General features: G+C 39.6%; 3 protein-coding genes across 6 annotated transcripts in view; 1 reads left to right on the top strand and 2 right to left on the bottom strand.

Moving 5' to 3' along the window:
- Positions 1 to 5,025, bottom strand: part of C1H8orf88 (chromosome 1 C8orf88 homolog) — a 10,068-nt gene extending 5,043 nt beyond the window's left edge. The window contains exons 1-3 of the mRNA XM_077786024.1: positions 4,938 to 5,025; positions 4,053 to 4,129; positions 2,609 to 2,693 (exon numbers count right to left, since the gene is read on the bottom strand). Coding sequence (XP_077642150.1) covers positions 2,609 to 2,693; positions 4,053 to 4,129; positions 4,938 to 5,025 — 250 coding nt within the window. The remainder of the gene's footprint in view (positions 1 to 2,608; positions 2,694 to 4,052; positions 4,130 to 4,937) is intronic.
- A 16,525-nt stretch (positions 5,026 to 21,550) lies between these two features.
- On the bottom strand, positions 21,551 to 45,563 carry PIP4P2 (phosphatidylinositol-4,5-bisphosphate 4-phosphatase 2). Of its 4 annotated transcripts, XM_077782949.1 has the most exons (8): positions 45,406 to 45,561; positions 42,426 to 42,576; positions 39,178 to 39,326; positions 37,674 to 37,780; positions 35,829 to 35,952; positions 30,277 to 30,329; positions 24,301 to 24,391; positions 21,551 to 23,148 (listed from the first exon to the last, which is right to left on the bottom strand). In XM_077782949.1, exons 1-8 carry the CDS (start codon positions 45,451 to 45,453, stop codon positions 23,005 to 23,007), a joined length of 867 nt encoding a protein of 288 aa, XP_077639075.1. In that variant the 5' UTR covers positions 45,454 to 45,561; the 3' UTR covers positions 21,551 to 23,004. The 4 variants fall into 4 exon arrangements, with proteins under 4 accessions (XP_077639075.1, XP_021398865.1, XP_021398866.1 ...); XM_021543190.3 differs by lacking the exon at positions 42,426 to 42,576 and having other exon boundaries at positions 45,406 to 45,563; XM_021543191.3 differs by lacking the exon at positions 42,426 to 42,576 and having other exon boundaries at positions 39,178 to 39,323; positions 45,406 to 45,563.
- Positions 45,564 to 64,443: 18,880 nt separating this feature from the next.
- Positions 64,444 to 65,449, top strand: part of OTUD6B (OTU deubiquitinase 6B) — a 10,357-nt gene continuing 9,351 nt past the window's right edge. Inside the window, exon 1 of the mRNA XM_021543193.3 lies at positions 64,444 to 64,612. Within this exon, the coding sequence (XP_021398868.1) occupies positions 64,522 to 64,612 (91 nt within the window). The 5' untranslated portion in view covers positions 64,444 to 64,521. The remainder of the gene's footprint in view (positions 64,613 to 65,449) is intronic.

The following is a 65,449-nucleotide window of genomic DNA, read 5'->3' as shown; positions in this document are numbered from 1 at the left end:
AGAGAAGCTGATAACAACTATGACATGAATTTTTTCCTGCCTCTGAACACAAACAATGCAGTAAGTGGTGAACCTAAGGGAGGGCATATGGCTAACTTTGAAAAAAAAACAGTTTAAAGAATATGAGCATACTTGAAAACTTTTATCTTGTTTTTACCTCCCCTTGATTAAAAACCTATGAAGATTATGACTTCTGTAAGGCCTTTGACACAATCCCCCACAACATCCATCTCTCTAAATGGGAGAGATATGGATTAGATCGGGGGACTGTTCACTGGATGAGGAACTGGTTGGACAATTGCATCTGATCTCATGTTGGAACAAGTGCAGAGGAGAGTCCCTAAGTTGATCACAGGGTTGGAACACCTCTCCTATGAACACAGGCTTAGATAGTTGGGGATGTTCAGCCTGGAGAAGAGAAGGCTCTTGGGAGACTTTGGGGCAGCCTTCCAGTACTGAATGGGGGCCTACAGGAGGGTTAGACAGAGACTTTCCAAGGCATGTAGTCATAGGAAAAGGGGCAATGACCTTAAGCTCAGGGACAGTGGGTTTAGGTTAGATAGAACGAAATTCTTTATGGTGAGGATGGTGAGGCACTGGAAAAGGCTGCACATAGAAGTTATGGATGCCCCATCCCTGGGAGTGTTCAACATCATGCTGGGTGGGGCTTTCAATAACATGGTCTAGTGGCAGGTGTCCCCACCCATGGCAGGGGGTTAGAACTTGATGATTTTTCAGTCCCCTACAACCCAAAGCATCCTATGATCCAAAGATTAGTGGCCATGTCTGGATGTAGATCAGTGAGTGACGAGTGGCATCCCTCAGGGTTTCATGTTTGGCCCAGCAATACTGTTGAGTATCTTCATCTATGACACTGGGATCAACTGCACCCTCAGCAAATTGCAGGTAACACCAAGCAGAGTGGTTCAGCTGACACACCTGAGGGACAGGCTAGCATCCAGAGGGATCTGGAAAAGCTTAAGAAGTGGGTCCATGGAAACCCCATGCTGCAGTTAAGAACTGCTGAGACATAATTGAAAGCACAGCTCTGCTGAAGAGATATCAAATGGAAATTATTATCTTGAGCCCAAAGTACAGCTGAACATAAACATAGCTCTAGAAGGAATTGTACTGTGCAAGGAAAAAAAAAGAAAACAAAAGACTTATTTGTAAGCAGTAGCTGAATAGTAAGACTTCTAGAGTTGTGTAACACTAAAGGAAAAGATTACAACTATCTAGCAAACAAACAAAGGCCCTTTGAAAAGAAGTGTGAGAAAAAGTTTGACAGTGTGGAGCAATTAACCACTGAAGATGATCCAAAGTATTGGATTATGCAAGAGACCAGGATCTGATGAGAAGCTGTTCAAGATCTTGTAGAACAAAACAATCTCTACCCACCACAAGCAGAATCAAGGACAAAGAATCAGAAAGACACCACCAAACAGATAGAACTTGATAAATCTTCCATTTAACTACGTCCAAAAAATAAAACTCTCTTTTCTTTATCAAGATCAAAAATAGAACAAATTAACCTCAGCTTGAAAGAAGATACATGGAAGACTTATTTTCAAATCAGTAACACACAACAGAACCAAACTAATGCTCAAGAATCTGAGAGATGGTAACCTCAGACTGAAAGAAAATATAAAAGCCTCATAAAAACTTATTAAAGTTCTTTCAAATTTTGAGCACAAAGAGCAAAAGATCAAACTACATCTGCAGAGATTACTCAAGAATTGGAAATTACAGATGGTTGCCTGATTACAGGCAGATACAGACAAAAGAAATTGTCTCAACAAACTGGTGACCTTAACCTGGGTCGCTGATGCAGTTTCTGTGACATGTTTAAGAATGAAGAATTATGTAGGAAACATGGCAGAGAAATACTGTGAGAATGCATTTGAAATCGGAGATTATACCTTAATGAAAAAAAAAAAGAAGAGTAAAATTTTCATTTGGTTAAACTATCATTTCTCTGTGAGTACAGTGGCAGGCAGTACAGAGACAAAAACATAAGGATCAAACCTTAAGGACAGTACTGACACAAAAACAAATAGTCCAGGATTAATCATAAAAAAAATTAATTCATATCTAACCACTCAAGTGCTATTCTTTCAGAACCACTGTAGTAAGAGCAGGACAAGGAAGCCAAAATGCTGAGTTCTTAACTTGATTACATTCAACAGTCTGTATGCCACAACTGAACCCTGCAGCAGGCTAAAGGATGCAACTCAAATGTGTAGTTTTACACTCACAAGCAATCTATACAAACCCAGGATTTTGTGTGAAGAACTTTTTTATGTTTGGGGTCTGTTTTTTCAGGGGATTTCTTGCATTTTTTTGTTTGATTTGTTGGCTTTGTTTGGGATTTTTTTAAGACAGTTATATTCCTATATGCAAGCAGCTCTACCAGTGGAAGTTTTCTACCTCAGTTATGATCAACTTTTACACCTTCTCTAGAGTGTTATGTGAAAAGCAGAAAAGTTACACACTGCTCTCCAAACTAGTTGAACAGTAAAAACAAAGTGCAGCCTACATCACTTCGGAGTTCACTTGTCCTCCATCCAGAAAATACAATCTTGACATCGCTCCCCATGCAGCATTTTACCTTTTTTTGCTCCTGATTCATGTTGTTTTGGTTGACAGAGCATCACAGCTTGAGTTAAGATCTTCACTTCAGTCATTTCAGATGACTAAGATAGGAAGGAAAGTTATGAAGCTTATCTCCTTCAAGCATATTAAAAAAAGGACATATGTTTCTTTGTTAAAAGTAACAGTTGTAGCACAGTTTAATTTGAACATGTAGAATGTTACTCTTGATTACATACAATAAAAGGAATAGTTCAATAAGACAATACAGATGAACATATTTGAGAGACATATTTTACACAGAATTTTGAAGTGCTAGTCTTTAAAAAGAAAACAATTATCCCTTCCTTTTCTATTACCCCATCGAGAATGCAGCCACAAGCTGCTATATTTGGGAATAATAAAAGCAGGAAGGACTTTCTTTAAGACCAAATGATGAACTTGGATTGTGTCACTTAGCAAAAAGAAGATGGTCGAAGGTATTGTTAAAAATACTTTCTATATGCTGCATTAAAGAAAAAATTTAAAAAATGTAAAAAATACAGATATACTTATATCAAACAAAGGCAAAATGCAGCTACATGTAGCTAAATACTGATGAAACTGAATATTACAACACTGATGACCAGAGGTTTATTTAAAAGGGAGTCGTTTGCTCTTCTCAGTAATTACTGCTCAAGAGACAAGTGTAAGTGTTAAGTTCCCCATGTTGGACCAAAGATAGGCTCCCAAGACCTTGATTTTTTTTTTAATTTTTTTTACAGTCAAAGGCAACTTGCAGAAGCTTAATACAAAAAAGAAGGATTACTGGGTTACTAAAACTCATCTAAAATAATAAAAAAATAAAGTAAAAATTAAGGAATTTGATCTAACAAAAGCCCCCATCATCAACGCTCTGAAAATACATTCAAATCAGAATCAACAGAAAGTCAAATCCAGGCTATGCAACATGAAGCATTCAAGTTGGAAGACTTCAAATTTCATTTTCCAGCAAATACCTACAACCAATTTCAAGTCTGAAAAACATATCCATACCATGTTCAAAGTCAAGTACCTCTAGCAATAAAGCATAAAGTTTTATGATGTTTGCTGTCTCAAATGAATTTGCGCATGTGCTAACAAAAAAAAATTCTGATTTTATTATTTACACATAGTAAGTGAAGACAGAATACATGTACTCTATGTTTAAAAGAGCTGACTTAAACTCAATGAAGACTAAAGAAATGCCACACAGATTTTCATAAGAATCTTAAATTCCTAAGCTGCACTTTTCAGCTATTAGTGCATGCAAATACCAAAGAAAGGCATTCCTGAAACACGTTATTCTTTTCAACAGTTCTAACACTGCTGGTTTAAAACACTCAGTCAAGGACACTCCAAGCTGGAAACAGCTTTCATTTGATTACACAACAGATCAGTTGACCTCCAATTTACAAATAATAATGTATTTCCTCAATACTCACCCAGTCAACCTTACTCTTCAAACATACTTCAGTGCTGCTGGGTAATTCAGTCGGAATGTTTAATGCAATGGGTGATGCTGGTGAGCATAAAACATTAACAAAAAATAATTTCACCACAGCATTATTTTGTGATACTTGCCCCAAGAACATTCCTTGCTGCACAGAGATTATACAGGCATTTATGCACAACTTAGAAGCTCTACATCACCACAGGACTCCTTTCTGTTTCTTCCATAAATTTTATACAAAGTAAAAATATATGATGTCACTTAGCTTCAGTCCGCATCAGCACAGCCGATGATTTTCTAGCCACCAAAAGTTTCTAACTTAACAATAACAACTGTAATACTGAAATATCTAGGCTTTAATCTATAGAAATTTAAAATTTTAACCAAAATATTCACATCTGACATAAATACTGAATTTTTCTTAAAGTTTTTTGGGGTTTTTTGTTTTTAATTTGTATGAAAGCTAGATAAGAACAATGCAGTGCAGTATGCTGTACCTGAGGCATCAGTACTTGCAATAAAACCTAAATAATCTGTTAAATTGTGTGTATTTTATGTTTTCAATAGTAGGATCAGCCACCCCAGGAAATCCAAATTTAAAAGAGAAGCCTGATCCAGCTTTCTGAAGCTACATTTCAGATGCCAAGCTAGAAGAGCAGTACCACAAAGCTCTGCATAAATCTAATACTGTTTAAATTCAGATTTTATCACAGAGATTATGGACTAAGATCAACACACAGCAAGGAATTTACTCACTGTATCTTAACAAAGTAATTTAAAAACAAAACAAAACAAGACACAATACACATCCTTGTTACTTCCTGAAATATAACACAAACTTTGGTAAAGTGAACTGCACCTTAGCCATGCTACTCACCTTGTTTAGAAGACAGTTGATGCACAGGTCGTGCTGGCTGAAGGGATTTACCAATAAACTTTTTTGCTTCTGTAACATTTTGAAACATCGCACTTCAAAAAAGCAGTTGAAATCATTATCATTCAGTTTGACATATGGATGTTAAGTAAAAAGAGCAATCAACCTACTCCTTGTTAGTTGTATTTGACAAGGCAATATTATATCTGGGCAGGAAAAAGCAGAATGGTACAATGCATAAATTTTTTAGATGATTGAATGTGCTGGACAAAATTTGCATGAAGACAGAATCAGACACTTCTCTCATTTTTCCTTCCAATTGAGCTACCCTAGCTTCTTCTTAAGAAGATTCTTTCCCTGTATGTCTATGTATGCATTTGGAGAAAAGAGATGGGGACATGATGGAAATACAGGAGTTTCTAACATTTTAGTTCAATGGGTTTTTAATTAATTAGTATCAGCATACCCCTTATCAATCTGCACAGGAGTTCCTTACATATCTATATAAACTTACAAGACTGTTTTTTAATAGCTGCTTTAGTTAAATTGTGTATCTCCCCACTCAGTTTAGCTATTATAGAAGCATCAAAACCTGCTAAGGTGGAGCTAGGCTGAAAAATCTCACACTTGAAGTAAGCAATCAGTTGGAAAATGCTCATTTGTAGTATCTGTATCTTAATGTATCTCCCTCTCATTCCCATCTCTTTTGTGAACTGATTTTATGATTTAAAGGAAGTTCAGCTTTTTTTAGAGAAAAAGCATACAAGAAAGAACACTGCCACAATAAAAATGATACTTTTTTTTTCTCCGAGAAAGTTTACAAGACAAGATACTAATCGTAATAGAAAAAAAATTCAAGAAATAACCACGACTGCAAGAGTTACAACTATATTATCAATTTTCAGTACAAAATATGAAAAGAGAAGCTAGGCCATTAGACCCAGTATCATACGCAACTTTAGTTGGTCTTTATATTATAGGAAGAAAACTAAAAATCATCTGATAATTTACTACATTATAATTTTTGAACACTTTTAACATAGTCAAAAAACAATTTTCCAACATAAGAAGTTTGAGCCTGCCCAGGTCTAGAAACCAACTGTTTGATGGTTACCCTATGAATCAGAACAGCTTAACTAAAGCTAGGAAAAAAAAAAAATCTGGTTGTATTTTCTGACTTTCCTACCTGCTCATCTTAAAAAAGGAAGACTTCAAAGCTGTAGTCAAAAGCATCAATTAAAGCTGAATTAACTAAAACTACACATAGGGATTACATATTTCATTTTACCCAGCTTAGGAATGCTTGTATAAATCACATTTATCCTAGATAGTGAATTTCCATAGAAAGCAATGCAGTAATAATACACATTTGCATCAGAAGAGTGAAAAAAAACCCAACAAACAGGCAAGTTTTCATTCATGCCCTGACAACAAATGATATGCACACTTTTAAAAACAGGAAAAGCTGTTTAAGAGGCTGGCTAGCTTCTAGAATGCAGCACACCTTTTTGTAGTGTCTGACAATAAAAACAGGATGTGTGGTGACAGCAAAACAACACATTCTGCCGCTCTTCCCTCACCCTCCCGCAGGAAGACTCTAGAAAAGACCTCGAAGTCATCTAGTCCAACCTCCTCGATTAATAGCGTGTTTTTTCTGATCAGTTTCAGGGAAAGTGGAGAAGGAGTCGTTTTAATAGCTGAGAAATAAGGTGCCTCCACGAGAGACTCCTGCAGCAGGGCGGCATCCCAAGCACTGCCCCTTGCAGGGCCGCACCGCTTCCCTGGGGCCATTCCATGGGGACCTGCCCAGCACACGGGCAGCCTTGTGGCACCAGCAAACAGGCCTAGCAGCACCTCTGCACAACCCGTGATTATTGGTTTTACAATCTTAACAAGCTGGACATTGACAGCAGCCATCTTCCAAGAGCCCATCACCAGTGTTTGGAAGGCTCTTTCCTAAGTGCGTGAAGGGGATTTGACGCTATTTTTGTGAAAAATCCTCACGAGTAAGCGGAAACTGACCTCGCCCGCTCGCCCGAAATGGCACCGCGCCGGCAGCCCCGCAAAGGAACCAAACCTCCCTTCGGCGCCCGGCCCGGCCGCCGCCCCTCCTGTGGGCCGGGGGGTGCCCAGCCCACCGCCAGCCGCCGCAGCGCCCCGCCCCGCCCGCGCCGCCGCTGCCGAGCCCGCCGAGCCTCGCGCGGCGGCCGCGTGCTGCGGGGCGGCGCCGTTCAACGTCGGGCCGCGGGCCCCGGCTCGGCCCGCTCCGCTCCGCCCGGCCCGCTCCGCCCGGCCCGCTCCGCTCCGCCCGGCCCGCTCCGCTCGGCCCGCTCCGCTGCCCCCGCTCCGCTCCGCCCGGCCCGCTCCGCTGCCCCGGGATTCGGGACAGCGGGCGCGCCCGAGAGCTGCCCTACGAGGCCCTGCCGAGAGAGGCGAGCCGAGGCGCTGCTGCCCGGCTCCCTCTGGGGTTACGCCTGAGAGGGACTGGAGGTGGATAAATGTGTCTCCTCCTCTGTCGCACAAACGGCGTCCTCTTCCGTCAGTGGAAATTGCGAGAAATAAGTGACTTTTGAACATAACTGTGAGGCCTCTACAGCTAACCTCATCGAGAAAGAAAAGGGCAGTTTGCAGGCTTTGGAAAGCCGCCTGTGAATTGGAAAAGTGCCCTCGCCAGTCTGCCCCGTGGCACCGGGCAGGAGGGACCAGAACAACCTCTGGCTTCTCAGCTGCAGAAGTGATGGCATCCTGCATGGTTTGAAAATTCAGAGTTTTTCTCATTTTTTGCTCACAGCCTGTTATCGATGATAACAATGAACACATTCTGCTAACTCCCGAAGAAGCAGTCAGAAGTTCCCTGATGTTAGTTTGCTGGACTTCACCTTACTTAAATATAAAATATTAACTAAAAGTTCTTAAGTCTTTGCTTATTTTTTAACATATGCATTTCATATCACCTACTAAGAACTTCAGAAGTTCAGAATAGGAAGGTAACACCAAGTACACAATCACATAAATAACAAGTAATTAATTATTAATATCCACTGTCAAGGTTTATAGTCCTGGCTAGTTTATAAAGATTGTTTTATTGTTTCCATCAAGCATATTGGCTCTGCTTTGCTGCAGTCTCTGAATTTTACTAATTTAGGTATTCAGAGATGAAACTGTCCCTGAAATAGTGCCTATTATATAGAGATGTCACGCTCCTACATTCTTCTCTCCTAACACATTATCTTCCAGTTGGTTTCCTGAACTGTTCATGCATGATGTGCTATCAGCCTTCTCTTTGCAGGCACTGGTGCAGCACATCTGCATACTCACAAATCCATTTTCTGCTGTTTAAGGTCTGATTTAAGGTAATTCCTCCCAAGTGAACTAGTTTATACTCAGACATGTTCTGTTTATTCTGACCCACTATCCATTCTCACAAGATTGTCATGTAAAACAGTTGCTCTCCTATTCTTATGAACCATTCCCTTAGCTACATAAGAATTAATCATAAATTATTAACATGCAAGTGTCCATAAATATTAAATGTCTCTGGCTGTTACTCCAGAACTGTTACTGATGGAAAGTCAATGGGGCAACTAAAATAAAGGTATGGTTTTTCGTGGGGCTGTTGTGCTTTTTGAAAGAAGCATGTCAGGTGCTGCAAACCAGATTTACACAAGAGTGACGCTACCCTTCTTGACATATTGTAATGATATCACCTACAGATGCACCAGTACAGACTCTTCCAGTATTTTTGTATATTTAAATATGCTAAGGATGAACTAAACACTAAAAAACCCGGCATGTGTTTTTCATAGGGGCTATAATCTGGGTTGCTTCTGGGTTGTAAAACAAGGAGAAAGAGCACGAACAAAAAATACAGGGCTGAAAGGTAGTGTGCCAGGTATTTTGAGAGCTTGCTGGAAAGCTTTGCCTCTGGAGGTGCTGGGAAGGTGGGAATGTTCGGGCTGGTTGTGGCTGCCCCGCACGGCGCTGCCCATCCCGGCAGGAGCAGTTATCACCCGCACGCCGGCCGGGACTTGGCACTGCCGGCGTGGCAGCGGGACCGCCTGGGGGAAATGAAAACATGGAGAGGAAAAAACATTAACTCATCGGTTTGTGAAAAAAGCCCGCCACTTGGTTTTTTTAAATTTCTAAAAGTTGAATGATAATAAAATGATTACAAAAATAGTAATGCAATTAGAGTAATAAAATTTAGAGTTAGGACAATTACAAGACAATAAAAAGCAAAGAATTACAGACGTCTGGATGCTCTCGGACACTAAGTCACGACAAGCATACTTTGTGAACAAAGGAATGACCTTAAAACTAATAGTCTGTTGCATATTCATATATCTCGTAGATGATGCATAAATTCCTTGCTAATTGAGAACTTTTCTGGTTTTTGTCAACTTCTCCTTAATACTGGTGATTCCAAAAAGACGGAGAGAAGATGTTTGTCTTTTCTGATAAGGAGGCTGTAACTTTTTATGGGCCCACTTCGCTGACATCTCTGTGTGAAGGGTTTCTTGATTATCTCATCTTGTCGCTTCAGCTTGTAACAAATCCTGTATCGCAGAGTTTCTATTTTAACATTAGGTTGTAACCTAAAACTATATTTAACATACTACTTAAGAGAATTAATAAAGCATAACTTTCTAACATTACACATATAATATTCATTGTAACATTTGCAAAAAGCCAATCATAAAATATGCATTTTTCACAGGTTGTCTCCCAGTTTGTCTAGTGCTAGCAGTTACACTACTGAAAATTTCTATTTCGTTTGGTTGGTATTGTTTATGTTCTTAAATGATGATAATCTAGTGTTCTCTCAAATACCTGATATATATATAGTAGTTAATTTGAAGGGCCAATGACAGGTCTAGCCAGAGAGACTTACTTTATGTTGCAAAATATAAATATTAAGGGATTTTGTACCTGCGTAAACAAAATGCTTACATGTAGGAAAAAAAACCACCCCAAAACCAGCTGGTTTTTCTATTTGATGAACTAATCAGGGAAATGATTTTTTTAACATACTGATTGTGCTCCTAAATGTTGTAGATTGCAAGAAGTGACACAGTCACTCCTGTTCCCTGCACTAGATATGATTCAGGAAAGCAGAAAACATTTATAAAGAGAGTATCAATATTGCACGTGTAAAAATGAGCAATTGCACATTCAAATGACCGTGTAATTGTAATTGCATGTGATCTTAGGTTTGTAATGGATGGCACTTAACAGCAAATGGCTTTGTGCTGAAATGAAAGGACTCTTGGGTCAGCCTGAGGGCACATTTGTAGTTGCAAGTTTAAAAAGCCATTTTCAGTGTAATTTGATACTCAGTTCTGCAGCCATATATAATAATATTTGCACATGTAATTGTAATTTATTTAGCAGTACTTTTTTGGGAGACTTTTTTTTCTTAAAGCCACTTTCAAAATAATTTCATCACAAAGCAAAAAAGAAAAAAGAAACCAAACCAACCTTCCCCCCAAACCATTATTTCCAACACTGTATGCTTCATTAAGTCAGTCAACAGAAGAAACACCAAGAGACAAGAATGTGTATGTAAATATATATATGCACACACAGAATATGATGGTTGGACTTTTGTGAAGTGGCTACTTTCAGCTAAACTAGTGATTTGCCCTGTGGGGGTAGCCCAGGGAAAGAACACAAAAACTCTTTTACCTCCTGACTGTTCCTGAAATTGAGCTATGTAATATATTGATGTTCATCTTTCCATAGAGTTGAGAATTCAGTGGGGAAGCTATTGCTGTATTTAGTGCTTACTATTTGAACTAGAGGAATGTTTATGATCAGCATTTAGTACTATATAAAATAATATATCAAATATATTTTCTTCACATACAAAAATTCTCTCAAATCTGTCAACTGTCACACTTCTCAAATTAGGATTCTGTATCTTCCTTCAAAAATTAATTTTCTGGTAACATTAATTGTAACAGGTTCTCAATATTTTTCTTTAAATTTCTGATTCCTTTAAACGTGGAGAAAAAAATCTCAACATGGATCAAAAGCACTGTGTAAGTAGCAAAGAATCTCGACATGACAGACAAAATTATTTTATAAATAAAATACATACCAAAACTAAGCATTTATTATTTTGGGGGAGGTCTGCCTTGTTCATCTCTATCGCTGAGGATGGTAGTACTGAAGTGCAGAGGTAAATTCCTTTTTTCTTGGGCCAGAATTTCACCTGTTACTTGCATAGATTCCTTTACTCTGAATTCTTACACTTGATCCATCTAGCATAGATGATTTAGAAGACCTTTATATATGTTGGAGTTAGTCTCTCAAGAGAAATCAGCTCATACTTCAATGCAATGAAGAATTCTGCTTTCCAGTATTTCAGTCATGGGAGTTGGGTTTAGTTTTTAGTCTGATTGAGATTGTTGTCATAGCTTTTAACACCACAAGTATATATAGAGTCTTATTACTAAGACATTGCTCCTTTAGATTCAGACTCAATCAGCATGATTGAGCAAATGGCACCATAACATTTACAGGTAAATAAAGATGCAGTAGAATGTGGACAGAATAGTCAGAGTAGTGATTATAAAAAATACACACATTAAAACTATGTATTCATGCTTCTTTGGATTGAGATAATTGTTTGTGTCATAGCTATGACATGGTCATCAAAATTGTTGACAATTTTAGTTTACATGCCAAATAGGAAATATAATTTCAGGTTAATACAACTGTTGTGTGTTCAGATGTATGTACACACATGAGATAAGAATGACCTAATTGAAAATCAATCCTTTGTAAATTAATCTTTTATACACCCTGAGAAATAAGATTTGCTTTTCCACCTTGAATATAGTATAAAATGGCTAAATGCATATTGCTAACTATTGGAATGAAATAATTATGACCTCATTTAGCTTTGACTAGATGTGAGGTATGGCTGATTTACAAGGAATCAGAATAAAATTCCTTAATTATATTGCTATTTAAATTATTTATTTACATGAGAAAGATTAACATTTCTATAGCTTTTAAGTTAGTACCTGCCTTACATCAGTTCACTGTTCTTCTATGCAGTGAGTATCTAGTAGTCTGCAAAGATGCACTAGTAAGACAGCAGCCAGTGCAACTTCAGTGTGTATTTGATCTTTCTGCATTATGAAATGCATTGTCTCCATTTCAGAAGAGGCAGGGGATGAGCATTAGTCTTGTCCTAAAACAGCATTTGGAGCATACATCTACCCCCTGCACAGAGATAATCTGGCTACGGTGTGTGCTGTCAAGACAGTGAGAATATAAACAAAATGTTGTGCTTCACTTCACTGCGTGGAACTGTGATCGCTTGCCATGTGAACTAGCACGAGAGAACCAAACAGTGCATAGAAGCAATCTGAGAACTAGCAGTTCAGAGGAGTGCAGAACAAAGTCTAACAAGTTTTGTCTGTCTGTTTAGCAGCTGCTTTTTTCTCTGCCAGAAATAGCAGTTTCATAGACTCACAGAAGTAACTCCTGCCTGTGCAGGGACTCCCTGTGATAGAAGCTAATTGCCAGAAGCAGGAGAGCTCTGGCAAGAGAACACTCGCACTGGGGTGCACTAAGGGAAAATGAGTGCGCTGCGTGCCTTGGCTTGGCATTGCCTGTTGCAGACCATCCTGATAAAAGAAGCCAAGAACTGCCCACTTTATGTTCCAATGCACCCATTGTTTACTTACTCAGCTGTCTAAACTTGGTATTGTGGCCATAAATTTTTGGCTGTTTGGTATCTCAGGACAGCAGGCTGTTCTGGACAAGAAGGTGCTTTTTCTTGCCCAAATGCTCTTGATCGTTTACTGTGTATCTCTTAAACATAAAGGCAGAGAAAAAGCAAAGGTCACTAAAAAGCAAATGAGAAGAAGAAGCAGCAGCAAGTCAGAAACAAGAGATGTTGCTGTCATTAACCAAACATAGAAATAATTCAAAAATCTCAAGCACACAAACAAAAACACACACAAAAAAGCAAAGTTACTACCTAAAAATTTTATTTTGGAACTGAAGCCCTGTAACTACCTCAGGAATTAAAATTAATTTGATTTTCTGAATATGCAAAAGTTTCCTTTTTTGTATAGGAACCTAAAAAAAGTAATTAATTGCTTGTAAAATGAACAGTTGAAGTCTTTGATGTTTGTGAGAATAAGTACACATCATAGCTCCCTAACTGGCAAAAACAAAAATATTTTAACTTATTGGAAATAAAAAAGAAATGTCAAAAAAATCAGATCAAGTTCTCATTTTTGTGTAGGAAATACTGTTTCTTGATTAGTCTGTAAACATAAGCTTTCAGAGACATTTGGCCCCATAATGCAGTTACAGGTTTTCCTTTGTTTTAATTAATAAGTCTTACTTTCTAGGGCTTTAGAAATATTACATTAATAATATGTCTTGGTCTGGAATAAATTTTAAAACCAGTAGATAATATCTATCTCTTTTTTATTATTCTACCACAGCTTATACTTGAAATTTTTAAAAAATGTATTTTTATGGAGCTTTAATCTGGATTTAGCATTTACCTTATGAGTCTAGTGAAAGAAATGGACAAAAAAATTGTCTGCTTATATAAGCTGTGTAAATAAAAATACATTTTCCTGCAAGTTTGTAAATATAAAAAATTACTTTTAAACAAGTATTTAACTCTTCATGCTTTTAATTGCCACTGCCAATCAGACACAGCCCTTATGAAAAAACAGTACTTTTCTCGAGTAATCTTTTGAATAACATTTTATTTACATTTTAATCAACAAATTTAACCCATTTTGAGATTTATTTAATTTTCAACCTGAAGGTTTTAATTAAGCACAAGAACATTTAGGAAGCTGAGATTTTGAGGGAGTCTTCTCAGCCATTCTTCAGAAAAGTCTGTCACTAGGATATCAGTTTCCATAAGGAATCATCATGTGAACTGCTGTGACTCTGTCCATCTGTCCCACCTTCTCCACCCAGGAAAGATAAACAGGGCTGCCAGAATCTCACTGAACATTAGGCATATGCTGCCCTGGATAAGGAATTTGTTCACTCTTACCTCACCTCTGGAAAGTGACTTCAGGGACTCCACTGTGGTACCAGTCTCTCTATCAGCAATACCCTATTTTGCAGGAGAAGTAATCTGAATTTGATGTCCTGAATCCAAGCAATTAGCATTGTTGAAACTACATTCTATAGTTGTACTAAACAGAAAATGTTCTATCACTCTGGTCAGTGTCAGAAAAAGAACTAGTTATATTCAGTGAAGCATATATTCCTCATCAATTTAGAAAATATTGTAGACTTAAAGAATTACAGAGATTCCATAAAGAATAATGGAATGGGAAACTTAGGGTTCAGTCAGCTCACATAAATATCTCATTAAATCAACTCACGCCAAGGCTTTCCTTCAAGCCAAGATTAGGATCTGCTGTTACTTGAAAATTCCATTCAAGTTTTCCAGCTCAGCCAGCCTGTGTGCTTACAAGTGTGAGACCAAAAGCAGCTAATCCTAGTAGGGAAGTAAATGAAGGTTGGTCTCTTTCACCAGGCAGCAACTGACAGAACCAGAGGACAGTCTCAAGCTTCATCAAGGGAAATACAGCTTGGATAGCAGGAAGGAGTTTTTTACAGAAAGGGTGATAAAATTCTGGAATGGTCCGCCCGGGGAGGTGGTGGATTCACCCTCCATGCATGTATTTAGGAAAAGACTGGATGTGGCACTTGGTGCCATGGTTTAATTGAGGTGTTAAGGCATGGGTTCGACTTGACGATCTTTAAGGTCCTCTTCCAACCTAGTCATTCTGTGAAATTATGTGAATTCTTTGAAATTTCACAAATACAAACATTTGAATTGTATAAAAAATTATCGTCTTGTTTCTCGGCCTACTCTCAGAAATCAGATCAGTATTAGCAACACTTAATGCTGTGTTAACATACAGGAGCTGCTGTGGGCATAAAAAGATTCTGCATTGTATGATGGCATTCTGCACCTGCTCCTGTGTCTGTAGCAAGGGCTGGCTGCTGTGATGGGCTGGCTGCTGTGACAGCCAGGCTGCTTCTCTGCAGTAGAGAAGGGCAGGGTCCCACCCCAGCAGTGTCTCGCTGCCTGTGCCTGACAAAAATTTGCTGTTCTCCCGTGCAGCTATGCATCAGTGAGCTCTCCACACTCCTGACCTGCTCTGTTTTCTTATGCTAAGGCATGGGAAAAGTCAATTGTTTTCAAGCTTTCACTGTGGAGTTCTAAAAACAAACAAACAATCACATATTTTTTTTTTTCAATCCAATTGCACTAATTTTTTTAGTTTTAAACTCAATTGAAACAGAAGGGCTGCAGAGTGGTTTTGTTCTGTGTCAATTACATTAGCTTAAAATCACTATATTTAATAATTTTGTTTTCTTCTTTCTACTTTAAAACAAGGATGAAGAAAAAAGGTTTATTATCACTAATATTACTTTGTTAAACTGGGAAAAAAGCATTCTTGTTAAGCTTTCTGCTACAGATTTAATACCAGATCTAAATAGTGTCTTATGACTCTACCATTTCTGTCTTTATAAAACAAATTATAATGTTTGAATATCAGGGGTCTTATTATCAATAATAGCCACTACTATATGTTTTCCAAATTTGGAAAGAAAAATACGTTTTTAAGGTTGTGTCTTCTTTTCACTGTTAACAGACAGGAAAGGTGTTATTTGCTGTAAGCCTCCCAGTCCATGGAGTCCATCCTCTCTGATACTGGGGACAGGATGTTTTAAACAAAACTGGATGTAGACTAGAAATGTGCATTTGAATGATTTTTCAGGAAATCTACAACCTCCGTCCTGTTCAGCAATATGCAGATGAGACTAGTGTTTCTCTAATCAGAATAAAATCTGTGAATTTGGGGTTAATTTGGCTGTCCTGCTGGCACTGCATAGGACAGTAGCTTACAATGATGAGCGTCCCATCAGCCTTTCTGGGGATTGCAAAGAGAGCACACTGCAAACCAGGTTAGAAAGAGACCATTGCTTAACAATGTTGAGAAGCTTTTGTGCATGTGTGTGCATCTGTATGAGAGAAAGATATTGGAGGAAAATTCAAGCCATTTTGTAGCAGAGTCTGATTTGGTTTTCGGAATTGTATTTTTTATACTGTGCATGCATTTTTAACTTTTCCTCAGCTCCACTAGCTCCCTAGTGTCCAGTTTAGACAATCTAAATATAGCATTAAATAGAGCAGCTTTGTAAGTGACATTTACTCATAATTTAAAAAACCTACAAAAAATAAGATTGCCCTTGTTGTTCTTTTTACAGCCCTCTCAGGGTGGTTTAACTCTGAGCTGTCAAGCTCAGGACCTTTCTACCAGGGTCCCTCAGTCACAGTGCTGATGGAGGGAACCTGTGGGGAAGTGTGCTCTTCATTACAAAGATGAATCACATCTTAATCACAAAGAGGAAAGTTTTTGCTCTACAGGTCTTCCAGCTTCCATGACCTGCTACGAGATACACTGAAAGCAGACAGCATCAGTGTCAAAGACCAGAAGTCCAACTCATAGCCCAGGTTCTTTCTACTCTCATTCTGTTGCTGCAAAGTCAGGTGAATAATGATCCATAGACAATGGAGTACTAAAAGCATGTTCTCAAGGATGCTACAGTCCGTCATGAACTAGCTACTGTGCCAAAAGGCATACCATACCACATATACACACAAGCAAATGTACCACTCTGCATAAAGGTTAGTTTAAGCAGAATTTAGTGTCATTGATAAATTATTAGGTGTTTCTTCATTTTTCATAGAGTGATTTCCTGTTTCAATTCCTTGGTATGATTCTCATGGACCATGTTTTCTGCTTCGTTTTTGTTATCACTCAGCTCTATGCTCCTTCTTATCCTGACACTCTGTTATTTATTTTCCTCCATCATGTTGCCCATACCAACAAAACAGCCTGCAGTACTGGGGGAGATGGTCCTTTCTTCCTTCAGGTATGACAGAAGGAGGAATTACAGGAAAGCCATGTCTATTTCCTGTACCTCCAGAATGAAAGCACCAGCTTAACCACTTCAGAGGAAACAGACACCCACTACAAAACACTAGCTCACTAGTTCTAACAAGTATCTTCTGAGAACACACAGGTGAAATTTTTCCTGAATCTTGTACCTCAGCCATATTTCAGATCACTTTGCAGAAGAGTTAAAATTGCCAACTGATCCTACTGAACTGCTCCAAAGGAGGGTGCAGGTGTAGCTAGAATTGTATAGAGCTATGTGGTTTTATTTAAGCATAAATAGTTTTTCCCTGTTCTCATTCCTGGCAAAACAGTACTACTTGAACTGAAATGCATAGAAAATATACACGAAACTTTTGGGATGGAAAATTTTTGATCTAAAAGATTAATATTTGACATTATAAACATCAAAGCAAAGAGACAGCTGTAGCTCAGGTTTTAAAGCACGCTTTCTAGTCCAGTGACCTGTCCATACAAATAGTAGTTATATAGTTATATAATAGTTAATTTATGCTCAAAGGAATGTAAAGTATTGTTTTCTTACTCCTAAATAAGAAAGGTGCACAAACTACAAATAACACTATAGACTTTTTTAGCCCTCTTCCACACTGATTAGAGTGAGCTCAGTAATTTTTGATGAGGGGAAAAAAAACCCAAAAACCAGAGAATGCCAGTTTGTCAGACTCGGATTTCTGGAGGAAAGACTCCTTGGGTGCTTGCATTTTCAATGAAATACAGCCAGAGAACTCCTGTGAAAAGTTCTTGTCTGCTGGTTCATCTGGTTGGTGGCTGTCTGGAGCTCCTTGCCATACAGCCTGCTCAGGGCATAGGGCTTCAAGCTTGCAGAGCTTCTTGGAAGTTGTGTTATACCTTTCAAGTTACTGTTGATCAGAAATTCTGTATTGAAGATCCATGCCTTCAAGGTACTCTATGTTTTATCTCTTATATAGTTGGAAATTATGTTCAGTATGTTGTTAAAGCATTCCTTAAACAGACAAGAATTTGGTATACTTCATAAGCTTAACCTGAGAAATTGGCAGATAAAACACACAGTGGTATCAGTTACAGATATAAAATTTTTAAATACGCAAAGAAAAATATCATCATCCCATTTAAAAAATTAAAGAAGACCCAATATACTCCAATAACTCTACACAGAAAAATAATACAAAGTTCTCTACCTATTCCCTATCTAGGAAACTTTGCTGAATTTCTTAAATTGAAAGCATGGCAAGAAAGATACTATGCATGGATAAAATACTTCATTAATTGACAATGAAAATTTAAAGATTGCTTTGGAAAGACTAAAAATTGACTCTGATCCTTCTGTGAGTACAATATGCTGTATGCCATTTGGCCAGTCAGCAAATTCTTTCTCACACAATTTAACTCAAATCAGTCCTGAAATTCCATCAGCTAAATATTTTTTTCTGGGAAATATTAAAAAAAAAAAAAAAAGCAGTTAAAAAGCAGTTTTCTAACCTCAGCCTCTTATTCCCTTCTGAAATTGTTTGGGATAGTTTTAGACATTAAGCAATGCATGTAAATCTAAGTAAGCTGGAAATATAATCATGTCATTACAGATTTATATACATTCATGCAAAAGAGTTCCTATTAAGTTTACTTTGAAATAAATGGTTGTTTCTCCATTACACAATATGCTGTTACTGGATAAAATGCTAATATGCAACTGTCTTTATAAACCTATGCATCTCATCCAGCTCTATCTTTTAGCCACTGCTTATAAGCATTCCCTGACCCACTTGATCATCATTTTATCTAAGTCATTGCAGTGACATACAGCTTGTCATCTGGATTAATTTCCAATCCAGTCATATGTTACTTCTGCTCAAAGATTTAGCTGAACACACTTCTTTCAAATGAACTGTTAAAAAGAACCATAAAATCCACTATACAGTTCCAGATCCAAAGTCTGTTACTGTCATGTCCCTTTACTTTTTTTTCCCCAAAACCAGCCAACATGAACATCTACAAATGAATGCTAAAGCAGAGGAGGTGATACAGGGATAGCTCCCTTGCAGACTCCCCCAGTTTCCACTGAAGTGTAACAAGATGAATTGCTAGCTAATCAAGCTAACAACTAGCTTTATTGTTCTAAAATAAAAACCCTTTTGTAGCTAAAGCTGTAGGAAACTGAGCCTAGATACTTCTTTTCTTGTTGGCTCAAATATCCATAACAAAAATCTTGCAAATAACTTAAATCGGATTAAGTTCCTCTCTCCCCTCTCCTTCATGACCTCCATCCTTCACCTTCATGCAATGTGCTGCAGGTCAACAGTATCAGTGAAATCACAGAAAGAAATCTCAATTAAGGAGGCACTTTCAAAGTTATTTTCAAGCAGGGCATTCTCCTACAGCAAAGTGTGTACAGTGCAGTTGCTCACACTCCTCCAGTACAACTGTGCTGCTGAGTCCTGGGATTGGGATAGGCACAGTTGGAAGACTGAGGAATGGGGACAATTTAATCTCGTTACCAATACAAACATTGTTTACAACTCCCCTGTAAAGAGACTAATTTTATGCATGAAGAGGGATTTAATATAATGAGAATCCAGCTTTCAAATACTATACGTTACATGAAATATTATGATTAGCATTTTCTATTTCAAGTAACTTAGTGATACTCATTTCTCCAACACTGATCTGTTTTTCCACAATAGGTTTTTTGAAAGGGAAATTCAGACCCTGGCACTGTTAATCCAAATCACACAGGGAATTAAGTGGAAAACAGGATGAATTAATACAATGCAGTCACTCAACTTGCTCTCAGTTTCTAACAGCTGGAATTATAATAGATAAACAGCACACAAATCTGACAAAAGTATTAAATATTTCCAAAATGCTGGCATGCATGGCTTGCCACATCTTCGCAGTTTGATAATCACTATATTAGAATAATTTTACTGATGTGTTGCTCAAGCTTGCTTAGAAGAACAGTTGCAAGACATTTTTAGAGTGTATGCTTCATTCAGTGTGGAATTTTTGCTGTTGGAAAGGGCAGTGAGATAGATCTAACATGACAAATCGTCTTGCTGCTACTCACCTATTTATTATTCAGATCCTTAAAGTTGGTTACAAAGATTTTCTAGAACTTCATATGAAGCTGCTGCCCTGGCATTCCCTCTGTTTATAAAGGCATACACTGAGAGACATCCATTTCTCAGCAATAACCACTAATGACTCCACAGCTGCTCCAGAATCTTCTCCAAGCACTTCATGCTGAATTTCTTATCAGGCTGGTATGAAAGATTTAACTTCTTTCAGCATGGTACTTGTGACAAAGATCTCCTAATAACCTAATTTTCAGAAACACTACACTCTTGGCTTCATAAGACAACATATTAACATGTATGGTGGGTATAAATAAAATCAGTAAATGACTTATTCATCAGTAGGTTTATAATTAAAAAATTAAATGCAGTTTAACGTCTGAAGTGTTTCCTAGTTGAGGACAGACAGTTTGCATAAAAGCTCTGGTAGAAAGGAGTGGAAGGAGAACAGGGAAGGAGGGACTAAAACCTCAAAGTACAGAAATCTTTAATCATGAATTTGAGTAAGTCCTTCCCATACCTAACACAAAAATAATACCTTGAGGAAAAGACTATTGAAAATGAACAAAAACAATGAGTGATTACAAAACCTGAAAGTTGTTTTAGTGGTCTGTATGCACAGAACAGGATTTTTTTTTTTAATTTTAATTCCAGAGCAGTTGATTTCAGATTGGATTGATATGTAGCTCAGCACAGAACATCATGACTGTCTATAAACAAGTCTGCTTCACAAATGGCCGCATCCATTGCAGTCCCTCAAAGTTCCATCACATTCTACCATTACATTTCTTAGCTGGTAAGAATATCAAAATTCTGTGTACCAGCAGTGGTTGAAATGTAATGACCTTCTATAGAAATAGCTTCTGTGTTTTACTTTGCAAAAGGAAGTAGTAGCAAACATTGTGCTAGTACCCTGATCCAGACAAAAGTGAATTGCTTTGTCTATGTATCATCCACTCTGCTGAAAAAGGTTGAGAAGAAAAAGAAGGAACACAAGACAGGAAATAAAGTACAGCTTAGCACAGGGGAGAAAAGTACAAATTCCTTTGATTCATTAAAATAACATCATACCCAGCCCCCTCCCACTTCCACCCTCACTGAAGTCACAAAAGCAGTGGATGATTTTCTGCACAGCCCTAGAATACTTTATTACACAATGTGGAGTGCAGGCAGTATTTTGAAACACAAAGTACCAGGAAAGAGCATTCACAGATTCAAAGGCAAACAAATACAGCAAATCTCAACAGTGAAGGGATGGAAAAATCACTAGGAAAAGAAGGGAGTATATTAGTCCATCAGTAATCCATTGATTTCACATAATTTTCCAATTCAGTAAGGTCATAAGAAAATAGAATCCCAACAGTGGTTTCATCCCTTATTTATGTCCTCACTCTTCCTAAAACATCAAGATAACTGCAATTTATTATTGCTCTCTTATATTCCTGAGGCTGCCATTTGGCAAAAAAGAAGAGCTCACCTTTGGTGTGCAACACCTTTGTGGTTCCTGTGTCATATCAGCAAATTTGTCCAATTACACATTTTTATATACATATAAATACAAAATACATTTAAGTTTGAATAATAATCTTTATTTCTTTATTAGTTTATTTGTAAAAGGTACATTGTAATCCTGAGCTACTGCTTTTATACATTTAGCGTCATACAAAGACAGATCATTTACAGTTCAATCATTTACATTTATTGTGCTCCAAAATCCTTATCCGAATATCATTTTGACTTAGCAGGAACATAGATAATTTAAATTACATGTATCCCTGAAACATCCATATTAATTTACCCATCTGACCCCATTAGCTAAATTACTAGTTGTCTAAATCACTCAGGACATTCCTTCTGAATTTAGCAAAAACTTGTTTAAAATTATAAAGATGGGCAGTGCAAGAACTGGTCCCTCAATCCTTTGTGAATACATCATTAGAAAAAACTTTCTGTTTCCGTATTCTCTTGGCAAGTCAGTGCTAAATTGTTTAGATGTACTTTGATGGAATGGTCCAAGTAATAGTTTGCTAATTTCCTTATTACAGCAGTTAATGAGAATTTACAGTGTCTCCCTTTGCAGTGACCAGTGTCATAACTCTTCCAAGAAGGGAAATATCTGATGTGATCAGAGGAAAGTAAGAGGTAACCCATCACCGTCTTATTGTCATCTACATGACACTGAAGTATTACAAACTGAGTTATATGAAATGCTTCCCTTAGACCCTGTAAAGGAACTTGTATGAATAACCAGAGTTAAGTTCCATAATCCGAGCATGGCTTTTAGGACTTGCCAATTAAAATAAAACAAAACAAAAAACCAACCAGAACCTCAAAAACAAACCAAAACCTCAGTCCCAGGATCCTTGAGGAAAAAGCGTTTATCCTAACTGAAATCCAACCCTGGATAAATGGAAATTTAATTGGACTATCAAAAGAGCATCTCTCTACCTGAAAAATCTCCAAGCATACAGTGTTTACAAATGTCTCTCGAGCAACAGTGTCAGTCTTTTAAACACTCACAACTTTCATTTCCTGAATAAGGTCACTATGATCTTAGGCAAAAGATGCAGTAAAGCAGTTCAAGCAAAATGCTTATTGCTTAGGTTTTAAAGCAAGCCACTTGAATATCATTTTAGTTAAAATGTTAAGTACAAATGTGAAGCTACTGTAGAAACACTTATAAACACTTTGCTTTTGAATTCTTACTGATAATCTAGAAAAATGGCAGACGGATTTTAACATAACAAAGGAAATGTAAAACTTAATACTGTCTGTTGAAATAAAATTCAACACCTATAAAGACAGAGTTATGAACATGTAAACACAGCTTTAGTATTCAGAGCTAGGGAATCTAGCAGCAAAACAAACTATTTGCATATTATGTAGTGCAATGAACTTTGTTCTTAAGAGACCCCCAGTCTTTAAACTACTTTGAACAGAATGGAATCCTTACAGGAAAGGTTTTAAAAGTGTCCAGGATGTAATATCCAGAACTACTAGATGTTCATCTCTTACCTAACAATTTCTCTATGCAAAACTGTGCTCTGGATAGCTGACTTTAATGGCCCCCCAGTAGCAGGCTCGAATGAGGCAGATTAAACCTAAGAGATAAGCAACAGCCCAAGAAACATATGTTGCGTGAAATCGCCTGGCGAAATCTTGTGTACCAACCTAAAAAGAGAAAACAGTAGTGTCAAACATACAGCACTATCTGTTCTTCAGGCAAGAGCAAGTTATATTAAGGAAAAGCATTTCAGCACCTTTTCAACTCTGGTAAGGACAAATTAGGTATTTTATTAGCATGATTTTACATAAGCATAGGATAATTGAGCTTGAAAGGGAGATCAGGAGACCTCTAGTGCCAGCTCCCCAATCAAAGTAGGGTCAACCCCAAGGTCAGACCAAGCTGTTCATGGTTTTAACCCAGCTAGGTCCCAAATAACTCCAAGGATGGAAGCTACACAAGCCTCTGGACAAATCTTATGGAAAAATGTTTTCACATAATTTTCCAATTCAGTAAGGTCATAAGAAAAATAAAAGAAATTTGTCTCTCACTGTTTTTAATTCTGGCTTTGTTTCTATTAAGGAACCTGGAAAATCCTTCGTAACTCATTTAAGATCATACATAAATAACTATGAGTAGTTAAAACACAAGATAGAGGCATAATGAGAATTACACATATGATTTCACTGGAGATATTTTCTCACATTAACTTTTCTGGGATTCTTGAATAGAAAGTTTGCTCTAGTAACCTCTATGAGATACTGGTAAGCCAGATACCACTAGTTCCACTTAACAGAGTTAACAACAGACTGAGCCTTCTCATTTGCAAATAGCTTATGAGCTGGTTTTACTCTTTACAGCTTTTACAAAACACAAAGACTCATACATATTTCTAGTACTTGGAATCCCATTCACTTCTATTGCACTGGAACTTTTATTTCTGGCTATACAGCAACATGTATTTCTGGAAACATGGAAGTTTTGAGAACTCTAGCAAGAGCAAGATGTTCCAGGATTTCTACATTGAAGTGAACTATTTTTCATAAAACTGAAATTTTTAGAGATGAAGAGTCAAATTTAACATCAGAAAAAAGAGATCATCTGAGTAGGCAAGAAAAGGGATTTTTTTTTTTTTTTTTTACAAAGGTATTCTTGCACTTTGATAAAGTCCAGAGTTTTAAGAGACATGACAAAAACCACACCAATTTAGAAAGTTTTACTCAAATGCTGGGAAAAGAAGAGCTGATCAACTAAGAGAACGCCTTTGAACACACACCCTCCCGCACACAGTTGCAAATTTATCAGGGGACATCACTCACAGTTAATCCAACACCAATGAAGATGCATATCATTCCAATAGTGATATATGCACAGCAGCGCCTCCGTGGCAGTGCACTTCCAACAGAAGAACTGTCAGAAAATAAATGGTATGGTAAATTAAAAGCAAACAAAAAATCCCAAACCCAACCAACCAAGTAACAGTCACCACAAAAACCACCCCTACCACCAACAGTAACTGTTCAGTCTCAAAGGGAGGATGGAAAGAGAATGGCAATACACCATCTTAAGTTTATAGAGTTGTAAGCAAAGTCTACAGTTATACTACAAAGTACAGGACAGAGTCCTCATTTTTATTTTAAAGAACAGTTGGTGATTATCTAGTACCTAAAAATCTAGGTGTTTACAAGAAAGGGAATGGTGTCACACCCCCAGTTTGAGTGTGCCTACCTTCTGTACCCACAGTGCACCCCAGTAATTGTCTTGGATGGCCTTTGGATGGCAAAACTCAAGTTTGCTTTTCAGTTCCATGCTGCTTGCAAGACACCTTTCAGACTTTTAGTACATCAGCATATGGCTTCAATACTTCACTGCATCTAAGTAACTGAAAATAACTTCTACCACCCCTACATGTCATTGATAACAACCTTCACTGTCCATTTCTTGGATACTCAATACTGTTCAGTGACTAAATCGCTCTGAAGATAAATACAAATAATTTTAGTCACAGACTTGTAATTATTTTCCATGTTCAACATCTCCAAATACTGAAATTCTTTAGACCATTAAGTCAACTTGAAGAACATGGCAAGCTCTTCTTACTTTTCAATTTCACTGTTCTACCACAATTGATATGAGCTGCACAAATCACTTCTAACAACCAAGGTAAATAAATCCCCTGGAAGTTCTGTCACTCATCATCTAGACAATGACCTCCAAGACAGACAGCTCTGTCTCTACCTTCTGCATCAAGCTATTACAGTGCTTCACTCAGAATATACACTGCAAATAAAACATTACATTATTTACTACAGATTAGAAAAATTATTCTAGAAGCTCAGCATTGTTTAGCAAATACATCTTGAGTAACACATTTGCAATCACATACAGCTTACTATTGAGGAAAATAGGAATATTATTTAAGCCCACTGAAACACAGTTAAAAGGACGAGAGGCATATAACATGTATTATAAAACATGTATTATCTATCTTGGAGGTGTTTTGAAGCATCCTGAAGCAAGCTATCATTAGTTAAGTACTTCATCCCATTCTGGGAGATCAACACACCTTTGGAAATAGTGTAATGCTTTTACTCATCTCATGATAGTTCAACTTATTCAAGACAAATGCATAACAGAAAAAAGCACTGCTAAACAATTCAAGTAGTACATGTGTCATATGATTGACCAAATTTCTGGCTCCAGTTAATTAACCACATAGCAAGGCCTCATATGCTTAGCATGTGACTAAAATTTTTTAAGCGTTTGTCTTAGAAAGCTTTCAAATAGATTGCTTTAAGCAGCTTTACTTCCATGTTATTTCTTTACAAGGAATTTCTGAAATGCTCCAAGAGAAAAAGACAAACAAACACCACTGCAGTCCTCAAGCTAACACAATGAGCTCCATCTTTTAAGGCAAGAGTTGAATGAAGTGACTACTCACAAGCCATTTTCAGAGGAGCTGAAAAAGTCCCCAAACAGTACTACTCATTAGCTTCCATGGGGAAATTACTTCCTTAGTAAAACCTCACAATACATAGTGACCTGGGACACTGGAGGGTGCCTGGGGTAGGATTAGGGTAAGAGAATTCCCAGTTGGGCAAATAATGGTATCTTACCCTCAAACATACACCTCCAAACATTCCCCCAAAAGCCACTCTACAGCCATTCTAGGAAAGAGATTGATATGTTGTTCAATTCCAAGTTACATAAGTTAAAAATAATAAAACCAAACTGTAGTTTTATAAAAGGGAAAAAGGGAAGACATTGAATTTGCCAAACTGACCTTAGGTTCCCTTCTTTGCAGGATTTTGTGGCTTTGTACTCAGAGTTAATTCTATTATAGAGCTGAATACAATAGGATAAGCTGATAAAAATGTCATGTTCAATACACCTAAAACATACATGGTATTTACTGTGCTGTGTATTGCATGCAGAGCCGAAGTTCATTCTGGGAAAGAGATTTCACTTTCAGAGCTGACTTACAGTCTTATTTTTGTAATCATAATATTGCTGTGTGTATTTTCCATCCATATTTTTCATGTGTCTCCTCCTATCCAGTAAGAAAGGCTGAGGGAGAAACCATCAACTAAAATACCACAAAATAGAAATGTAAAGAATGTCTCAATTTAGCTGCTTTTCTCTTTCCACAGAAAGTAATCATTAAATAAAGATACTGAAGTTTATACAGGCATGTAAGAGACCTAGGAGTCCAAATAAATCATTATTCATTTTTCACCTCCCAATAGTGATGTTCGCCACTGGCCTCTCTAGATCGTGAAGCTTCCTCTACCCACCCCAAATTACACATAAAACCCCCAAATTAACTTAGAATAAAAAAAGTTGAAACTCTATCCCAAAAACCTACCAACAGTGACAACTTTGATAAGCACATCTGGCAATATTAAAAATGGGACCAAAAGAGCTTTCTTCATATTACAGAAGCAACCAATTAGTTCCATTGTGGGAATATGAGGGAACTCTCAGGAAGGCACCAGTTCCTTCTTTTTGAGCTGCTGCTGAGGAAGCAAAGGCACCTATCAGAACTCTGGAGAGCAGCAGATGCCAAATAAAATATAATAAAATATATAATAAAATAATACAATAAAAGATGCCAAATCCAATACTGCATCAGGGAGTAATTGGAAGAGGGGAAAACTGCCACATGAGACCAAGACTATAAAAGAAGTACCACAGGAAGGTCTCTTGTGCTCCAAGTAATAGGAATTATGACCAGGATTTCAAGTATGTTTTTAAGAGAAAAATTAAAATGCCAATATTTTGAAGGTGAATAGCACTGCTGAAATTAGCCTCCACAGTAGTGATGGGGTTCCAACATCTCTCTTTCCTGTAAGTCCTTCATGGGGCAAAGGTGTTATAAATTCATTAGGGTTCAAAGTTTTGGCAGACCTTAAAAAGTAAAAGAGATAGGTTCTATAGGAAAAAAATAGATTTTACATTCTGTAATAATAACCTGTACCATTCAATTCCCTTTCTAGTAACTGAATTAATGAACTGATTTCCTAGATTACTTAAAAGACATCTTGAAAAAGAGAACAGCAAAAAAAAAAAACAGTTCCTGCTTCTTCATCATTAAATGAGAAAAATATGAGAAGCCTTTACTGAATCTCTCACTCTTGGGAAATAAGCTGATAAACATCTGGTGTTTAAAAATACAGAAGAGCACTAAATCAGCAAAAACAGTTTCTCCCCCATTCCCAGGTGTCACTATAAAATACAACTGTATCATTACAATTTCCTCATTAGCTACATTTATTTTCCCAATGCAAGTAAGAGCCTGTGTCAGCAGAACCACTACACATCAGTAAGGTTTCTGCAAACACCTTGCCTATACTAACACGACAGGTTCATAGTCCACTTCCAAAGATATTTGGGCATTTACCAAATAAGATTTTATTCTCTATAGCATAATTAATTTCCTACATTTCCCAAGTCATTTTTCAAGACAAAACAAGTGCGTCACAAAAGTTGTATCACAATGGTAGCACATAGATGGGATTAAAAGCAGACAAGAAGATCCTATTTCCCCCTACATTCAGGTATGAGAAGTTCCTTTGTTTAGTTACTATGAGGCATGATGGCTTTATTTCTCCCTGAACACAGTTTCATTATTAACTTTTCCATGTAATAACTTCTGATCTCCCCATAAGTTTTAGAAGACATTCTTGATCTAAAAAAATCTAGTATTTGTCAACCAAATGCAAGGTCACAAACAATTTGCAGAGATTCACTGCAGTTTTAAAAACATTTGAAAGAAAATTATTAATCTGAAAGTGTCAGCCAAATGTCTCCTTGAAAAAGCTACTGTTGCAGTGATTCAAGGTGCCTTTTGCCTTAATCTACACTATCCTTTTTTCAGTGACAAATATCAACAGAAGGAATGAAACAGTTTTACATCTGACTACTTAGCTACTAATGAAAGAATTTTTGCATTAATAAGATGAAACCCTACATTCCCTTCTAACTACTTGGCTATGCTGACCTCTGACAAAGACCTGATAGAAAGCAGGTCACCACAGTTATTTATTCCATCGTCATGACTCAAAGCTGTGTCTCACCTATGCTGTGCCCTAAATCCATGTATCAGAAATGTTTATGCTGCTGGAAGTGAAGAACTCCCAACCATTGCATCTCAAATGTGGGAAAACACCAACCAGCACATTCAAAGCTAAATTACAATATTCCACAGTTTGCATCCTCAGCCCAAGGACAGACGTGCCCACTTGTTAAAATTTGTTTTGCATTCTGCAATACAGTTGCCATGCAAGCTGTAATTATCACAAATTGCACTGAAGAGAGGCTCCCACTCGCCTGCATACGGATAGCATGCTTTGCACTTTATGGAGGAGAACACGACAAAAAACTTTGAGTTCAGCTAGAATTTAAAACAGAAGCAACATTAATCAACGGAGGACAGACAAAAAGAACACATGCTGTGACTTTTGACTGTTGCTTGGAGCATAGTTTATTTTGCTGCTGTTATTGTTAGGGTTGGTTTTTTTGTTTGTTTGGTTTTTGTCTTTAAGGTTAAACAACAAATAATCCTGACCTAAGGAGTGTCAAGAGAAAAGCCAAGGTCCCCTAACAAGGGTGGCATAAAATGTAAAACATAATTGCAATTAGTTTTAAAACAAACCAAACAAAAAACTCCAACCCCTCCTCAAAGACTGAACAGACTTAATGTGTCAGTACACACACCCCTGCAAAGCAGCATCTCATCAAGGCTGACTTTATTTAACCTAAGCAAATTAGAGCATTTCCACAACTCCACACCTGGTTGGTTACACCCCTGAGGTTAAACACAGCACCAGATGACTCCTCTATCAATACTCTGAAAAAAAGGCTTCAATCAGTGTTGAAGACCAGGCCATGCCCACACCTACAGTACATTTATCCTACACTTCCTCCTTCCTAAGGGACCTGCTATTTTTCCTACAACATGCAGCACAGCTGAGGTTCTCCATTCCCAGTGGAAAACATATTTGTTCCTTTAACTAGAAATCACACTTGCCTGTCAAAGGAAGACAAATATTTAAATAAATCAGCAGGACATTAAGGTCTCTGAAGTAATATTTATGTCTTATTTCACACCTAGTGGCTGAGATATCATACAAATCTCAAGTATGTTACTAGTGCAACAATTCAAATTAAGAATTCCTGAGCTCAGATAAGAAAGGCCAAACACACACTCAAAATGAGGCCCAAAAAACCCCAAACCAAAACAAAAAGCTTACAGCTCTTGTATTCTAATTTTTATTGTTCTTCTTGAAGTAATAACAAGTGAATAGACAAGTTATTCCACAGCTATTCATAAACATTAAACAAGCTAATGCATTAAGATGCTTAACACAAGTTAGTTTAGTGTCAGTAAACCCTCTTCCACATTAAGATAAGATTATATCCTTTCCTCCCTTTACAATAAAGCAATTCTAGTTCTACCTTTAAAGATGACATCTGATTACTAGTGTATGAAGAGGTAAAATTTCAAGAACATAAAATGTTAATTTTAGCAACATATTCCTGTCTATTGTTAGTAGCTTATTTTTGCCTCTATCAATTCAATCAGAGATTTTCATAAATGCAGGTGGATATATCAAAGCTACTGATTTCTGCATAAAGAATGGAGAATTCAGGTACACATAGTATCTTCAGCCTTGAAGTTCAGGTGAGTACAGCAATATAATCAGCACAGCCAACACATTTTACTCCAAAGACTTACAGAAGAAACACTGGCTACTTCACAGTAATTTACATAAACTTGCTTTCAGAGAACTTACATTTTTTTGCAGTGTGGGCATTTTGCTAGTGTGTTAAACCTCAGTTCCATCCACTGTAAAAAGAGAAAAAGTAAAAGGTTGAAAAGCAGACCTGAGAAAATGGTTATTGCACTTAATGTTAAATGCCACTAAAAAACCATTTTGCTTCTCAGACTCTCTTTGACTTGTATTTTGTTTTCTTCTATAAATGGGATTCCCTTTTGTCAGTGGCAACATTGGATGTGGATTTCCATGTGAACATTTCCCATGACTTGCCTTAGTATTACAAAATTTGCTTGACGTAATGTGGTTGCATCCACAGGCGTAGTATGGGTAACATTATAATATTAATAGTTTTTTTTCTCTTACTTAAACATCATGAATATACCCTGAATCAAAATAAGTGTGTTTTCTTTGGCACAATTACAGACAGTATTTTCCAATCTTTGCCCAACTCTTGCATCATTTATGAAAATTAAGTTATGGGTATAGAGAAAGATGTTTCAAGAGTATTTAAGAAAGTAGATATCAGGTTTTACATCAATGAGATACAGAACACTACTGGCTACTTTGCATGACTGTTAAAAAGATGATATGTAAAATTGTACATAGTAGGGTCACCCCATTCCACACTCAGACTAAAACCTAAGTAAGAAACAACCTTAGAGAAAGCAATTCCTAGAACTAACTCAACCAGGGGATACACAGTGATATACTCACTTAGAAACAGCAGGTTCTGCTAAATTTCATTCTGTGGTAATGCAAGCATTAAGCAAGCATTTAAACATGTTTACCTTGATCAAGGGAATAAGGTTCTTTTTCTTCTCCCTATAAGCAGTTATTTTCTAACTACAACTCTCTTCCCTTGCCTTTCTCAAGTGGAGGGTAGTTGGAAGTTTTCTTGGTGATGCAAAAAAATCACACTGCAAGTTAAAAGCAGGGGAAGAAGCCACAGTGCAGCCCTGCCTTATCTCTGTGAGAAATCTGAAGCTGCCCTACTTTAGTGAAAGTGTTGTAACTGCTACAGCCACAAATCAAAATCAGAGCCCATCCTTGTATGGAAAACAGCACCAACCTATAGCAAGCACCATTTAAATGCTGAGAAGAAATTTATGATTTTATGACTAAGAAAGATATGTCTTCTCATGCCTTGTCAGTATGAAGAGATTTTGCTGTGAGCAAGGTTTTGAACTGTGGTATTTACTGAACATTCTCCTCCCTCTTGAGTATCCCACTCAGGTTTGTTTTTTTTTTACTTGGGGATAAATCTTCACTAAAAACAAATCCATCTTTCATTTTCCTGTTCTGAAGTATCCATTTACACATTTACAGGACAACTATGTAACCAGTATTATTTGTTTACAAAACTTGACCAAACTGATTAAGCAAAGTTTTATTTTATTCTTTAATAAAACTTCTGTAATACTCCCCACCAAGCAAAGCTTTTTTAGAGCATTAATTCTACTTCCACATTCCTGGCAGAGGAGCAAGTTAAGTATTTTTCTGCAACCCCTTCAAAAACCTACTCAGTTTCCCTTAATTCTACACAGTGAAACTGGGATAAAATGCAATTGTCAGTTTTGGAGATGAAGAGAGACCTCACCAGAGCAGTTATTTCAGCTTTTTAAACTACAGTTCCAGAAATAAAAAGAAGTCTAATTCCAGGATCTATATTTTACCTAATTGCAATTCAACTTCACTTCTACACACCAGTTTCAATTCTATATCACAGTGCAGGCAACTCTATTTCCTTGGCTACTCATTAATGACCTTTCCAGAGTTTTAAGATTTCTAATTATTAGCCCAAATTATTAATGACTACAAACTCAAATGTATCTGGGCTCCAATTATTGATGTAAAAGAGTCAGCAATAATCTGTTTTCACTGAGAGTTACCTGTAAACAACAGAAGCAGTAGCTGTTATGATGCCTTTTATACAAACCAGAAGTATTTGTAGAAAAAGCAAAATAGTGACATGACTTTCAAAGAGCAAGAACTCAAATTATATTAGCACAGTGGCGAAAGGTTCTGTTCGTGTACATTCTAATTATGACTAAGTTGGCATTTTTTACCCATACTCCAGAGTGCTTTAAAGTACCTAATATTGATTCATGTTGTTACAGTTACATGAAATTTAGCTCTCTGTTGAGAATACAATGATTTTTTTAATTGGAACAATACAATATACAGCCCAAATCTCTGGTTAGATGTACTGAAACACAGATGAAGAGATAAGGAATACAGAACTCATCAATATGTCAACTGTGGACAAAACTAGATATCCATCAAAGGAATTATTGGAAGAGCAGTCAAACATTTTCCTTCAAAGCCTACAATAGTTCTCAACACAAGACAGTGAAAAAAAAGAAAAGCCCAAAACAAAACAAAAGACATATGTACATAAATACATACACTGTCCTACATACAGCTGCTGCTGCAAAAGAAGCTTCTTCTCCATTCCCTTCTGGTCCTTTGGGAAAGCAAAATACTTTCACAAACTAAAAAATATCTTATTTTTCTGAAAAGTTTCATGGGTTTTCTATTCAATTATTCCAGAAGTAGTACTTTTCATATTTTATTACTTTAAAAAAACAGAATTGACAAAGCATAGTGCTTAGTATGCAGCCTGTGGCTTCCATAGCTTGTTCCTGGCTTCTCGTCCCTGAGGTCCCTCTGGAAACAGGAGAGTAGCAGGAAGATGGCAGAGAGGGGAAGGACACAGGGACAGCCCTCCCTTGACCCCCATTTCCAAAGGCAACTCAGCCACTCACAGCCACAGACCATTGCAGGCAGAGGTTCCTCAGAGAGGAATAGCAGGCAATGACTTACTGCTGGCAGAAACAGTAACTGCACAACCCAAGCCCAAAAGCTCTCAAAACAGCCCAAACGAGATAAAACTCATACTTAGCAACACAGTTAAGCCCTCCTCCTGCCCTCTTTTTCTATTCTATCCCTTTTTCCACTTGTCAAGTTCAAACCTGCCAGAAAGTGTAGAAACCTTAACACAGAAAGAACTTCTATCAGGTTACCAAGGGAAAAAAAAATCTGATTAACAAGATGTGAAGTATCAATAGTTTGGCTGCAATTTCACTTCAGTACTAAGCCATTCTTCCAGCTAAGACAGAGAAACTTTAAGGCATTCCATTAGCAAGAAGTGTGGTTTTCATAATTTGTGAATAACACCCCACCCCCATGTGCAGAGGCAAGCAAAACACAGTCATGCTTTCAAATGGAAAAAAAAAATCTCAAATGTGGTGAACAAGCTGATGCTCTTAGAAGAACACAGAACATGACAATTTGACTTTTCCATCCCAGGGATTCTAGCTTTGCTTGTCTATTTTATTTATTTTTTAACTGCCAAGTAAAGTAAAGTAAAAGGGATAGCCTACTGAGCTGCGGAGAGATGCATCTAGCATTACATATTTCCTTCACAACAGGGACATATCAAAAGGCAGAAATACTAACTCAGAAAATGAGCTTCCAGGCTGGCTAAAACACTTTTTTGTGTCATTCTCAAATCCAAGCAATTTCCTGATTTTTCTTAACTAAAAATTTTATTTTTCAGAATCTCAGACATAATTACAGAAAAAAAAGTGGAAGCAAAAGACTGGTGGGAAAGCTGCATAACATGAGATAAAAAAAGGTTTGTTTCTTGATAACTCAGCATAAAAAAATACCAAGCTTCCAATTTCTAATGGTTCAGAGAGTTGCTTTTTCAACATACCATGAAGTGACAAATTGATCTTATCCTGGCAGACAGGACTACAAAGTTCAAAAGCAGCCAGAAGATATGAACTCACAATATACAAATCCCAAACTAGAAAACTTAGCCTTTTAAGGCATAATCTAGTACTTATGGGCACTTCAGCTATCTTGAGTTTCAGACTACTGTTCTTTAGCAAGGGTTGTAAGAAATTATGTATTTTTTAATATATACGTTGCATTAGTAGCTTCAAGCATCTCTCTAACCATTTTCCAGTTAGCACATTACTTACTCATCATATTCCTATTAATTTTCAGAAAAAAAAAATAAAAGAAAGAAGCATAAGGGCCATATCCAGCTCCCTGTACTCATCACTTACTGTAATAGTGAAAACATTACAGCACACCTGTCCTGGATTCAGCTGGGAGTATTAATTTTCTTTTTAATAGCTGGTACAGTACTCTCTTTTGGATTTAGTAACAATGTCAGTAACAAGCTAAGGTTTTAGTTGTTGATAAGCAGTCTTTACCCTAAGTCAAGGCCTCTTCTGTTTCCCATGCACTGCCAGCCAAGTGGTGCACAAGAAGCTGAGAAAGAGCACTGCCAAGACAGCTGAGCTGAGCTTGCCAAAGGGATATTCCATACTATAGAACATCATGTTTGATGGGAGTTGGCTGGGAGATACTGATCACTGCTGGGGCACTGGCTGGGTCAGCAAGTGGTAAGCAATTGTATTGAGCATCACTTATTTCTCTTGGGTTTTAATCCTCTTCTCTCTTTTCATTACTATTATTACTGTTATTATTATAGTTAGTAATATTTTTTTTCTATTTCAATCATTAAATTGTTTTATCTCAAGCTACAATTTTTTACCTTTTTCCCAGTTCTCCTCCCCACCAGGGCAGGGGAGCTGGGTGGTGTTTGCAGTGAGCAAGCAGCTGCGTGGTACTTTAGCTGCTGGCTGGGGCTAAGTCACAAAAGCACCTCACTGATCCATAAACCTGAAGTGAAGACTTGAAGGCACAAGCCCATTCCATTACAGAGCCTGCCACAAGCCAACCCTTCTCTCCCTTCTGGTACAAGATGACATGGAGTGGCAGCTCCCAAGCTTCCCTTTTCCTTGCACAACATGTACTTGAGTATTTTCTGATCTTAATATCTTATAATCCTTTTTTTCAGGAATGTGCCACTTCTCTTGTGACTGTTTTCTTTAACTGCACCCTTTATCTAGTAATTTCCTACAACTCACAAACTTGAAAGAGATTCAACCACTGCTGGATGATGAAGCTAAAACTAGCTTACTTGTGTATTGCTATTCAAAATTCAAGTGTGCCAGGACCCTGTCCATTGAGAAGGTTACAGAGAGTTTAACAGCAGAAGAACATTTGTGCATCCTTTCACTTCAAAAATGGGATCAACTGGCACTCTTACAAATAAACCAAAACCTCCGGTTCTCCAACAACCTTCAGATATTCCAATGGCAAGTGCCAAAACCAACAGCTTTCTGGGGCTCATATAGCAATGACAGAACTGCCCTCTTGGCACTGCAGAATACAGCCACCACTGCTGTAACCTAAACAGAACCTGGAAGACCAACTTCCTCTTCCAGTACTGCCCACTCTCACATCACAAAACAGTAAGACATGGGCTTTACCTATCCACATACAGAAAGACTATTAAAAGTTTTCTTGAAACACATATAAAGATAACGAAATACAGACCATACAATCATAATCATGAGTAAAGAAGTTTTAGTTCCTCAATGATGCCAGAGAGTGAGGCAATACACTCTTAAAACTGCTTACAACAAACAGCTTGAAGGATAGCAAAGTGAGGTGAGGCAAGAAGGAGAATCTGATGCTTTACTTACAAGGAATGTATTTCCACAGTGCCCACACACCACTCTAGTTCCATCTGATTGAACTGGCAAGGCAGGTTGAGCTGGCTGCTCCTCTGGAATCAGCATTACTGGACCAAGAGTAATGATGCGTCTACTGTGTTAAGAACATTAGATACACATGTAATTAAGCTAGAAAAAGAGAAGGATGATGTGTTCAAGCAATTAGCTCAGTCACTACCAAATACATTTTTACATGTTTAAATTATAATCTACTTGTTAAACAGCTGATGCACCCAGTTTTAGTCATTCTCCAACCTGTTTTCAGTTTTAAAATTCTTTCTTTCTTGCCCTATAAGATCAGCCAAACAAGCCTAAACCCTGTATCAAAGACCTGCAAACATATGACTGACTGCTCCTCAGACAAATGAAAACTTAATACCCAGGCTGAGCAAGCCTGAGAATTGAAAGGTATGTACCCATGTGAAACATGTAGAAAGAGTAAGGATCTTCCATAATCTACTTCTCCTTCCCATGCTACTGACAACCATATCAATATAAGAAGCATATCCATACTGGTACAGTAAAAATTCCACTCAAAATGAGTAAAAAGGAAAACCACCCTAGGTTGACAAAATAAAATCAATTTACTTTAAAGTAAGTATTTGCTTTAATGTTCAATGTGTTTGTTTAGCTACAATTTGTCAGTCCAAACTGACAGTACTCAATTTAACCAACTCAGAATGAGGATGAGACTTCTTAGAAGCAAAAAAGTGAAGAGGAAAATTAAAGCAATATTTAATTTGCATTACAAATCTTCCATCTACAACCAAAATGGTATTCTGAATGGTTTTCCTTCAATCTGGAGTCTTCCATTTAGGTCATACGCCCAACTCTCTCCTTCAAAGTACACTACACCAATTTTGCCCAGTTTCTAGCAAGACAAATACATAGGCTATCTAAGGAAAACTGCTTGCATGCATGATTTTGAGATTATTTTAATAAAGTTAACAAATTTCTAATTTAGTTTAGTTACCGACCATGTGATATATTATAACTGAACTATCCTATGAACATTTTTGCACTCCGATAAAATGTTCGGAATGTTTTGAAGTCCTACCCAACCAAGTGTTAGTAAAAATGAGTAATTCCCACAAGTCTCAAACTATGTTTCAAAACCAGAACAGCCAATAGGCTGGTGACTAGGGCACTTGGTGGGGTAGAACTCCCCTGCACATTTCTGCAGACTCAGCCTGCCTCTCCATTTCTCATGTTAGAGCTGCACCACTTCCAAACAAACTCCTCCTACCTCAGTGGAACCTTTAACACCTTAAGCCCAATGGTAAGAGCAATCACTATGGCAACCACAATTGCTTCTTTTATAACAAGTGTGTACATTAAAGTTGAGAGCTGAGAGGAGAATGAAAATTCAGCATAACTAAGAAGGAAACAGAAGTCAAGCTACTACTCCATCTCCCATCTCACTCCAAATCCCCACTTTGAACTTAGCAAAGTGAGTATTCTGTGTGGTTACAATAACTAAGCCTCCAAGAAATTATGAATATTAAGTACCAGAAGTGAGAAGTCGATTTTATTCTATTGCTCTTCACATTATATTTGCCTTACAAAGTAGTTATACAATGTGACACACACATCTGAGACTTAAAGAAAAGGAAGAAACTTTTTTTCTTCTTTAATTTAAAAAAAAATATATTCAAAATGGACACTAGCACTACCTGTGTCTGAAGCAATTCAGTAATGCTCTGTAAGTGTCCATGTAAAGAGAGGCTTTGAACCTCTTTTAGTTTTAAATACTCAACTCAAAAATAACAGCTGCTTTAGAGAAAACTAAAGGAATTGGAAGTGTTTTATTCTTACCAGTTTGGTCTTGGACAGCCTATTTTCCGAGATGTATCCTTACAGATAAGGAGACAGTTACACTGACATCTAACATACTTCTTCCCTGAAGGAGGGTTTTTGATTGGCTAAACAAAAAAAAAAAAAAAAAAAACAAAACAAAAAAAAACCACCAGAGAATACACATCAGAAGTCACAGCAATTCACTTTTTTCCACATTACAGGAAGACAAAGCAGAACAACTTCAGTGAAAAGTTCTTGTTAACAGAAATACACTTCCTCTTACAGAGGAAACTTCAGAGTCAACACAAAATTCAAATTTTTTTCTTTCTTAAGAAGTGAAAATTTCCTTATTAGAACAAAAAAATTCTGCAAACTCATGGAAAAAACATTCATATTTTAGCAATGACAATTCAAGGCTTCAGTTAAGCTGTTTTTTCTTTTTTAATGTGAGTTAAAATAGTGATATATTTAAAAAAAAAAAAAGACCCGAAACCAGTCAAAACATCAAACCACCCCTCTTGCCTGGTACAATGGCTTTATTCAACAGTGAAAGGATCACAGTCTGTTTCTTGGTCACTAAGAGACTATGAAGGCATCACGGAACTGTAATCTTATTTTAAACTGTACTGAAATTATCTTTCTCCAACCTGGGAGTCATGTTTCAATGTCTCTTTCACGCAGCAAATCAAAAGGTGCACAATACTTTGGCTTGAAACATTATATATTGGACAGGAAAGTGACTATCAGGCAGGTTCTCTACTCTCTCTTCAAAGTAGAAAAAAAATTTCATGCAGTTTTGAGGCTTCCTGCTTTCAGGACATAATTTAAAGTTCTTTTCACATAACAAATATATAATAAATCCATGTAATAAATCTAACCCAGTATCTTTCATACAAATGCTTGCAGAAGCTGTGGAGCACTGCAGTAACGCATCCCAAAACTAAAACTGGCAAGAGGAAAAAATAAAAGCAGGAGGCCAAACAGTAAAGACTTGAATTAAAAGGAGAAGAAACAAACAGGTCTGTGATCACTGGAAAAGAACCTAGGACTTAAACACTTCAAAGTTGTTTTACTATGGTCTTTTACAAGCTAACTGAAGTGACTTTTACAAGTGACTGCATAGTATTTTAGGAGAAAGGCATTTATCCAGGGAGAGGTGCGGGTTCATTACTTTGTTTCTCCCACTCTTAGAATAGCTCAATTCTACACTGTTCTTCTTTCCATCAAAACCAATTATATCCAATTTTACAGAAGAGTAATTACTTAAATGACATCTTTGCTTTTTGTCCTCCTCAGAAGGAGACATCCTGCACAGCCAGCTCAGCCACATGGAGATTTATTCTAACTGCTTGTGACCACCCTCGTGCCAGCACGCCTCCAGCTTGCACGCCAGCCACACTGGCAGTCAACTGGGCTGGCCTGTCCTCTTCCTTAGGGGTGGCAGGAAGGGACGCCCCTGTCCAGGTGAGGACATGAGTGCTACCCCCAGTGCCCCCCACAAAACGCCAAAAATCCATTTTACCGTAGCTTCATTGCAGACTGTGCATTTAACCACATGTTGGTGCAGCTTGCCATCCAAATTGATTAGTGACTGGCACACACGGCAGTTTATTACAGGAACACTGCTGGCACCTGGACTTGCAATGGCAGTGTACGGAGGGGGAAGCTCTGCTGCAAGAGACAAGGAAATCGCAGCTGAAAAACCAGAGGATCCTAAAACACTTCCAGCAAGTATCATTTCCAGCAGTCACAGGCTGAAAAAACAAAAAAAATCCACACCTCAAACTCAGTGTTTAGTATAAACATAAAACAAAACTATGTTTGTTTTCCCCTTCTACACAATTTCTGTGTACACTAAACCATCCATAGTTGTAGGTAAAGCAAACCAGCAACACAAACATACAGTACATCACCCCAGAAATCTGTATCCAACAGAACTCATCTGTGTAACTTTATTTCACACCAACCTTTTTGCAGTTCACAGAAAATTCATGGGAAAAAAACACTAAAAAACCTCAAACCTACTACAGATTAGTAGAGACTGGCTTTTGAAGAAAAATTTATCAGAAAATTAATAAAAAAAACCACCACAGGTAGGAAGAGTCACAAACAGCATTCACAAGTATCTAAAAGGACTAATATACAGACAAGTGTTTACCATATATTAGAAAATACTACAAGTAAAAATACAAAAAGGTCCTGTGAAGAAAACAGGTCTTAGGAAGTGGCATGAAATGATTCTTTTTTGAGTACAACAGCAAATATATGCTGTCTTGAAGAAAAAATCCTGAGGTCTCAGAGTTCCAGGTATTTTTCTTGTCCAGAAGCCAAAGTACCAAAGCACAAGAAGGTCTTCAGTCGGTTTGGAGAGGCTGACACTAGGAAGGCTTTAATGGCCTCAGGCCTCCAGGGAAGAGTAGACTTCAGACTCCAGCTTTGTCAGTCTTGGAGCCCACAACAAAACAGGGAGGAAACACTGAAGATTCTCTGAGGCTTAAAAATCCATGGAATGAAAATAATTCAACACAGCAATCTCTCACAAGCTTATCACCACAATTCTTTGGCATATAATAGCACTGACTTTTATTTCATCAAGAAGTTCATGACATTTCAGGTAAGCAAATACAGAACAGGTATAGTCAGTAGTTCAGACTTAGCTTTTTTTAATACTAGTAGTTCAAAATGCTCTGCAGCCTTGGGCTTCAATAAGTTTTTCAAAAATTACATCCAAGCAGCTAACAAAATCTTCAGAGAAGCAATGAGAGATCAGCCTATTTCCCATTTACTAACAGCACTGAACAGAGCAGTATCTGCTGGAGGCTGGTGAGGGAAATCACAGGCTGCTATCAAAGCCTACAAGCCTGAGTATTAAATTTAAGCCTGTAAGAAAGCACTCATCACTCCTCCACTGTCTTGAAGTGAATGTCATAAGCTGGAGGGATATAAGAAACCCTGTCTGCCCTTCAGATCCAAAAGTCATCACACACCTCTGAAGTGCATGCTGAACAGCCATGCTGCTCTCTCTCTTTGCTACTTGGTCTATACATGACACAGACCTGTGCGTGATTTTAACTCACAGAGGCAGCAGGAAGAAGATGGATACCTTGACAGTCTCAGAGCCACATCCAATATATGTGAATTATTTCAGGTGAGAAACAAAATTAACTTATATGCAGCAATACAACTCTGAATTCATGATACAAACTGATGCTCTATGTCGTGAGGAAGTGAACTTCACACCTTCAGCTCTGATACATTGGTTACAGAAAATAACATCCTTAAGAAATATCAGGAAACAGTACTGTTATTTCTTCTGTTTGTGGGGATATACATTCTGAAAAAATGCAGCATCCAAAAAATAAATATTAAAAATCAGTATTTTGCAGTACTGTGATACCCTCTTTTAAGTAAGGCTGCCACACACAGGACATGACATACTACAAGACATTAAAAAACAAATACAAGACAAAAACCCAACCCACACACACTGGCAAGTAGAAACAAGCTCAAGCCTACCAGAGCACTCCAGAAATCAGGTTAGAGTAACCATCGTGGCAAAGTCAAGGCTGCTCCAGTGGGTTTTGGCAGTCAGCAGACTGCTTAACTGCTCCTGCAGTGAGCAGCTGACACTTTCTGGCTAGGGGAACAGGCAGACAGAAAACAAAATGCATGTTCCAAAGACTAAATACCAGACTCTGTCAAGACACCTCTACAGTTCACTCCCAGATTTAAGGCTGCTTTTCTGAAAAGCAATTGTTTTACAAAAGTTCTTGACTTTGTCCTCTCCATTTAAAGTGTGACAAGTCAATTCTGTGAGTTGGGAATAGGGTGGCTGTACTAAGAGAAGCAGTATCTTTAAGGGTACCAGAAAGTGATGAGACACACAGCCAGCAACATTTCAGCTTTCCACAATCCTGGAATACTTGAAAAATTGACAACCATACCTTCTAGACATTTATAATTGTCTAGACCCATTTCCAAGTGATTACTCTTAAGAAGCTGGTAAACCGAGGTGTGTGAGCCCCTACACACGATGCCAGCCACTTCTTCAGCCTCATACTGGAGCTGCTTGGCTTCCAGGTAAGCAGCCTCGCTGTTCCTGTCCTGCTGGCTCAGCAAATATCAGAGAGCAAGTGAATAATGGCTGCTTTTCAGAGCCTTGCTGCAGCAAATAACATTTGCTGTGGAGCAGAAAGCATGAGGTATCTTGGCACTGCAACCTTCATGCTCGAAGAAAACAGGCATTTTGAAGAGGTCCAAAAAACAAACCAGAAGAAGCCACTAAAATTAAAGAAAAGTATATTGGGGGAGAGTAAGTGGGTGGGGGATGGTGAAAAGGAAAATAATGACATTGTCTCAGGAGTTAGCTGCTCATTACCCCTTAATAAAAAGGTTTCAATGCACATTAGAATACTTAGGTATGACTTTTTTTTTTTTTTTTTTTTTGACAGCTTGAATTTCAGGCTAACTATAATATCTAATACCAGTTCATAAAGGTCTATCAGTCTGTCATGCTGGACATGACTGGGTGGTAGGCAAGCTTCACATACACACAAGCAAACATGTAATTAGATAGCGAATTCCCTGCTGCTGACATACCAGTTTACAGCTATATTATAAATTTTTCTTTAAAAAACAAAAAATGAAAACAAACAAAAAACCACACACACATAAAAAAACCCAAACAAAAACCAAAAAAACCAAATCAAATAAACAAAAAGAAAAATACCCAACAACAATTAGTTCAGCAAGATTAGCAAAGTATCCTACCATGCAGTACTTCTGACTCCCTCTTCACCCCTACAGAACAGCGATGCAATGGAAGATATCCCATTTGCAACCTGAGAAATTCCTTGTGGTGCTTGTGCACTTTCCTCCCCTGCCAGCTGAAGGGTGGAAACCACAGAGAATCACTTGCAGCCTACCAGGGTCAAACAGAAGTTAGTTTATTTGATTTAAAAAAATAGTTCTTTATCATGACCTGTGAGGGGGTGGGTAAGAGGAAAAGTTTAATGATTGATGTCAGAGATATGTTGTTAAAAACTAAGAAATCCTGGAAAAGGCCCAAAAATCCTAAAAGAAACAAACAAAAAAGCACTGATTAACCATCTAGTACAGGGAACAGAACTGATAGTTTCACCCTTTGTCAGTGTTGTGAAAAGTTTCTTAAATACTGTGGCCTGCATCCACACTGAAAAGCTTTTTCTTACTTGCATCATTAAAAACACTGAGCTATTACCAGGATTCAACCATCCACCAGTTTACACAGAAGGGTCAGCTGGTCTCAGCTGCAGCTCAGCAAGGGAAGAGAAGGCTACCTTCAAAACATGGTCTCTAATTCAAAGTTCAGGATGATATATAAGGCACAGTAGATAATTATAGGGATAAAGCTATTAATGTGCATTCAGATAGTAGTTTTGATACAAAGGGCTTCCTCCTCCTTCCTCTGCCACTCCACCACTATCCAGGTGATATTAATCAAGGAAGCTCTGCAGAAGGAGTTTGCTTTGGAAGCAAAGCCAAGTCTTCCACAGGAATGATTCTTCCCTCTAAAGTGTAGCCTTGTGCTAGGGAGAGATGAAGTCTGCCAGTCAGCTGGAAAGGGTTTAGCTTGCATAGATCCTTTCACTAAGGAAAGCTGACAGAGCAAGGAAATAGAGCTACGGGCCTGTGCCAGGGCTCTGCACAATTCTGTTCCACAGCTGTCTTTCTGAGAGTTCTGCAGAGCAGTTCTCAAGTGCTACCTAATGTTTGTTCATAGACAGATCAAGCAAGAGATATTCAACATTCAAGAAAGCTCTATGTTGGTTCCTCCTCATTTTAGGGAAGAAACCACTTATCTCAAGCACTACATCCCACCACAGGTGCCCAACCAGGTATCTCAAGTAACAGATGTCCACTGAAGGCACTGGAGGACATGGCTACCAACTGAAATGAGCATTTAGAATCCAGCTCATTTCCAGGTCATGAGTTTTACCCTGGGGTCAAACAAGAGTCACTAATCTAATCCATTTTCCTTACTTTCTAAATTTATAAAGACTTAAAAAGAACCAAACAAACAAAAAACAGATTGAAATGTATGAAAAATAAGGGTTACAGGATAAGCACCACTAAGAATAAAAATATCAAATCCCAGAATGTAAACTAAGGGAGATATATGGATTTTTTTTTTTTTTTTTTTTACTTGGGGGATAATGCCAATATTAAAAAATTGATGACAAATAAACCCCGAAGAAAAAGCCAAAGCATCCAACCTCTGCTGTTTTTAACCTTATACTCCTTTTTTAAGTTCAAATCAAAGTAAACAGTCAACACCAGCTACAGCTAACTGAAATACATTTCCATATCAAGATAAGAGGACTAGCTTTCTACAAGGTTAAATATAATTCCAAACAGACAGATGCTCACTCATTCTAGTTACATGCATGTCATGAATCTAGACAGTGAATAGAAATCGTTAAGAAAGGGCCAACACACTGGACCTACTGCGATAAGAATTGTAATCTTACATTTTAAAGGATACTGCTAGCAAGGCTACACTAATATTTAGTCTTCATTCCTTCAGCTTTCTGCACACCTCAATTTCTGCTCTAAAGTATTTAACTGAAAAAAAAAAAAAACCAAAGGAAAAAAAAATCTACTAATGTACTTTGATAACATCCTGATTTATGTTTTCTAAGTAATTTTTTCCACCTACTAATTAAACAGTCAGTATTGATCAACAACATGATTTTTCCTAAATCTGTACAAGGGAGATAATACCATGTAATTATGCCACGACTACAGATCTGCAACCGCAGTATCGGACTTGCTTTAAAAATAAAGCCATAACCACTTATGGCCTTGAAACGTGTTTGCAAGGACATCCTGGTGGTTTTGGACTCCAGCTACCACGCTGCACCGAGTCCCTTCGGCGCTCGGAGGCGCCGGCCGGGCCAGGCGCTGGCCACCCCTGGGCTGAGGCACCGCGCGGTCCCGGCCTCGGCGACCCGGACGCGCTGCGCGCCCGGCTCCGCGCTGCGCGCCCGGCTCCGCGCTGCGCGCCCGGCTCCGCGCTGCGCGCCCGGCTCCGCGCTCCGCTCCGCGCCCGGCTCCGCCCTCCGCTCCGCGCCCGGCTCCGCGCTCCGCGCCCGGCTCCGCGCTGCGCGCCCGGCTCCGCGCTCCGCGCCCGGCTCCGCGCTCCGCGCCCGGCTCCGCGCTGCGCGCCCGGCTCCGCGCTGCGCGCCCGGCTCCGCGCTCCGCGCCCGGCTCCGCGCTCCGCGCCCGGCTCCGCGCTCCGCGCCCGGCTCCGCGCTCCGCGCCCGGCTCCGCGCTGCGCCCCGCCCGCAGCCGCCCGCGCCCAGCCGAGCCGCTCTCAGCGCCGATCCGCCACTTAATCCCGCTCCTAATTAATGGGGAAACCCAAGCCCAACAATTACCACGCAAGCTGCGGCATGCGAGCGAGTTATAATAAGCAGACCGGTTCGGGCTTGTTCTGCCCCTGCAAACAATTATTTAAATTTCTTTTATTTTTCCTCCCGAGCCGCTCAGGCCGGAGCGCGGCGGGGAGCCCGGCCTGTGCCGGGCACGGAGCGGCGTTACCTGTTGTTCCCAGCGGCGAGGGCGGGGCGGGGGCTCCCCCGCCGCCCGCGGCCAGGGCGGGGGGAGCCCGCACCGCCGCACCCGGGCGGCGGCGCCGCGTCCCCGCCAGACACAGCCGCAGCCGCAGCCGCAGCGCCAGGGCCGCCCCCCGCCCGGCACAGCGCCTTACCTCGGGGACTGCTGTCCGGCAGATAGGGCGGCGCGGTCGGGGTGACATTGCCGGAGCCGGGCGCGGAGAGCAGCGGGGAGCGCTCGTCCACCCCCTCGGCGGCCATGGCTGCGGCGCGGAGGGCCCTGCCCGCTGCCGGGCGCGGGGCGGGGAGGCGGCCGGGCCGGCGGCGCCGGGGAAGGGGAAGGAGCGCAGAGGAAGGGGCTGGAATGAATGGGAGCGGGGCGGGGAGGAGGGACGGCGGGGCGGGCGCTGGGCCGGCCGGCCCCCGGCACGGGGTAATGAGCGGGGCAGGCCGGGGGCGGTGTCTGCAAGCGAAACGTAACAGCCTTCTGCGTAAATAAATTTTTCCCGAAAAAGACTGCAGTGGTTGAGATGTATGTATGGATTTTTTTCTGGTTTTGTCTGTTTGTTTATTTGTTTTGGTAATGGTGTTTTAAGCTCTGTGTCTGAAGGTTGACATCAGTACCAGGGAAGTGCTAGAGCCGATTTATCTGGAACCAGTCGCCTTTTCCAAGACTCTGGGGATGCAGACAGGCTGAGGCGGCACTCTCCGAGGTGACAGCGATGGGAACCTTCAAGGGGGCTCTAAACGTGAGGAAATAAATCGACGTGTTATCAAATCCGCTGCTCAGCGGGGAAGTCTGTCCCCTGGTGCTGCTGAGCTCTCAGGACGGAAGGACTAAATTTCCTTCTGCCACTCGGGCACCATCTGGAAGTCTCTGGCAAAGAGGGAAAACAGCTTTCTCTGATTAATTTTTCAGACCGCACTGAGATAAAACTGATGTTTGTCCCCCTTGTGTCGTGTCCTTCTGCTGTCCGTCGGTCAGATTGCCACGGCTGCCAGGCGGCCCCGGCACCCGTGCCATGCGATTAACCAGAACCAAACCACTCCCCAAAACGACTGGCATGGAAGGCAGATGTGTTTGGGTGAAGGCGGGATCATGGCCTGAGAGTTCACAAGCTGACCATATTCCTTCTCTAATAATACAATTTATAAAATAAAACAGGATTTCTTGCATCATGCAGAAAATTTTCTGTGGGAGCTTTTTTCATATTTGAATCTAGAAAATCAAACTGCTGTACAAAACCAGATTAATGTATATGAGAGTCTATGAGAAATAATCAAAGCATTAAATTAAATGAGGGCTGATGTGGTTTATTTTTCGAAGATTTCAATCAATATTACTTTAATAACTGTAATATGGAATTAATCAACCAATCATTTGGTGCAAAATTGTGGTTTTGATTATTATCCTGTAGAAATAAACTCTGAATATGAGTGAGCTCTGATGTAAGGGATAACATGCTACAAGGCAGCTGGTGTTATTCCAGCTGTCTTCATCATGCATGAAAGGCAGTAATGCTATGGCAAACTGCTTTTCTATCAGAAAATGCAGTAAATAACCTGCAAGATGCCTTTTTAGTATAAATTATATTGAGCTTTCAGTGGTCAATCAGCTTTAAAATACCTCTTAAGCTCAAATCAATACTTAACAGCTTTTTTTGTTTGTATTGGGGAGGATTTCTAAGGTTCAAGGTGTTTTGTGCCCCAAACTCTTTCTTGATCAGGTACCATGAAACCAACCTTGGCAAGTCAAATATAGGTCATAAAAATCACCAGTAAGCTTGTATCTTTAGCACATGATTTTGCTATCACATGTTCAACAAGAACAGAGCTGTAGGCTTTCTTTTGGAGTCCTATTGCAGGAACTGGCAGTTGCAACCAGATTTCTTTACTATTTTTCTTGTGTGGAAAAGACAGAAAAGATTTGTGTCTGTTAAAGCTGCCAACTAGGCTGCACTCAGTTCCACCAATGCCTGGTCCATCTTGAGGCAATTACAGCAAATTGTCTGTGTGGGACCTCCTTCTCTAAACTGCTCTTCTGACTTGTAAACTTCAAATTCCCTCCCAGGGACCTGCAGGGAAAGCTATGTCACAACTCAATCTACTGCTCAGGCCTGCACAGACAGCTGAGACCTATTCTTGGAAATATGACTGTCATCTAAATAAGAACCCATCTGGGATAAAAAAATAATAAGCATTCCTATATCTCCTTGACTTTTCAGAGTTCTTTAAACCCTAGCCACTTGAGTTGCTACAGTGTTAATAGCAGAAATTAGCTAATAGTTCAGTCACCTGCCTCTGTTGTTCAGTATTTCATGTCCATGTGTTTACAGGTGGTCAAAGGTCTACAGGGCTTTCCAACCTTTGCAGCCTGATGTGTAGACCTGCTAGCACTGTCTGCTGTATCCATTGGAAGCTAGATAGTACCTAAATGTGTACCAGGAAACTAGGGAATGCACTTGGCTGGCAACAAACCTTCCTTGGATGCTAGTCAGGCTCTAAAGGAAAAATTCAAGCATCAGGAAATGCTAGGCTAAAGACAGCTTTGGGAGTGAGAACTTGCTGCTTTCCTCCTGTGCAGTTTTTCTTCTATGAAAATCCTGTCTTCTTTGGTGGGTGGGATGCTCTGCTCTGAGCTGCCCTGCCTGTGCCTGAGCTACCCAGAAAACACATCATGGTTAAAGTTCAGTATTGTAGCACAAGCACAGGTGCTTTTCTGCACTACTTGTCCCTGAGCTGCTTTGACTGGCAAGCCACAGCACACCCTGCACATGCCTCAGCCTTCGCTGTGGTTGCGCTGCCAAGGCATCTCGTGGGCTCCCAGCACTGAAGGCTGAATGACACAGACTGCGAATCCAAGCACGTGCCTCCGTGGGAAATGCCTCCCACTGAAAACACACAGCTTTGAACATGACACAGGCAAATGGACCAACTATACCTCTGAAAACAACCCTACAGAAGGTTCCTCAAGATGTCTTCACCTGTGCCACAGAACGGAATCATGAACCTCTCTGTCCTGGCCCAGTCCTGTTGTTTCATATAAACTTCTGTACCCAATAAATGAGGGCTGAGCAAGGCAGCACATTGGTTACTGACAAGGCTTACATTTAGCAGAGAGACAAAATGAAAAGGGTACAAATATTTTCCTTCTCTATCCTTCTTAATGTTCCATGCTTAGAGAGACATTTTGAGAAGCTTGGTAATGCTCAGGTTTAATTTTTCTTCATTCTAGAATTATAATTCTCATTTATTTTTTTAATTTTCCCTATATAAAATAATTTTATCTTTTGCATGAGACCAACCAGTGAAAATGTCCTAGCTCATTGTCAAATGCAGAAGTATTTGTGTATCAATAATATAAACAACTACAACTCTTTGTTAATCTTGCCTCTTTAATAAGTAGTAAATGTTAAAAATATCTCAGGGAGTTTGTATTGTGCAGACTTTTTCAGGTACCATTGTAATTTTCTGTGTTACATTTAAGAACAAATAACCACCAATAATAATTTTTTACCTGTCTGTTATTTTTAGTTTCATAATAATGCTTAGAGTCTGCAAGCCTGAACAGGAGCTGTTCAAATACACAGGGATATATACACTGATTACTTACAAGGCAAAAAAGATAAAAATTCAGACATAATACAGGTTATGCAAATTCCCATAACTTCTCACTCACAATGTAAGTATTGGAGTATGGTCAAGGGACTGTTTGCTAAACCACATTTCTTCCTCATGGCAAGTATATAAAATTTAATAAAAATAGCAGGAAAATAGATTATTTTTACATTTTCCCAGATTCATTGCCAGATTCATTGGGAGAGGCACAGTAAGCTAACATAAGGCCTGGCTTATATTTTACAACTGTAATACAGAGAGGTGCAGAGGAGAAGCATATACAATGCACACAAAATTCTTTCAAGATTTCCATTCACAAAACTATCCTGTGCTGCCGGATCAAGTCTATAACAAGATAAAATTTCATACTGTGGATAGTCTGAGAAATGTAATTACATTTCTGTGTATAGCATGAGATGCAGGATATAATAATCCTGTACCAATTATAAAAATAAGTAACTATACATATGAATATGTGATTTCGGGTAAGGTAATGCAGCATAAACTAATATAATAACTAATATAATTTAATAATATAATAACTATGATACAGCATTCAGAATAGTATATTAAAAATAGCATATTTTGAGAGACAGGAAAGGCTTTTGAAAATACTTCTCAGTTCTGTCCTTTGTACCATGCCACAACCTAGCAAAGGCTTCCAGCTCCAGATAGGATCAGGACATAGCATTAATATGCACAACAATGTGATAATCTCTGGAACAGATAGTATGCTGAAATGTTTAACTTTCTTTTCTTTTTTTTTTCTTTTAATGTATGTGTCTGTAATTTATTCACATGCAAGAGTGTACAAGCACCATGAAAATGGGAACGTCATACAATTCCATATATATTTTTACTTGGGAAAGGGCTTTTTTTCTCTGCAGAAATTAGACAGATCTACAGAGCATAGGAATTAATTATGAATCTCTTATCTGCAGAAAAATTTTACCTTTAGTCCCATCAACTGCTCATCCCATTGCAGTTGTGTGATAAGTCACCCTCCCACTGGGGAAACACAGACAAGGAACATTATGTTATTCAGTGATGACTTAGGAGGCTGACAGCACCTAATGTTGCAGAAAGTGGCTGTTCCTCCAACCCACTCCTTCCCACCTGCAGGGCTATGGAGACAGGAGAGCAGCACACCAGAGCTGTGGGAAGGGTCATGCTTGCTGCACTGACAGCCTCTCCTGTCAACACCCTCTGTTCCCAAAAGCAACAGGGAGCATTTGGCCAGTGACTAGACAAGTCTATTTTTAGTAAATTTTTATGCTATATATTCTATTCCTGTCACTACAGAGTACTCATGCAAATGAATGTAGGGCTGCTGCTGTTACAAAGCTGCAATTTCCTGGACTGCATTAATTTTACTACAGTAGATTATGACAGACAGAAATTATAATGGTAAAGAAGTCTTCATTTACACAAAGAGAGACGTCTTCTGTTATTTGTAACTTGAATTGCAGTTCTTGTAAAGCTTATTCACGTTATCATCTTTTCCTGATTGCACATCTGTCATTTCTTTTACAGTATTGGTGCTATTTCCAGTTAACCTTATTTTTAGAATAATGGAGGAATTTTGAGTCTCAATTAAGAATCAGTTCACACTGGAAAATATAATCCTAATTGGCAAGAAAATTGTTTTTGGGTTTTAAATTCCTTTACATTCCAGCTCCATCTCTATGTGTTGCCATAACTGTTAAGCACTTTCTTGGTTGTCTTGAAGACACTAGCTACTTTCAAAAATCTTTACTTAATATTTATTTAATATTTATTTAATCTCTTCTTAATCACATTACATATACTCAAGATTCTTGCCTTTGTTATTTGTCAGAGATTTCTACCCAATAATTATTATATTATTATTAAATATCTATATCATATCTAAATATGTAGATCTTTCTTCTGTAAAATCATTTCATTTGTTTACTAATGTCAGTCAAATGGTATTTGAAAAACTTTTAATTCCTTTTTTTTTTATTTTAGTTTCTATTATTGAATGGATTAATATTACAGAGATAATTAGGTAGTTTTACATTTGTTAGACAGTTCTAAATTCTAGCATCATATACATTTTTAATTTGATTTCTGATTTTTAGTTCTGAGGGGCAGTTTGAAGGGAACAAGGAAAATATTGTCCTATGCTTTTTTTTGAGCTCTTTTTTTTCAGTTTCCAGTGGAGTTACTTTTTAGCTAGAAGCACCTCTGAGTCTTTGGTCATGAAACCAGCCAATATCAGGCTCAGTCCATAACTGGATAAGATGCATTGAAGAAAAGCAGGTAAAGCTCTAAAATAAGTTGTGGTGCTTCACTAGACAGCACCTTTTGCTTTGAGGAAGAACAGAGCTGCTGTACCCTCCTGGCACCTGGTGGACACTAAGTATAAAGAAGGAAGCTCCAAATTCAAGTGAAGGTTACAGCAGCTTTTGATCACGAGCTATCCCATGACACATATCACAAGAATAGCAAAATCTTGGTCAAACTCCAGTTTGGATAATTAAGCATCTGACTTGAATTCCCTTTGCCATTTCAGTCTCAATGAGCAGCCTGCTTTGATTTCAACTGGAACTCATTTCATGCAACACGTTCCATTTCAGGAATAGATGAAGTGATAAACGTACAGTTCATGATTTTTCCAGGACAATAGGAAAGAATAAGAAGACCCATCACTCTAGTTATTTTATGCGAGCACCAATCTCTATTTCAGCTAAGTAGCATCTTTGATGATAATGATTAATAGATTTATGACAACATTGTAAATGGTGTAAATGCAAAGACTGTTCCACACAGATATGAATGGTGTGGATTGAAGTGGCACAGTGCTCCTTTCTAAATGTAGCTTCATTTGTTAACATAGTACATAGAGCGTTTGTAGGAGGGACACAAAGGTGGTGAGGGGCCAGGAGGGGAAGCTGCATGAGGAGCAGCTGAGGTCCCTTGGTCTGTTTGGCCTGGAGAAGAGGAGACTGAGGGGAGATCTCATTCCAGTCTCCAACTTCCTTGTGAGGGGAAGAGGAGGGGCAGGCACTGATCTCTCTGGTGACCAAGACCCAGGGGAACAGCATCAATATGTCTCATGGGACGTTTAGGTTACACATTAGGAAAAAGTTCTTCACACAGAGGGTGGTTGAGCACTGGAACAGGCTCCCCATGGAAGTGGTCACAGCACCAAACCTGATGGAGTTCAAGAAGCATTTAGACAATGCTCTCAGGCACATGGTGTGACTCTTGGTGCTGTCCTGTTCAGGTCCAGGAGCTGGACATCAATGATTCTTGTGGATCTCTTCTAACTCAGAATATGCTGTGATTCTATGATTTTATTAAATGTGATCAAGAGCAGCCATACTGAACTGATGATCTTTGAATCACCAGCACTTTGGAAGTAAACATTTGATATGAGACCACAGGAGTGAAAATCCTGGTGATGGCCTGTCTCCAAGGTAAGCTTTTCTACCGGGAGCTGCCAAGAAAGATGTTGCTTTAGAAAGAATGTGCAGATGTCAGAAGTCTGAATGAAATTCATGAAGTGTTGGGTGCCTTGAACTCAGCTTCACTATGGCTTGGGGTTCTGCAAGACTTCTGAGTTAGAAAAGCTCCACATAACCAGATGGGAAAGAAAAGAGTTTGAGGCAGAATGAGTTTACTCTAGATACCCAGAAATTGACTGTTTGTGTGTTGCATCTAAATATTGGCTGTACCTGCAGTGGATGCTTTTCATAAAGAAATAATTTAGTTTTACAGATATGGAGTGATATTGTGTGCCTCTCAGCATGGAATGCAAGAGTAGCAACAGCAAGTCTAATCACGGCCACCAATAAAGATGAATTTGTAATTAGCCACAAAACATTGTAGCAATGAGAAACCAGACAAATTACAGGGCTGGAGGGTATTCAGCTACTGGAAAGCTGAATTTTCTGCTATAAGAATAGAAAAAACAGAACTATTTTTTTTTTGTTTGTTTGCCTGTATCTTGCCTTTAACTAGATTTTATCAGTAAAGGGAAAAGTAGAAACAAATATTATTCTCCCATTGATAGAAAAGGTGTGGGAACCATACAAGTAGTTATTGTGAGCTTCATGAGAAGAGTATTACAGCTTTTTGATACAATATCCCAATATCCCTCTGAGGAAGGTTAAAACAGAACCACAATTTTCTTATCCTTATCAACTGATCAATTTTAAGACTGTCAGGAAAACATGCAGGTCCTGTAACAAGGAGAAAAAAAGAAATATAGTGCAATTAAGGTAGCAAATTAATAGAAAAAATGCCTTTACTACTACTACAAACAAGTTTCAAGACCCATGGAGTTGAAGAAGGCGCAATGAAATGAGTGTATTTTGTGCCATTGCAGTATCTTTATAAGTAGATTTCCTAATGAAGAGCAAATAAATATGAATTCTGCACACTGTTTGCACATAATGCTTGAAATAGGATTCCACTGATCTTTTTATCTGGGGAAAAGAAATGAGACTTAGTTGCTCCACCAGATCTCTGCAAATTCTATTTTGATGTGCACCAGCTTTGTGAGCCAATGACAAATTATTTTTTCTGACCTTTGTATCAGGTTACTCACTTAAGTTATAATATTTTGCTCTCTCCTTGTAGAGCTGGAAGACCTTTCATTGTGCTCATAATTCAATGTGCATATAGCAGTTTGGATAGATTCCACTTCCCTTATTTCCTGCAGGCAGCTGTTACAGTTCCAGCTCTGCCTTCCTTCCAGAGCCCCTCCCAGGTGACCTGCTGTGTCATTTGAGGTCCCTAGTATGATCACAAAAAGTGATCCCTAGTATGGTCCCTATTATAGATCACAAAAAACCCAAATAACTTCTGTAAGAAATTTATCACATCTATGTTCTTTGATTTGTACTTGTTATTTCACAGCAATCTAAATCTTTGAGCACATTACTGTAACAGATGACAAAGCAAGAATTAACACAATTCTTCAACATATTTTTGAGGAATATATATTGGAAATTGAAGAGTTGGAAGAACAAAGGCACTGGTTTAGGATTTCCAGGGAAATGGAAAGTTCAGTTTTGCCACATAGTCAAGCTCTAAAAGCAGCTTTCTTTCCTTCTAAAAAAGAAAAAAACAAAACCAAACAGCAACCAAAAATTGACTCAGAAGGAATAGGACCATTTGTTTCTGTAAGCATCACTTGCTTGTAAGTATGGAAAATTATTTTTGTGAACTGCTTAATAAGATGAATGGAAATACACATCAGCTTTGGGGTTTTGTTGCTTTGAAGAAACTGATGGATTTTCTCTTTTCTTCTACATTATATACTGCAAAGGTATAGAAAGCCCTGTCTGGTTGCTTATTAATAGATTCTATCAATCTGGAGATAAAAATGCATGAAGCACTTTGAGAGAAGGATGGAATGATGGCTGATGTTAAGTACCAATGCTGGTTTGAAATGTTAGAAGTAGTACCTACAGCCCTGTAGTTATAATGTACAGCTTATTCTTTCTTCATTTACTGTAAAGGCTGTATCTTTACATGTTCTGCACCTCTTCAAATAATTCTATTTTCTCATTTCAAATCAACTGTTGTCTTACTCCATCTCATCCTTCTTCATAATTCATTTGTAAATCACTCCATGTGAATAAAGTCTGTTGTCAAATTCAACCACTTAATCTGCTCTTTGTTTGTAAATATTGAAGCTAGTGTGATAATTTTCTTTGGAGTGTATGCAGCAATGTCTCTGTCAATCAGAATATTTAAGGGGCCCACTCACTTTGGGATTGAACTGCAGAATTTTGGAGTTTGTCCATCTGTTTTGTTAATCACTTTTAACCATTTCATTGCCTCAGTACTCAAATTTACTACTCCAAGTCCTTACCCTGGTCTACCTCTAGCTTTGTCCTCCTCTCTGGTTTCTCGCTCAGCTTACCCCAGTTTTCTCTTGCAGCCTTGCTTCTTGCCAGAGATATCTCCTAACTCCACCTATCTATGATAGGGGTCAATGATTCTTTGCCTCCTTCTCTGACTACTCCTAGTTCCATTGTTCATCCCCCAGTCTTACAGTTCACAAGATCACAAAATAGTTTGTGTTCTAAAAGACCTTTAAAAGCCATATAGTCAAACCCCCTGCAATAACCAGGGACACAGTCCACTAGAACAGGTTGCTCAGGGCCTTGTCCAACCTGACCTTGGGGTGGGTCATCTACCACCTCTCTGAGCAACTTTTTTTAGTGTTTTAACACCCTCAAATTCCTCTCCCTTTGTCAAACATGCTTTCTCCAATTACCTCTAAAATTTTCTCTTCTGGGTCCAGACATTCCTTCCTCTAGTCAAAGCCATATCTCTCACCAACAATTGCTGCTACAGTTCCTTTCAGAACTCTCAGTCAGTTTTCCCTTTCCTTTCCCTGTGCCAGGTCACCAGACTCCTTTTCTGAATATTCTGCTTGTCTTTTCCTCATCCTTAGTGCACTCAGGCAAATTCCTTTCTTTCCCTGCCCCAGGGTACCCAGAGATGAGAGCACTAGAGCTGGGCTCCAGTACCCAGCCCTATGGAGAGTACTGGCAGTCCAGGGTTTGGATTAGAGGATAGGCTTAGACTGGTACTTCATTCCTGGCCAGAAGGTTATCTGACACAGACAAATACTTTTGGTTGATCTGTGACAGATTTTGTATGCTAGAAATTATGGAGAGACTTCCATATGCTGAAAAATCATACAAAAGTATAACTGCATTTTATTGATATAAGAATTTATAATGCACAAGTCACAGTGTAAATACTTAGTCATATATTTGTGTTGAAGTCTATGTACAAGTAAAATGCAATTTTAGCTGGAATGCTTACTACTGAATGCTACTCTGAGAGTCTCAGAGATTGTATCAACTGTCCTGTTACTCATTTTAGCAGTTTAAAGAGTACCTAGGGTACCTCTTGTCTTTTCTTTCATTATAATGAGATATGGGAAGATTACCTGCCAAAAAACAGTCTGCTTAACATGTGGCACTCTCTTTCCTTGTTTTACAACAATAAGATGAGCTATAGTTGGCAACTCCACAATATAGAAAGTAAATAAAGAGCATGGTGAAAATAAAAGAGCATAGTGAAAATGATAGAAGCTTCAAGAGGTTTAGCAGAACCGGGATTATTGGCCAAGATTCTTTCCAGGACTACACCAGCTAAATGTGATGATAACCAGTGCTAACCCTGTGAAACCCAACTGATAGTGTCTGCTGAATGCATTAAGGAACGGTACTTACATACTGAAAACCCCAAATGCCCAATTTTAAATATTTTTCCCTCCTGAAATGCAGTGTGAAGAGCTGCAGCTGTTTTTTTTTCATTTTGCTTATTGTTTCTGAGCATCTAGAATGCATTCAAGTCACCTCTTGTCAAGCAAAGATCACGTCTTAGTCATAGAGCCAAGAAAACGTTTTAAAAATCCAGACTTGTGGGTTTTTATGAAATGTCACAATCCTAGCTTGCTAAGATTTTAAAAAAAGCAGAACACTGCAAAGCTCACAATACATCTGCTGAGGTTGGCAAAAAGATTCTAGCACTAACAGACACATTTCTCAAAAGCAATCTTCCCAGAAATCAAAGACATCTCCAGGTAACAGCTACAGTTTCTCTGCATCCCAGCATTAGTAAGACAACTGAGTGACTCTGAATCTATTTGCATTAACAGAAACCTAAGATTTTTTTTACAACTTCTGATTTTACAAATAGAAAAGATAAATACATTGGTCTTTGTAAGCTCAGAAATATCAAATCCAGAAATAAGCCCCACTATTCTGTTTAACTGATGACTCATTACAGATTTTGTTAAGTGATTTTATATGCATTACATCTTGACTCTTGTCAGACTTGTTTTGAAAAATTGCTAGAAAAGTATCACAGATGAGAGATCTCAGCTGTAGATGTCCTGCTGCAAAAACCTGATAGCACTATTTCCAGCAAATTTAAACAAACAATAGGAAAATCTCAGTTCATTTACTGATATAAGTGAACTTTCAGAAAGTCTGTAGTACATATACCATGCTGGGGGATTTTAGGAGCCTAACAGCACTTGCCATATTGAGGTCTATGTTCTGTGGAGGCTTCATTGCAAGGTCATGTATAGTCCTTTATTCATATAGATTAACTGCAAACCTTACTGCCAGCCAATTTTAGGGCATAAAGAAAAGGAGAGTTTAACTACTTTTGCTTCAGTATCTGGGCTCAGGTGACCCAGATTCACTGATTATATAGCACATAAATGAGAAAACTCTCAACAAAAACTTAGTGAAACAACAGAGCCATTCCAACAGTTTCATGTATAGCTGTAACCAGCCTATAATTCACTTTAATGCTCTGCAAGAAACATCTTGTAGATAATAGGGGGGATTGAGGTACAAGCTGATGTAAAAGCAGTAAGATAACTTCTTTGCTTGACCAATGTTTTATATAATTTAGCTGAGTAAGATTTGGGTAGCCTTTACTGCTGTCATGAAAACTGTCTGCCAAACAGCTTATTGGCTTTGCAACTGAAGAAATAAAATCAAGACTTTTGGAGAGAACAGAAGTAGTGGGGGAGTTCCACCTCAGCTTACTTGTGAACGAACAACCAACCTTCCTGAAGTTCAGATGTTACTAAATACTGTGACACCACTGAGAGAACGATGCTAGAAAGGATGTCAAAGTGCTTTTAATAATTAATAATTTTAAATACTTTTAATAGCCATGCATGCTTTCCTTCCCAGAAAACAAATATGAAAGAAAGCAAACACAGCAGCTGGTTAATTCACTGTCCAAATCAGCTGATATCACAGGTATGAAGTTACTGACTTCAGTGACTTACTTGACAATATTCAGCCACATTACATTTAATTCTGAAAGTTTCCAATTTGTCAGTGTATAAGACAGACTGTGCTTAGTACAGAGCCTCTTAAGCTATCATTGACTTCAAATGGGAGGCTCAAATTCCTACAGTATGGATTAATGAAGTCATAAATTTTAAAGATAGCTATTTTATTTACAATAAAATTAAAGATGGCTATTTTAATTTACAATAAAATAGTCATCTTTAATTTTAATACCAGAAAGGACCATTATGGCAATCCACTCAGACTGCTTTGAATTCTGAAAGTCAGTAAATGCTGTTTGTATGAAGTCTGTAACTTAGACCTGAGCTAACACATATCCATAGGAAGTTTTTCAGTCTTAATTTAAAGACTTGTGTGACATGAAACCTATCGGACCCTAGATAAAGTGCTTCACAGCTGGTTACCTCAGATTTCAGTTATCTTTTTTTTTTCTCATTTCAACTTCTAACCATTACGTTTCATTACGACTTTATCTGTTAAACCACCCTTTCTACTCAGGAACTAGATAAGCTGAGCTTACATGCAGGAAGGCTCAAGCTAGGTGCTGTAAGACTATCAGAGAAGAAAACCAGAATATGTGGAAAGGAAAATGCTGATGAGCTGGCAGATCAAGAGGCCCCTGAGGAATGAGGGACCCTGGTGCAAGCAGGCAAGGAACAGGCAGGAATAGGGAAGGCCCTGGAGCAGGTGCAGGCACAGGCAGGGGGAGAAGGTGGCACACATGCTGCCCTGGCAGTCCCACAGGGATGTCTCGACTTCGAGTCCCTGTGATGACAGTTTCCCCAAATTCAGATGTTTTTTACAAGAGGATTTCTGATCAGCCAGCAGCCTTTGGTCTCCACCCCCTAGGCTATACTCACACTTGGCGATACCGGAGAGCGTCATTTTCTCAGGTCTCAGCAAATGCCTCCTCCTGCTGCTTGGTTGATCCTCTCTAGCTCAGCTGCTGCTTCCCTTTGATAGGCTCAAAGCAGTTGTCTCCATAAGTTGCGATGTGGCTTTTTTCAAGCAGTAATTTGATATCAGTTGGTTTATAATGCTGGGTCCTCTGTTGTCAGTATTTTCAAGGCCTTTGCCATTATCCCACATTAAACTCGAGTTCGTAACAGCCGTCTTGGCACAAAGCTTTAGTTCCCAGGACAGGCTCTCACCACAGGCTGATAACAAGCACTGCAGGCCAGAACTGGGGCATTGAGCCTGTAGCCTGCTGCTAACAATGGAAGTGCATTTCTTAATAGCTTTCATTTATTCCAGGTTTCATGTCAGTAGAGGAAACTCATCATTAGCTGGCTGTGCAGCATGACCTGCCCAGCATTTATGGTACTGCTGTTCTCAAACGTGTACTCCCTCATACTTAGTGTGCACTAAAATCTCCACTCCTGTGTCAATTTGAGTTCAGTTATATTAAGTGCTGCTCAAATGAGGCTAGCTTTAATCAACTCAACACTGTCCACTTGCTGATTTGAGGTATTTATTATTCTATGTTCTTTTGAGTTAGTCCTAAAGATATGGCAGAAGCCTGGACTAAAAACAGTGATAACTGCAGACTTCACTGGATCCCTGTAGTGACTACCCTTTGACTGGGGATAGCTCTGCTAGAGGCAAGAAACCTCAGCTACCTTTTTTTTTTCCTGAAAGATTTAAGGCTGTAGTCTCCTAAAATACAGGAGAGCTCAGCCTGTGTGAATGACAGAGTGTGTCATATGTCTGAACATCTAATTTTAGTGTCTTGTATGGTAAAAAGAGAATTATTTTTTGTTTTTTTTTTTTTTTTACTATGCTGTGATTTCTAACATTCTGAAAAAAACCCTGGAAATGTAGAAGGCTATATGTTAAACAAACTCTCCCATCTGACCATTCTGATGGCAATCTAGGAGTCTCACTTGCACTGCTCCAAATTTTAATGCTGGCACAGATGCTCCTTTGCAGCAAGTAGATCCAGTGACCTAACAGGTTTGACTCCCTGCACACCCTACACTCAGACCTAAGTTCCCCGCATCAGCTTGACCCCGGGTTTCCCATAGCAGAGCCCCAGATGTCCTGTACCTTTCAAGTAATTGAATTGTGATGCAGCAACTTAGAGAGCCTCTGGGGGCTCTGTGAGCCTCTGGGGAAGAACTCCCAAGGAAAAATGACTGGGGTTTTATACCCTTACAGTCTGTGCACCTGTGCTTCAAGCGCCTCTTGATCCAGTGGTGGTTTTGGTCTGGGATCTTCTCATTGTTCACTAGGTCCTGCAGAGTCTCTGTGTGACGACCATCCCTGCCTGGTTGGTGTTGCAGATCCACATGCCCTTTGTCAAGCAAAAGGTCAGGGCTCCTTCATGGCTCCTTGCTCGTGGTTCCAGCCATCCAGTGAGCACATCACACACCAAGCAATCTGAACTGGGTGTATTGCTCAACAGTCCTCCTGCTAATATACTGAAAGGAAAAAGAAAAAACTCTTTTGGTGCTAACTTGGATTTTCTAGAGAATAACTTAAAACTTCATCTCCAGGCTATATACTATATACCTATATTTCAGATGGCATGTGCTGATACAATTGAGCATACTCTTTTCTGCTCTTACATGCTCTTTTTGAATCTACAAAATACACTGTGTCAACAGTACATTTTGAAGGCAAACAAAGGTTGACTTCCTTCATCTATTGGGATGCTGAAAAAGCTAGCTGTTAAATTATTTACAATAAAATAGCCATCTTTAAGTGGTATTTATAAAAGTATAGTCAAGGGGCCTAGCACCACTGGGTGAGGGGTCACTGCATTTTGGTTAATCACCCACAAATCCTGCACAAGTACTCAGGGTCTCCATCTAACCTATTCTGGTTTACAGGCAATATAGGAATGTTATATGTAGACACACATGCTTTAAAATTCCTTTATCTAAGTCTTGGTCTATCTGGTTTTGGACACTTTTCCCAGCTTCCAGAGGAATAGGATATTGTCTCACAGAGGGTGGCATGTCTGCCTTAGTTTTAATGCACATGGGTGGTTCCCCACCTGTAGTGGTCTTAGTCCAGAACTCTAATAATACAGCTTTCAATATTTCTAGTACCTTTTGTCCATTTTTGAAGCTCTCAGTAATCACACTCAGTGCCATTATTAAATCCATTCCTTCTGGTGACACATGCAATTCTGCATCTAAGGCCTGTGGAAGGTCTCTCCCTAAGAAGCACACTGAGAAATCTTTTACTAATACAAATCTTCCCAGCACACTCTTATGTCCAATCATTCATAATATAGGTTTACTTAAATTTTTCCCTGCCTAGTGGCTCCATGTATGAATACTTTGTCTGCTATTGACCCTCTTGGGGCAAAGTTTAAGAGGGCTCCTTTATCTACTAGAAATTCAACAATGACACCCAATCCCCACATACGATATGTCCCTGTTGATGTGGGTGTTCTCCACAAATTGTACAGTTCTAATAGTATGACTTCCTCAAATTCAGTAGAATTGCTGACCTCGTCATTGTGACAATCTATCCTTGCACAACTACTCCCCCACTTGGTTGAAAAGGCCATTCCCTTTGCCTATGTCCTAAATTTCTACAATAGTAACACTCCATTTCCACATTCCTTTTCTGTCTCTTTCTGCCTTCTGATTTAGGTCTACTAATTGTATTTGGTCTTTCTCTCTTCCATTTTCTCCCCTGGAGATTTCCTGTCATGGCAATAGCCATCAGATTTTCCACTTTCTCCAGTTTCCCTTTTCTCCTCTATTTGCTTTGCCCTCTGTTTTTTCTTTCTCCCATCACACACAAATACTGCAACACATTAATTTTCTGTAGTTTTACTCCCTGCCACCCTGGCATATGCTCCTTAAATTACTTTTGGCTGTCTGGTGCTGCCTGACCTACAAAGACACTAATTGTAAGTGTACCATTAAAGTTTTGTGAAGCCATTGCTTCATATTCTAGCAAAACCTGTTGGAGGCAGCTCCAAAAATCTCTAGGATTTTTGTCCATTCTCTTTCTGCATTCCATTATTTTAGTCTAGTTAACCTTTCATTCCCCATTATCATATTGCTTCAACCAGGTTTTGCTAGAAACCTGGTTGAAGCAATATGCAGGCCTGTCGTCTGGGGTATTATCATTCTAATTCGGGTCATTCACTGGCCAGGGGTTCCAGCTTCCTTCTGCTTGCAGTGGCCGTTCTGCTTTTCTATTACTTTTCCCTTTTCACCTGGCCAGAACCATTCTTTCAAAAGCACCTGCATGCCCCCCCAGCTTGCACTTATACTACAGCTGAGCACATTTCTTGCTACCTTCCCTCAGCCTTGGCATCTCACTTCCCTATAATGCCAAATGACTCGGGCTCCACTGGTGTTTGGTGAACACCTGGAGCAGCCCCGCAGGAGAAAAGTTAGATGGTGTTGAAGGAGTTTTTAATGAGCAGGGCGGTGCCGAGGCAGAAAGAGCGCCGGCATTCTGCTTTGGAGATGAATCCCCGCGATCCGGCAGGGCGGTGCCGATGGAGGCAGAACGCCAGGATTCCTGCTTTGAGGCTCAGCCCCTGCCGCCGCCCGGGTCACCGTCGGTTCGGCTTCCCTCTGCCGGCTTCTCATCCGTGCACAGCTGTTCCAAACATGACAATAATCCATGTGATCTAGGAATCCATTTTCCAGACATTGCCGCAGGAAAGTTAATTAGTGTAGATCAAAAAGTGCCTTGTGATGGCCACTGTTCTGCCACTGAGGTACCACTACAGGTTACAGCCGGGAATGCTCCTGGCACAGTTGCTGCCTGCTCTTCTAATAACAGCAGAGCGCCACAAGCGCTGTTCACCTCCAAGTGATTTAATCGTGGTGCAGCTGGGGGCCTCTGGGGAAGGACCCTCCCAAAAAAGATCCCTGGAGTTTTATTCCCTCACAGTCTGTGCGCTCACTCTTCTCACAGCTCTTGGTCCAGTGGTGAGTTTTGGTCTGGGGTCTCCTCGTCCCGCAGAGCCTTGGGGTGACCGGCCGCCCGCTGGCTGGTGTTGCCCCCTGCCCATTCGCACTCGCTGCCGGGGTCCCCAGCCAAGCCACACCAAGATATCCGCAAGGGGTGTTTTTCAAACAGTATAAACCGGTATTCTACTTTTAAATATACAGTATATTCAATATGTACTAAATGTAATAATATTCATATATAGATAAATGTGGGGACAAATATATGCCATAGACAAACTGATATATGTTAGTCAAACCAAATCCAACATGAATTTGTCTCTGGAATAGCAGAATATTTAAAAGGCCACCCTAGTACTTTCCAGTGCTACACTGTTTTCCTAGCTAAAAGCCAATTGTCTCTTTTCTCTTTTCCTAGCAGATTTGTGATATCTTTTATTCTAACAACATGTGAGTAACAGGAGGAAGTAAAAGAAAATTGTACTTTCAGGTATGGATATATGAATCTGAAATGATACAGCATAATTAGAATTATGTTTAGAATTCAACGTAATTCTAAAGGGGATCTAAAAATAGGTGGTTCTATACAGCAAGGGAGTTTCATATATCATGTTATGATTCTGTTTTAGACTCGTGTCCCTTCTTTACACTTGGCACTGTACTCCATAGAATCTCAGGATTGTCTAGGTTGGAAAAGATGTGTATGATGTCTAGCTCTTAACCCAGCACTGCCAAGTCCATCACCAAATCATGTCTCTAAGAAACATATTTGCTGTTTTCAAATATCTCCAGGGAGGTATCATTGTAGACATTCTGTTCATAAAAATGTAAAATGAGTAACAGCAATGACATTAAGAGTCAAGACTATGTCATCTGGCAGTTCCATTACCGGTTTTTGACCAGTTTGAGTAAATTTAAGAACCTTTAAAATATTAACTTTCATAGTCTATATTTTGTCCATATCAACCAAATGTTCCAGCGTTGGTGCCTGCACCAAACAGAAAAGCATCTCACTATGCAACAATTTGTAGTTCACACTTTGGGATGCTGATTTGATCCCAAACGCGAAGTCTGGCTTTTTACTGTAACAAAAATGTTTCACTTTCTAAGGAATAATTTCACAATGGCGAGGAGACGCAAGCACCGCAACGTTGAAGAGTTATCTTTTTCGTGAGCCTTTCTAGTGTTTTTGAGCTTCATGAGAAAAACCAGCACACTGCGTATTTTGCACAAAATGAACAGGTTAAATATTTTTTTTCCTAAATGTGATAAACTGTGTAAAACCCCTAACCGATTCCCTTCTCACCTCCCTGTTTAACAGGATCTACCCCTAGTTGAACTAAACCTATGGCTTTTTCCGAGAGTCCTTTAGCGGGACACTGCGGCGGGAGGGAGTACCCAGCGGAGGCCAGCGGACAGCAACGCCCACGGCCCCCGAACAAACCGAGCGCCGCTTCGGCTGCCCGAGCCCAGCCCGGGTCCCGGCGCCCAGCGGAGGCCGGGCCGCTCCGCCCCTCGGCCGGGCCGCTCCGCCCCTCGGCCGGGCCGCTCCGCCCCTCGGCCGGGCCGCTCCGCCCCTCGGCCGGGCCGCTCCGCCCCTCGGCCGGGCCGCTCCGCCCCTCGGCCGGGCCGCTCCGCCCCTCGGCCGGGCCGCTCCGCCCCTCGGCCGGGCCGCTCCGCCCCTCGGGCCGGGCCGCTCCGCCCCTCGGCCGGGCCGCTCCGCCCCTCGGCCGGGCCGCTCCGCCCCTCGGCCGGGACGCTCCGCCCCTCGGCCGGGCCGCTCCGCCCCTCGGGCCGGGCCGCTCCGCCCCTCGGCCGGGCCGCTCCGCCCCTCGGCCGGGCCGCTCCGCCCCTCGGCCGGGCCGGCGGAAGCGCGGCGAGCTCCCGCCTCCCGCCGGGGTCGGGGGTGAGCCGCGCCCGCGGGCTCCGGGCGCCCATGGAGGGCTCGGAGGACGAGGAGCCGGGGCCCGAGGGGCCGCTGCAGCGGCTGCTGAAGCGGCAGCGCAAGGAGAAGCGGGAGCTCCAGGGTGAGGGGCGCCACGGCCGGCGCAGGGCGGGCGGGGAGCGGGCTGGGGAGCGGCGGCGGGACACGCGGGGCCGGCTGGGCTCGGCGCGGCCTCTTCCCCCGCGGGGAGCGCGGGGCCGGGAGGGACGGCGGCGGCTGCGGAGGAGGAGGGAGCGGCCCTGGCAGCGCGCTGGCGGGGCACGAGCACGGCGGTGGCGGGCGGTGTGCGGTGTGCGGGAGCGGTGCGGCAGCCGGGAGCAGCGCTGGCCGTGCGGGGCTGCCTGGACGCCTCGCCCTGGCCGCGGGAGCCGGGCGATGCGCGGGGGCTGAGACCTAATGCTGGGCCATTGGTTCGCGGTCTGGTACTTTCAAGGTGAAGAAGGTGTGGTTTTTTAAGGCATTTTAGATTGAAAAGCCTGCATAGGGGCTCTTCCTGCCCTGCCTGTTACGTTTGTCATTCCAACTGCAGTTGACCTGAACTGAATTTTTACGTCCTGTCCAGCCATAATAAAATACTTATAGTAAAAGATCTGAATGGTCTTAACAGTGCTTCAATATGAGCTTGTAACGCTTTGCATCATTTGACCTATGCTATTACAATATATTAGTATAATTAAGGAGGTCAAATAGATGGACTCTGTTGAATTCCGTAGCTGTTATAACATTTTTGTTAAGCCTTTTTCAATGCTAGTATATTGATTAGGCCTTTTCCTTGTTTGGTTTTTTTGGTATGTGATGAAATAAACCCAGCTACAACCTCTTAACAGAGGGCTAAAGAAGAAAGCAGTCAGGTTACATATTGTCACTAATTCTATAGGAACTTACTGTTCTAAGATGCCTGTTCCTCCCTCAGAATCGG

Source organism: Lonchura striata, chromosome 1, assembly GCF_046129695.1.
Source record: "Lonchura striata isolate bLonStr1 chromosome 1, bLonStr1.mat, whole genome shotgun sequence".
Classification (NCBI taxonomy): domain Eukaryota; kingdom Metazoa; phylum Chordata; class Aves; order Passeriformes; family Estrildidae; genus Lonchura; species Lonchura striata.
The sequence above is the reverse complement of the archived record's forward strand: the minus strand, read 5'-3'. Positions and strand labels throughout refer to the sequence as shown.

Excerpts from the sequence above, each read along its gene's own strand:
- PIP4P2 (XM_077782949.1), bottom strand. The coding sequence starts at position 45,453 with ATGTCACCCCGACCGCGCCGCCCTATCTGCCGGACAGCAGTCCCCGAG. Across the intron at positions 42,577-45,405 it reads GCCGGACAGCAGTCCCCGAG|GCTGCAAGTGATTCTCTGTG; the intron begins GTAAGGCGCTGT and ends TGACCCTGGTAG. Across the intron at positions 37,781-39,177 it reads CAGTCTGCAATGAAGCTACG|CCAATCAAAAACCCTCCTTC; the intron begins GTAAAATGGATT and ends TTTTTTGTTTAG.